This window comes from Micropterus salmoides, unplaced genomic scaffold (assembly GCF_014851395.1).
Source record: "Micropterus salmoides isolate LMB-PRFRI ecotype aquatic unplaced genomic scaffold, ASM1485139v1 Ms_hic_scaffold_7, whole genome shotgun sequence".
Classification (NCBI taxonomy): Eukaryota; Metazoa; Chordata; class Actinopteri; order Centrarchiformes; family Centrarchidae; genus Micropterus; species Micropterus salmoides.
The window spans coordinates 35718830-35772359 of NW_024044459.1; the positions used below are offsets into that span (position 1 = coordinate 35718830).

Below are 53530 nucleotides of genomic sequence, written 5' to 3' on the forward strand. Positions count from 1 at the left end.
TTATTTAAATAACTAACTAACAACAACTAGAGATGCTTTTCTACTTACAATAATAATCACACATGAGTAGACCTACAGAACAATGAGGACAACAGGCTGCATTTAAATTGAATCAACTAAACTTAACTAATACAATATATTACACTGGCAAATTTAATGTCTTAAAATTGCAAAGGGGGAAAAAAGTACACAGCTCTTACACAGAAGGGGTAACAGTAGTTTTGTCAGATTTATGAATACCTGATTTCAAAGAACTTCGCTTTGGCAACATTATTAAACCTAAACAGCCAATAAAGCACATTGAATTGAATTGAGATTGTGGAAGCTGAGAGAGTCAAGTCAGCGCTGCGCGGCGCCGCATTAAGTCAAACGCACCTTTTAACACAAGTCAGGACCTCTGGGCGCCTCAGCAGGGGGTAGAGGGACCTCTGCTGGCTGAGCTTCTACATAACAAGTATGAATAAATGGTAGGAAACTAAATTATACATTAAATAATAATAACTAAAATATTTAATTGCTATCCAAAGCCTCATGTCACTAGTTCACGGGATCTTAATCTGAGTTAACATGTCAGTAATAATTTTTTATAATGTTTTGTTCGCCCCAAAAGGCAAAGTAAATATGTTTTTTTTTAGCTTTAGGACTATAATCACCTTGTTAACATCATGGTACATGGACCTACTGTTATTGTGAATGTTTTACACGTCACTTCCGCTTCAAAGACAGGAATAGACCACGCGACTTTATTCTTTAATTTTAAAAAAAGTTGTTTTTTCCCCCCGTTTTTAAACAAATTACAGATTTCTTTATGTTTTGAATAACGTAGCCTATAAATAACGGATTATGAGACGCAGACCGGTGATTACCGGTATTCCTGGTGTCTCCTTCTTATTGACAGCAGCTATTGTTGCTGCCTGTGACGATGACAGCTCACCGTGAGACGAGGGGGGCAGGCTGTGGAGAAACGGGGGCGTTTCCTTGAGCTGTTCTTACCTTTGCAGCTACGTTTCACCTGTCAGGCTGAAACTCCCAGACTGTCGCGACTGAAGACTGGACTCAGGATCATGGAGTCTCCGGTGAAGGATTCCCCCGTCAGACCGGGTTTTCACAGACTGGAGATCCAGAAAACGACGTGGGACGTTCCCGAGAGATACACGGTGCTGCGGTCGATTGGCGCCGGAGCCTACGGGACAGTGTGGTGAGTTTACCCGGGGAGGGGCCACAAGACCTCGAGTATACTGAGGGGAAAGTGCCGCAGTATTCTGCACAGCAAAGTGAAAGGGATCTGGGCCATTTGGTCTAATACTGTACAATTACAATAAAATACTGTAGGTCTACATAAAACAGATTTAAATACTGTAGAAATACATTAAAGAAGGGTCAAACTATCAACTTGGAAATTATTAAATTATTATTAAATTTTATTTTAGATAATAAAGCACATTCAAGTAATTACCCACCTCCATCATAAATGATCATTTAAGCAGTAGTAACACAGGTAAACACCATCAAATGTGTGATAATATAGTGATGCGGGTTTGTAAATAGTCAATGGTGTTTGCCTTTGTTGCTTTACAAATATCACTAAATGATTTTCTATATGGCGTCTACATTTCTGTAGACTTTGGTCTGCATTCCTCTCCCAGACTACAAGACATCTGCTAACAGAAGCACTATTGTCCGCCTGAGGCGAGTCAGCGTGTCAATACAGGTCCTCTGATGGGACAACACTTCCTCCACCAGCATGGAGAAACCCCGCCTACAACAATCCAAGATATCTCAGACACAGGTCTATTTAAAGATAAACCGCTAACAGAGAAGCTCTTAATACAGATATTATTACAGTTGGTCAGAATATAACAGATGTGACATCAGCCCTGAATACGTTTCTCACTAGCTTGTTGTTTTTTTTCTTTAAGAAGTACAAGAATTTTAAAACAGGATGCATCAATATTATTAAGATCAGTCATTTCCAACATGAAGAAAGGCGTCATGGGCTCCTGTGGCTCAGGAGGTAGAGTGGGCTGTCAACTATTCATAAGATAGGCGGTTTGATCTCTGGCTCTTCTGCGTGTCAGAGTGTCCTTGGGCAAAATTGTTCCCCGTGGTCTTTCAGTGTGTGAATGTGAGTTTCTGTTCCTGGTGAAAGTTCTTCAAGTGGTCATAAGACTACAGCTGCAGTCCATTTACCATCATCTGCTTTATATGGAACATATAATATATATATTCTCTACCATATGATCGTAAAAGGCCTTGTATGAAACTTTTTTACTAGGCAGCAGTGGTGGACAAAGTACACAAATATACTTGGGTAAAAGTTCAGATACCCTTGCTAATTATTACTACATTGAAAGTAGATGTCTGCAAATTAAATTTCCTGTCGAGTCAGTAAACAAAAGTACCTTTCTTTAAAAATACTGATGTATCAAAAGTAAGAAGTGATATTAGTCTGTGTCTGCTGACATGACAAACAGAATTTTAAAACAGACTTTCAAACTTTCCTATTTATTAAACAGTGGCGTTCATTCTAAACAGGTTACCTTTTCAATAACAATTCAAGTTTATCAGGGCCGGTATTTATCAAGCTTCTCAAAGGGCCATTTTAGTCTTAAGTGCTGAGAATTCATGAAATTTACTCCTAGTTTTAAACTTAATTAATTATAAAAGCAAGTTATCAAATGTCTTAAAGCTAAGAATCACTCTTACTCTCCCAGTTATTTACTTTCACTTTATTCACTTTATTATCTATCTGCATGGAAGACGGATCTTCAGCTGGACATCTCTGCAGAGGACTGGGAGTAGGAACGCCTTCTGGCCCAAACCTAAACATTAAATACCATTTATATATATATATATTTATAAGTTGTGTGTTTCTTAGTGTTTTTTCTATTGAAGCTTAAATTATGTTTATTTCATTTACACCCTGAAGATTTTCTAGTTAATGTTAACAGACAGAGCTGGTTACCACAAGAGGAGAGACTCTGCTCCCAGTGGGACAGAGGACACGTAGAGACAGAGCTGCACTTCATGCCCCAAATATAAAACACAAAGACAAAAACACTTCACATTTCACAAATATACCCCAAATTCAAATTTATATCAGACTCACAGAAACTCCCCTATTTAGTGGGAGAAATGCCCAAATGTCAAATAATTGCTGAAAATATATCTTCTCATGCCAAAATGAGGACAACTAGTGGAACCTCAGACTTCAAATTATTATTATTATGATTGCTTGATATTTTAGTAATTGTTTTGTTTTTACATTTGATACTGATTTTACTGAATTATGATCATTATTATTTTTTAATCAATTCATTCATTTTTGTCTATTAATACACACACACACACACACTCACTTACTGTTTTATTTATTTATTTTATTTAAATTTTTCATATATTTTTAATTTTTTAACACACACACATGCTTACTGTTTTATTTATTTATATTAATTTTTAATATATTTTTATTTTTTAACACACACACACACGCTTACTGTTTTATTTATTTATATTAATTTTTAATATATTTTTATTTTTTAAACACACACACACGCTTACTGTTTTATTTATTTATTTTATTTTTATTTTTAATATATATTTTCTTTAACACAAACACACACGCTTTAATTACTTAATGCTTTAATTACTTGTTTAATGAAATGGACGGGGTTGATTGTTCTTCTGTAGTTTGTATGATGCTTTGGCAATATTGTTGTTACACATTCATGCCAATAAAGCTAATTTGAATTATATTGAATTGAATTGATAAATTGGGTCCGAACAGGGAGAGAGAATATTATGATTGACTGAACAGTAAACTTCTGATTTTGTCTGTGTGTGTGAATTTATATATGTGTATCAATTAATCCCATTAATTGATTATTTTATTTCCCACTTAGTTCTGCTACTGACCAGAAGACCAAGGAGAAGGTTGCCATCAAGAAGCTGCATCGTCCTTTCCAGTCCCTCATCCACGCCAAACGGGCCTACAGGGAACTCAGGCTGCTCCGCCACATACAGCACGAAAATGTAAGTATTTACGTTTACATTTACTCGTTTGGCAGACGCTTTTATCCAAAGCAACTTACATTTTAGGAACAACATACAAGCATCATGAAGTAAGAGATCTACGAGTAACAGCAAGAAAAAGTAAAAGCTGAGTTAGAGAGGGACGCCGCTGCTCTGATGGCGTGTGGTAGCTCGCTCAACCATCGTGGTGCCACCGATGAGAACAGGGACGGAGATTGCTTAGTGTGTAGGGATGGCAGGCGCTCGTTCGTCGAGAAGGAACCTAAGCTTGGAGTTTAGGTAGATGGTGCAGACCCAGTAGTAGCTCTGTGTGCAGCATTAGTGACTTGAATCTGATTCTGGAGGCCCCGGGGAGCCGGTGCAGGTCACTGAGTAATGGAGTGACATGAGTCCTTTTGGGCTGATCAAAAACCAGACACGCTGCTGCGTTCTGAACCATTTGTAACAAGCTGGAAGACCTGCTAGGAGGGCATTACCATAGTTACGGCGAGTGATAACCATGGCCTGTACCAGAAGCTGGGTGTCGTACTGAGTGAGGTAGCAAGATTTGAGACTGTGATACCTTAGAAACAGAGTTCCAGGAGCCACAGAGACTTTGCAAACATGACATGCATACCAGATCCAACTCCAGGGTTGTGCAGGTTACAGACTCTGACCTCTGACCTCTTGACAGATGTAGTGTTTGATAGATATATTGTAGTAACAGACGTGTCGTTTGATAACGTGTTCATTATGTTTTTCCTTTAAGGTGATCTCCCTCATTGACGTCTTCACACCTGACGCCACACTGGAAAAATTCCAAACCTTGTGAGCTGGGATTCAGAAACCACATTCCTCTGCTAGTTGTCTCTGCTTGTTGAGACCCTGTGTGCATGTGTGTGCATGTATGAAAAGCTCAAGCGGGGATTTGAGAGGTTGTTATGTTGTTTTAGATGGTTTGTGCAGTTGTATTTCCTCACCACAGCAATGAGCTCTTTGACATCATCCAAAGTATTTAGGCCCACTTTATGTCCCTCACCTATTTGCTGATCTTTGTCTCTGTCGTTCTCTCTAGTTATATGGTAATGCCATTTGTAGCCCAGGATCTGGGCAACATTATGAAGCGGCGGAGATTAACTGATCGCGTCATCACGTACCTGTTCTACCAGCTTCTAAGAGGGCTCAAGGTAAGAGTGTGTTTATTTACATGAATCCTAAGATACGTTATAAAACCAATGTGAGCGCAACAGATCCAAGAGCAGACCCGGTTGCGGGAGTTTGATTCCATAGAGAAGATTTATTGAACTGTAAACAGAAAGGTGACATGTTGAAATCCTGAAGGGCAGCGGCAGAGAGCGGACAGGCAGGTGGGGAAGTTCCACGAAACAGAACGGGCAGGCTGAGCTTCCACGTGCAGAGACAACCAACACACATGTTTACATACTCGTTGCAGCTGATTGGGTAATACCTCTGACACACCCACCAAACAGGAGAACAAATATCTCGAAGCCCATCTTACACAGTTTTGAGGAAACATTGCTCAAGCAGAAAGTGTAAATAACTTGAGATTGAAATCTCCCCGGGGGTTTCAGAGGTTGACTGTGGAAAAGAATTCAGGTGAGGCAGGAATCTCCAGGCGATCTTACTGATCGCACCGCCACGCCCGCACATACAAACAGGAACAAGACAAACACTGGAGCAGAAAATGCAAGAAACACTAGGAGCAGCCAGATCATGACGTGTGTAATACAGACAATAAAACTACAAAAGAAATTTCTGTTAAAAACTTTGAAACAGCTGAAGTAAAAAGGAGTTCAAGATTCAGTTGAAATAAAAAGCAACATTCTGCAACACCTCGCTGTTTGATCAACTCAAACTCAGAGCCACTCAGAAAAAACCCTTGTAAGAAACTGTAGAAACTTCAAATAAAAACAGACAATAATCTCCCACAACCAGCCCAAGAACTCTAGCTGTTAGACATCAACTCCTGGATGCATCTTCTCAACGTCCCGTAACTACAAACAACAAATTTTACACAGAGTTCACCCCAGCCAATATTAATTACACATAAAGATGTGCCAGACGACGACTAAACAGATACAGAACAGATAAATAGATTAGCTCCATGCCGCCTTCCAGTCCCCCCATCTGTACGTGTGCTCGGAAATCTTTCATCAGTTGAACTGCTGCTGAAATATGAACAAACCACACTGGTTTCCTTAACAATCGCTAAACTGGAAATCTAAAACAAATACCCATCAACATCAGTGACACCTTCTATTATCTGAATACACATTAACACAAATCACATTTAAAGAACAACCAAAGAGATTCATTTCACATATGCTGGAGCCCATTTATCAACATGAGTTGCAACACAAAGCAGCGTATACGCATAGTCTGATAACCACCTCCCGCTTCTGCCGGTGACACCGGATGAAGGGGGTTATTTTACTCTCTTCTCCCATTCAGATAATCACACGCGTACCATAACAGATTTCTCTGAAACACTCATTAAAACATCAAAGTAACTGATGATCTCGCTATCATTATTATATTTATTATGACTGTTTCATCCTTGTTTGTGTTGTTTTTTATACCTACCAGGTCAAGTTCAGTTTACCGCCCTTTTGTTTGTCTGTCGTCAGGTATTTTATCCCCGTTTCGATCATGGTTGTATCTGTAAAGTCACTTCTGTTTTGTTTCGGCACCAACAAAATAGAAGATGATTTAATTGAAGTTGAAGCAGTGAGAGAAACTGAAATCATCAACTGATAAATTAATAATAGTTCTGGCGTCTGGTTTATTTTCTCTGCGCATCGTGAGCGAATCTGGGGAAAAAAAAACACACTGTAAATCTGTTATAATGATTTAAATGATATATGAAAATATGAAATATGAGGGCAGATATGAAATTGCAACATCTACTCTCCCACTATAATTACTACAAACAGTATTACTGCAGTATTACATACTTATTCCACATATTTGTCAGTTGTATCTAAATAGAGAGCGAGAAAGAGACGAGATTGTTGACAAGCGGAGAGAAATTCCCTTCTGGTGTGAACAGCCAGGCGAGAACTGACTGACCGCGGTGACAGAGTCTGTACTGTAAATAGTGTTAGGTTGTGTCTAAGCAGTTAAACTCCAGTTAAAATGTCACTTTCATTTTTTGCTGCTTATCTGGTTCCACGACTATGCGCTGAAGTAAAAACGCTACTCACAGACTAATGTCAGCTGCAAACGTTTTTGATCCCCCTTGTTATTTGCGTAAGTATTAAGTTAAGCCCTCCGCTGGGCTGTGAGGTTTGCTCTGAGAGCTGAAAAACACACAAAGCTTAGCCCTCACAAACAGCGGCGGGTGGAGACTTTGTGACGCGTAAAGATATATTTTTTGATCCACAGAGGTCCAGACATGCCATAACGAGGAAATGCTCTGCTAAACTTAGTGTATGTGCAGTATGTCTCTGCTGTTTTACACTGTGTGCTTAAATATATGTTCTCCTTCTTTACAGTATATCCATTCTGCAGGGATCATTCATCGGGTTGGTATTTGAACCTTATACACACCCCTCGCTGCACGTGTCTCACTCACAATCACTGTGTGTTTACCTGAGTTCTACATCTGAAGGAATAGTGTGACATTTTTGAAAATACGCTTATTTGCAGAGTTAAGTTGAATCACCCAATGACCTGGCTTGATGCACAGTTCCACACAACTTAGATGAAAAGATTGACAGCACTTCTTAAACATGAAGCTGTAGTTCTGCATGTAGAAGCGAGCTAGCTGTTGATGGTCAGTAAATACCTCCACTGTACTGTAGGATTTTTGCTTGTTAGCCACATTATCCTGATTTCTGTTAAGTACAGAAGGTGTGTTGAGAGGTTGTGGAGGCTTTGGAGTTGTTTAAAGGCCGTGCAGGGCTTTTGCTATTAATTACATTACATTGACTGTGTGCATTACAGGTGCTGGTAGGTGGGTTTTGTTACCTTTGGCCAGGGATAGCTTCTCTATCTGGCTGCTGACTGTAGCTTCATATTTACCGTGATTTCACTCTTTTCATCCATTATTGAGTGTCGAACTGTTGCTTTAACTATTTTGTATTTAGTAGAAGTCATGATCGGCTTTGTGCTGTTAACAAACCTCATGTGGTTTGATTTTAGGACCTGAAGCCCGGTAACCTTGCTGTGAATGAGAACTGTGAATTAAAGGTATGTTATTTAAAAAAAAAAAATGAATCAAAACAAAAAAAGTTGTAGACCAGATTGTTCAGGTCACATTAGTTTCATGAGTGACTGCACCATTATTTGTATCTGTCTACAAATACCAGATTCAGAGTTGAGCTTCATACTTATCTGTACCGAGGGTTCGAGTTATAATCCGAGCTTCGTGGGGGTCTCTAATATACTAACGTTACCATCAGAGAGAGAGAGACATTATTGCTTATTACGTGAGTCAACATTTCCCTCACGCACACACACACAGCAGTCCACCACTTGCCCCAGTAAGTACGCATATTATCATATGTAGCGCTGTACTAATTGTAGGATGCATCAAAAAGCCAATAATACTAAATAAATAAGCAGCAGTTAACACAGAGTCTAATACGGTCCAATACAACCGAGTTCATCAGGTCGCAGCCTCAACCTGTCAAAACTGTGCGCCCACGTAACTCGAACCCTGTCTGTACCAGATATATGTCAGCCATGTACTCGCTCAACCCTAGTAATTTACATTTTCATTTCATTTATTCATTTAGATGTCACTTTTATTCAAAGCCACTTACAGTTGCTAAGTATGTCAGAGGTCGCACGCCTCTGGAGCAACCAGGGGTTAAGTGTCTTGCTCAGGGACACAATGGTGGATGTCTCACAGCGGGGATTTTACCTTTTAGACATTTAACTCACCCTTTTCCTCATAACTTAATGTGCAAGAAATTCAGCAAATGCAACAAAAATTGAAAATTAATTAAGTTTCTGCTTCTGCTTGGTGAACCTAACTATTCTCAGATCCTGGACTTCGGCCTGGCGAGACAGACAGAGAGTGAAATGACTGGTTATGTTGTGACGCGCTGGTACAGATCACCAGAGATCATATTCAACTGGATGCACTACAGTCAGACAGGTAATCATTTTAACTTCCTTTAATACAAATAGTTATTTTCAGTTTGTTAAAAATGTAAGGGCATACCCCAACATGCTACGACGCAGTATTACATTTTAGTTTTTTTAATTCTCTCTCCCTCACAGTGGATGTCTGGTCGGCCGCCTGCATCCTGGCTGAGATGATTACTGGCAAGGTGCTTTTCCCAGGACAAGACAGTATCCTCACTGCATTGGAATAAAACTGTATATGCTCAATTACAGAAACCAGAAACTCGTACTGTAACGTGCATTTTTGATGTTTAAAATATAGAACATTTTGGTGCATCAATTCTAAAGTCTAAAAGGAGTACTCCAAATATTTCACACATGAGGGTCAGTTTAATTGTCCTGAGAAGCACAACTCAGAACAGTTGTATGTTTCTGGATCTCTCAGGGGAGAAAATTATAAGATTATATTATCTAGGGTTGTCTCAGCTAAGGTTTGGGATCTTGCCTGCATTACAAAGTTAAAGAAATGTTGATGGCCAAACAAAATTACTATTTGTTGTATTATGCAAAATGTAGTAGCCAATATTTTTGGAGCTTGGGATTAAAAGTCAGGATGTATATCAGCCTAAACTGCTTCAATTCTGACCACTCTTTTTTAAATACGTCTCTTGAGAGTTCCCCATTTTGTTGAAGTGCAGTACTAAATTGCTCGAGTGTTAGTCAGTTATTACTGACCCACAATGTTTTCTTGCCTCCAGTGTTTGAAAAATTCACCAAACCAAAACCTCAACTACAAATAGTACAGAGGAAATCTGATACAATGTCAGTATCATTGTAAATGCACAGAGAGACAAAACACAATCCACAAACACTCCATGCTCTACAAATATAAAAGATGATCTACAAATAGATTTAAAATCCACAAACTCGCCATGACAAACAGAAATCAGTGACTTCCTTGAAAACCAGTATTTGTAGAGCCCTATGAAATCTGTAAAAAAAAGATTGTTTTATTTTGTCCTACATTCCCTGTCCATCCGGCCGAATGGCCACTCATATTACTGTGGAAGCACATGCACATGATTTCCAACCCCTACAATTGCAAGTGGCTTTGAATGAAAGAGTAAATGTAAAGTATACAGTGTGTGCTGTGCATAATGAGGCTTCCTTAACCAGCCTGTTCAGGCATTGATCAGCTGAAGAAGATCCTTAATGTGACGGGAACACCAGACTTCTCCCTGGTTCAGAAGATGCAGAGTAAAGATGTAAGTTCTGTCTACAAGCTTTCCACTTTTCATATTTTGTTATTTAAGCCAACTTATAAACATAGTTTATATTTGTTTTCTATGTATTCTAACCTCATGCTATGGATTTACTTTGACCACTTTTAACTGTTTTCCAGGCACAGTCGTATGTGCAAGGTCTTCCTCCTCAAAGGAAGAAAAACTTCAAAGAAGTGTTTCCGTCCATGGATGAAAATGGTGCGCTGAACTGCTTCTACTTCTTCTTCACATTGAAATTCAGAACAATATTTAAATTTAATAAAAAATTCCAATTTATTTTGAATCATCTCTCATGTCTCTGCCACATTGTCTCTACCAAGGTGAACCATCTCGCCCCAGACAGACAGCTTCATGTCCAAGTAACTGCAGATAAAATAAAAAAATAATGTGTCTTTTCTTTCTGTGTGCTTCCAGCTGTAGACCTCCTGGAGAAGATGCTGATGCTGGACCCAGAGACGAGGCTGACAGCTAAGCAGGGACTGTCGCATCCCTTCCTGGCTGAATATCATGATCCAGAGAGCGAGCCAGACTCTGAGCTTTATGACGACTCCTTCGAGAGCATGGAGCTCGCCGTCGGGGAGTGGAAGAGTGAGTCTGATTACAGAGAAGAGGCTGGAGGAGTTTTATAACGCACACATGAAGCCAAAAACACAATAACTTATTTCAATTCATGTAAAGTTTTCATGTGAATTAAAAATGCTTGGTGTGAATCCACACTTTATATATTTAATCCCGCTCTCCTTTTTTATCCAATCAGGTCTTATCCACATGGAGATCATGACCTTTGACCCCGACAACCCCAGTTTGACAGCCATATAGGACGCTTTGAGGTGCTGGTGCTGTTTGTTTGTATCCTGTCAAGCGCAGAGAAACAAATACAAAACACATAAAAATATTCATGTCTTTTGTTGGAGCGTCTGACATGTATTGCAATTAAAAAGGTGCATTACTCACGGGCGGCTTTATTTGGTGTGGTGGCCTGTGCAGTAGATGAGCACCAAAAACGCTGAATTATAAAACGCTGTCCTCTCATTTCAAAAACTGCATAATGTGTTTACAAAATTCTCTTAAGTCAAGCTCCATTTATTACATTTTTTTCTGAGCCTATCGACTGCATCTCATAGTTTCAGCAGAACATCAACATTTTTTCTTTAAAATTTCAGAGGCTCGATCCACCCAGTGATGAAAACCATGAGAGGATGCTAAAGGCTATGAATAAAGTAATAAATTGATCTTGAGTTAAGATCATTTTCCAAAACTTATATTTCAAAAGGTCAAGGATAAACTTTCAACCTTTACAAAATAGAAATTTTACTGAGTGCTGCAAATGGTAAAATAAATGTGTCAAAATATCAGTATTACAAATACATTTTAATAAATGTGAGCGATACACAAGAACAGACTCAGATTGTGTGTGTGTGTGTGTTTTCCTTGTAGAACATATAGGAACATAAGATAGATGACCCTGGCTCTTCATAAAAATGTTTTTGTGTTACATATTCATATTAATAATGTAAATGGTACAAAATGCAACTTCACTTAACATACGTCTAGCAAAGATTCTCTGAAGAGGAAGGAGATTTGAGGTTGATAGTGGTGGAAAACAAACAGTGTGTCTCTTAAATATTTTAAACACACACAGGATAAATGGACAAAATACTGTACGATACTACGATCCCACAATTATTCAGAAATAAACATGATTACTGAATTTAGCATATTAGTGTCATATTATTCGAGACATTGGATATTATTCTTATTGATGGCTTTTCAGCTTTGTTTGCACAAACGGCCGGTGCTTGGACGTTGCACCTGAACGCCACGTTTTCTCCAGTTCACCAGTTTATTAATACTGTCAAAGCCAGCGTTCATCTTCTGCAATGCAGATTGCTCTGCTGCTCCAGTTGTAGCTGAAATGAGCCTTTAACTGGTTGCATTTGAAGAAGAACCTCCAGCCTGTCACATACTGAGTGGTGAGTCAGAGGAAACGTGATGGGTTGTGGAGAAATTAGTCTGACGTAAAGGGCACCTTTACTTATCCAGGACTTTTGATAACGGCCACCAGGAGGAAGTAGCGCTCAGCCAAGATCAACAGAGCTGCATCCTTCATGAAACGTGAAGACAGACGGCCTGCAGAGACTTAACTAGGTGCATTCACTCAAGTTCAGTAGTTTTAGATTTAATTTCACTTTGATACACCAACACCAACACCACACTGGACAGTCGGTTAAACATTTGGGATGACGCCTCCCCTCCTCTTTATTGTGGTCAAATAACTTCTTCTTTGTTTCATGTCCGATAGTGACTTTAGTTTTTCCCAGAGAGGAGAAGAAGAACTGCACAGCACAATCATTCTAATCAGTAATTAGTTGGCCGAGACCACTTAGGTGGTCATGTAAAATAAGAGATATTTATATAAAACAAACACAATACAACAATAGAACACACACCACCCTTTTATCTCCACCTCCTGCTGAGGACACAACCAGCCAGTGGTGAGTGCTGCAATTGTTTGAAACTAATTTGCTGGCTTTAGCTAAAAAAAGCGTAGAAACCACCAAATATTATGCCCTGAACTACTGATCGAGGTTTCTTTGTACATAAAGAGGATGGCATCCTCCCCTGTGCTTCCCCAACGCCCTCTGGATCTACTACAGCAAAGAAGGTTACCAAATGTTTAACAACCTACACATGTGAACTGTTTTGTGTCATTTATACCTCCTTAAATCCAAATGAAACACTTAAGGTAATAAAAACTCCAAATCTCCATCACAAACAGCAAATGTTATTTATCTGTTCACGCAGCTTGTCAAAAATAACCATTCATGCATAACTAGTTGAACATTTTTGAAGTTTGCTGTAGCACGTCAAACTTTTTAATGTCCTGCCCCATTCAAGCTGTGATTGGTTATATCCCACAAAGTGATGAGCATGTTTATGCAAAAGTTTAGATTTTAAAAGCACCTGATCTTCCCTGAATCTATCAATTTGGGTAGAGCGCTGGTCTGCAGACATCATCCAGCTATCGGGAGGTGGACATGCTCCAACTGTCCTACACAAACGGCAGGGGACATCATCATGTGGCGTGTTTTGTGTGCAAGGTAAAGCAGCTCACTCAGTGCTTACAGCTGTGGAATTGAGCTTTTAACTGTGTGTGTGGTCGTATGGTGACAAAACCTCGGCCTTATGGGATGAATCCTACATTTTAAATGACGAATCGTGTCACATGATGAGTTGCAGATTCTGTAATGGGATGAATGCAGTTTTAATGAAGACAAAAATAATGTAATTGTAATTTCAGTAAGAAATTGCATTACACCTATGACGGTTAGGCATTTGAAATCTGAAAATCAGTGTTTTTACAGCCAGAGAAGCAGTCAAACCCTCAGACTAAATGTGTTTTATGACTCTGGAACTGGGCCCCATAACGGGAATCTGTTTTTGTTTGCACTATAGATTTTGAAAACAAAGCGGTGTGCTTTGGGGTCAAACTGCGTCGACGGTTTTGTGAAATTCAGACAACCAGAATATTAAAACTGCGCTGCCTGTCAGTTTCCATATGACTCTACCATTTTTTTTGAAATGGGTGCAAGGGAAACTGCTGATTTTGACTAAAACATACCTTTAGTCTCAGTGTGTCGGGTCATGAAATAGTGGAAAGCCTTTTTTTTTTTTTTTTTTTTTTGACTGAAAATACTGAAATGTATTTAGAAAAAATGTTACAACATTACTTATTCTTGCTGGCAGCCATTGTATCAATCTTGTTGAAGGTCTCTTTGTGATTCACTGTTACCTGTCAATAAAAACAAATGAAAGTAAAGGCAAATGTTTCTATAAAGGGTCCCTTACGTTATTTAATGATGAAGCAAAGACACCTGAATATCTCAGGTTCAGAATAGATTCGTTTTCTGATCGGTCAGTTGTGCCCAAGAAGTAAATAAAAAATCTTAACACCTCAGAAGAAACCTGTTTATTTGAAACTATGCATCCTCCTCCATCCTCCATCTCCTCCTCCAGACTTTATTTTAACATGCAAGATAACTTTTAAATTATTGAAAGCAAAGATCCCTTTTGAAAGAAGGCGACAGTGGTTAAAATATTTGCTGATAAAAAGGTTTGTGTAACAAAGATGCTTCAAGAAAACAGACTTTTTAATTATAGGGCTGCAGTGTTTCATTAAACCTTTTTGAAATGTGTTAGCTCGCTAACTTTAATCCTATATTTTTTAACTGTAGCCTCAGTTATGGGAACTGGACCCACAATCACAACTCTGAGGCAGCGCTGGCAACATGAGACAGAGTAATCTGGATACATAGGATGTTGGTCACAGGAAAATGATTTGAGAACCTCAAGTGCAAAACAAGAAGTTTACTGTAGGCAAACAGACTATCTGAACATGGAGTGCAGGGCCGGGGTCGGTGCTGAGTGATGAGCAGGTATGCAGGAGACTGGCAGCAGGAGTGGATCGCCACACCCAGATGAACACTTCGAGGGAACAAGAGGGAAGTAGCCCTACTGCTGGACTATAACACACTCAGAACATGGTGAGGGGTGGTGTCCACAACTACGCTGACAGAGGACCGTGATACATGTGTTCCAGCAGCGTCTTCATATCACAGCAGACCTGTTTTTTGATATTTTATTACATCCAAACCATTAAAATCCCCAAACTGCTTCAACAGAAATGTCCATACAAGCGTATAAATGCCTCGAGTGTTTAATTTGACCACGACAACATTGAAATGCATATATAACAAATACCAATAACTGAACCCAGAAATAACCACCTGCATGTGTAACACAAAGTGCTGCACTCATCAGAACAGGATAGAGCATCGAGTCTCATACCAGACAAGTCCAAGTCCCCTATCTAGCTTGAGTTTTCAGTCTTACAGTAAACCTGACGTGGATTATTAAAGGTAAATAATTAAACCTGACATACTTTAACTTGCCCTGTCAGTTAAAAAGCCTCTGTCAGTTATGTAAGATCATAACGTTGGCCGCCTGCTGCTGCAGTCGACTCTGGTATTTATGAGCCGGAGGCGGCCACCTGGATTTCAAGAGGCTGCTGATGCATGTTGGGACATTTTCTGAGTTTCTGGAGTCTCGTGGGTCCTGAGCAGTAATTATCTACGAGCGTTTCTTCGGGTTTTGGCGGCTTCACAAACAAGTACATTGTGAAGGTGAAGAAAATTTCCTTACAGTTCATTTCAGCCACAGTCACTTACATTTTCCAGCAGTTGTACCCCAGCAGTTGTACCTTTTCATCACTTTTTAAGTGATGTTGTTGACACTCGAGTCAAGACAAGTTAATTTAACTAGTGGTGATTTCTGATGCAGTAGTTGTGTTTAGATTAGGTGAACTTCTGAGGTTAAGCCTTTTATGATTCAGGACAACACTGTTCTCTACAGTATGTTATGTTTTAGGTATTTTAAGAATAGTTTTTACTAGAGTACTTTATGCGATCCAACATTAGACAACGGTGATTAAAAAGTGTAATTTCATTTTCAATTATTATCTGACATAATGTTCCTTTTCTGTTTGGTAGGTTATTTTGCCAAATATCAGCTGATCCAGTGTAGAACTTGACAAAACAGTCGACTAGTCTATTATTAAAATTAATTGGTAATGATGTACTAATCAGTTATCATAGACCAGACAATCAGTTAATCAGTGAAATGATCAGCAGATTAACAGACAGCAACATTTGCAGCTCTAATCCAGTGATGTGTTTGTCCTTTCAGCAGCTGTTTTTTCCTGAAGCTCAAAGAAACATGTTGATTTACAGTAAGTTATTATTAAAATCTACTAAAACGTCCTGTTCAGCTGCAAACATTTCATTTAGACTCGTTATTTTTCTACCTCCTTTTAATGCCACAGACAGAGCCCTGATTGCCTCGGTTGTTTTCCAACTCAGGATTCGGACATCAGTGAATGCAACACCAGAACGTGTTGCTGAAAAATGTTCAGGCTGCTGTGGGAACTTCTGACGGTCAGCTATGATTTTAGGATTAGGGCTCAGCGTTTGTTCATTGTGTAAATATGCCTGAGTCTGTTTTTGAGTTTATGCTCATTTTGTAAATTTGAGCCTGCTAGCGAACACAGTTTCCACCCCTGGATAACAGATCCAGATGTTTTTCCTTCAAGTTTGAGTTTCTTAATGAGGAATATGGAGCAGAATGAGGTGCAGCTGGGGTTTAAAGTGTTAAAGGTCCTGAAACCTGTGGATTTATGGATCTCTCCCTCCTGCAGCTCCGCAGGGTTTTACATGTTTACATGTTCATCACATCTGGGGTCAGGAGGCCCTGCGTGCCTGCAGCGGCGGGACAGGCGTCTGCATGTCTGCTGTCAGGACGGACACATAAATACCTGGTCGTCCAGATGCTGCCTTCACTGTCGGACTGTCTGCAGGTGGAAGACAGAAGAGGAAGCTGAGAGACGCCAACATGGTCCCACTGAGGCTGGTCGCCTTCGGCTGTGAGTGTCCTCTCTGCTTTAGGCAGATTTAACGTTTCTTAACCCTTCTTTTGGTTCGTGTTGTTGTTTAGTGATGTTTGTTCTCTCTGGACGTCCTGACTGCTTCTGAATGCTAGTCTAGTATTTAGTTCAAGCTTGGAAAAAAGACTTGTAGTAGAGTAAGTTATAAATCAGAATGTAGATTTATTGACTGGAAATCTCAGTAAAAATAGTAAACAAGAAATAACTATACTTTTGTTGTTGTTTCTTTGAACGGGTTTATAATCCCTTTCTCATTCTTATGGAGCTTTTTGGTTAAAACTCTAACTTGCTGTCGACGGAGCATTTGATCATTTTCTCACTGATAAGTCAAATGTTCATGTGTCAGAGGTTTATTACATTTTAACATCGTTCACTAAATAAGAGGATGTTATAAGACTGCTGGTTTGCTTCATTAGATTTTTACTGTAATATTTGGCATTTATTGTCAGTACTTTCTACATGTATTTATAATAAATAGATGGAAGCTGAAGGTGAGCTGATCCCAGATTCTGAAAACACAGATCTTCATAACGGTTTATATCCATCCCAACTAATGACTCACATCTTTATATATCTTTAGTTACTATATATAAAACCTTCTCTGATTTATCTCCATTCATCTGCTGTTATCAGAACAATTTTTAAGATGAAAAAAATTTATTGATTCATGTTTTTAACAAACTGGTTCTTTGATGCCTGTTTACATGTTGAAGCTTAATGTTAAACTGATAAAACTCAGATAACCTTGTGTTGTGTTTTCAGTGCTGGCTGCAGCTTGGTATTTCACTCGTGCTGCTGGTAAGTTTTATTTTTTTTACACTAAAGAACGTTGTCTCTGCTCCTCAGCTGGAAACCAGAGTTTGAGCAGAATTTATAGTTTTAGTGTATAGTGTACAGAGTTTGTATGTTATTAAATTACAGCCTTTAAAATAGCAATTTAACTATAACTTCCATGAACATAGAGCACAACTTTACTTTGGTATGTTGTCTTTACTTGAATTGTTCTGTCTCACACAGTCTGACAAACAGATCTACATGCTGTTAAAACTAGAAATGTATGTTGGAGATGTTTGACTCTAAATGCAAAATAAGGACAAAAGCACAAGACTCAAGGAAACACTGATGATTTCACTGCTTGAAGTCTGACTTGTGTGTGTTTGGACAGAGGGAAAGGTCATCTACGCCTGTCTCAATGACACCGCTGAGATGTTATGTGGTAAGAAAACACACTGCTGTCCTTTTGGGAACAGTTCATCCATTTAGTCTTTTGCCACATTTATTGTTTCTCTGATTTCAACCTAATAAAATGTACCTTTTTTAAAACAAAGGTTTTGGGCAAATTATCCCTCGTAAAACAGTTTTTTACACTTTGTTTATGTACAGATTAAACACAAGATACAACATCAGTTAATCTGTGAGCTTTAGAGCTGGTAGGTGGATGTTGTTACCTTTGGACGGAGCCAGGCTAGCCCCCCCCCCCCGTTTTCAGTCTTTATACTACGCTAAGCTTAAAGATGAGAGTGGCATCAATCTGAACATGTAACTGTCGGCCTGAAAGAAACGAAAATATTCTGTTAACCTTGTTGAGACTTTCTGTCCCCACAGTGTCGGTGGGTGAACAGGTTCAGGTCCCCACAGTGTCATATAAAGGGCTTATTAAATCTGCTCTGTGTATCACTGTCACCAAAATCAATAAATGATGAAATAATGGCTGTAACATCCCGTCCAGTAAGAATAACCCATAAGAAGTGGACATCTCAGCCAACCAGTGGCTCATTGGACAAATGTGATCAGCAAATAGAGCAGAGCTCACAGATGTCTGTGAGGACACGCAAGTCACACCATCAAAGTGAACTGGATTAAATCAGTCATTTGTTACAAAACCTAAGCAAAAAGTTTCCAAATGAGATGTGGTGTTGAATCTCCTCCTCCTGCAGATGTTGGCAGAAAGATAAAGCTGCAACACATCCTGTATAAGGTCGGAGTGGGGACCAGGTGTGGGCAGGGAAAAGCCCAACCAGACGACGGACCCGACACCTTCTGCTCCTTCCCCTGGGCTGAGATGGTGGTGGAGGATCTGTAAGAAAACTTCTCCTCATCTTTGGACATTCATTCATTTATTTTTTCCAACTTGAGGAAGAACTCCACAACAAGCTGAGAGATTTTACCAGGAGAAATCAATGATGTGGTTATTACAGGACAAATATAGAGAGAGAGAACCTCATTTAAAATCCCACTGACATTTATAACTACTAACTAAAGCAAATAATTAACGTCTTTCTCAACAGTTTGTTGTGTGGCTTGCTTTATATGTTGTATATTTTTAATATGGACTAATATTGTTTTTTACTTTTCAGTTTTCTAGCAGCCTTTTAAACTCATTCTCATCCCCAAGTTCTCACAAAAGTCTAAAAAAGGGATTGTTGAAGTGGACAGGTAGGCCAGAAACCGGACTCTGACCCATGTGGGAAGAAAATGTGTTTAGTGAAATTACGTTAGTAACTTCAATTTACAAAAGTAAGTTTTTTAACCCTAACAATATATTTTCCTAAACCTAACCTAATTGCACAAACGTTATCCACAAGTTTTATTTTGAAAGTCTGGTAGTAAGTTGCCTGTTTATTATTGCTAACTTGACCATGGATCTCTGCACGTCCAAAAACGATGCTAAAGGGTACCCGGGGCGTTAAAAAGCAACACCAAGGGGTCTTGACAAAGCGTCCATATGTGACAAGTTGTGAGTGAGAATGTGTTGGACTTTTAACGAGCATCATCTCCCATAAGCCCTAGACCTCGACAACAGAGGCGAGTCCATGAGCGAGGCTAGTCTGAGTGGTTAGTCCACACAGCAGGACAGAGAGCACTCAACACTGTGACGTGTTGGTGAGCTTTATGGAGATGCTGCTCATATCATAGGAGCTGTAGTTTTTGTAGTTTCCCTGCAATCACAAAGTAATCTCTGTTAAAATCACTAAGGTTTCATATTGTGGGAGCTGCTGCTGTAGTGGAGCTGATTTGTTGTAGAATATGGAAAGTAAACTCCAGGAACTCAAAACAAAGCAAAACCAGTCACCCAATCTGGTCTTCAGACTCCACAATAGTAAAACTCGGATGTGTGCAGGACTGCAGGCGACCAGCTGCCAGTCCAGGGACTACGGCTGAAGCGTTCAGGTGCAGTCCACCTTCTGACTGTCTCCTCTCTCTGTCTGTCTCCAGCTGTGGTAACAGGAGATCCTGTGAGGTCCCGGTCACTGAGCGGGTGTTTGGCGAATATCCCTGTAAGGAGCAGACCAGGTACCTGGAGGTGTCCTACACCTGCGCCACACCAACACCGCCACCTCCTCCTCCACCACCTCCAACCAAACCTGACTGTACGTACACATGTCACTGGCATAGGCCTGATACATTTCCTAGTCCCTAATCCTCTATCCTTAACCCTTGAACCAGGTCTTAATCCTCCAAACAGCCCCTTAATGAAGTGGAAGTGAGGACAAAGGTCAACATTTTCATAAACCCTCTGACATGAGAAAACTTTATTCTTATCCAATAAGAGACAAAAAGCTCGTAGTGAACTTCACACCTGTGTCACAGTGCACATCTCCACTGTTGCAACCATAATAACTTCCCCATCGTAAATATGAGTGTAACCGGAGCCGACTGCTGCGACGCAGTATTTGATTGTTTCATTGAATAACAGTAGTGGGAGAGGTAAAGTAGTTTTAAAATATTTGTTACAAGTCCTGGAAAATCTTAATTCAGTAAAAGCACAAGTATTATCATAAAATACAGTTACAGTACTAAACGTAAAAGTACTCATAATGCAGAATAATAATATTACTGGACTGGACTAATTATTGCTGCATTCATGTGTTCATCACTTTAATGTTGCAGCCAGGGCCGTAACCAGGGTTTAGAAATTAGTGAGATCCGGATTTTCCATTTTATTTAAATAGAGCCACATTTATGGTAAATCAAACCATAATTACACCTAAACACAACCAAAGTTACAATTATACAATACAGTCACACAAACTAAAGATCTATAATGAAATACACACAAGATTACAGGAGCTGCATTGGTGTGATGGGAGGATCGGCTGTTACAGTATCTTAATAGTCATCTAGGCATAAATCATTCACCCACCCTCCAACTGGGGCGATTTTAGACCATTTTTAGGAGCAGGATGTTTGTTCTCAGTCTAAACTGGGTGAATACATTTACAAAATAATTAACAACTCAGAAATGTATATGTATAAATGTATAATAATACTAGAGTAAAAGTACTTTCAGTTCTTTTAAATCAGGGCTGAAAATGTTCCTGTTTTCCTGCATTTTAATAAATTAAAATTGGAATTATTTATGCAATAATCTATTTTATCTATTTCATTTGATTTTAATCTTTTACTTTGTTTTAATATTTAACAATCAACTTTATTCATCACATACAACGCATGTGAAATTATTGTGCAGCACCTGGAGAACAGTTAGGGGTTCAGGGCCTTGCTCAGGGGCCCCTCCAGCAGTGGTCTGTGCTGGATTTGTGCCGGCAACCCTCCGGTACCCAAGCCAAGTCCTATTTCTTTCTTTTTGTATCATCTTGTGTTTCTTCTAAAGACTTTTCTGTCTTAAAACACTTTGAATCACCTTGTTGTACAAATAAACTTTCTTCCTCTGTCCAAATTAAACTCTTTAAACTCAGCGCCCCCTGGTGGCAAAGTTCAGAACAATAATATTTATATTGTATTTGTTATTTACTTGTCCTGGATATAAAGATCCTGACTCTGGTCCCTGGTTCTGTTTCTCTGCAGGTAAAGAAAAACCAGCCGGTGAAGCCTGACGTTTTAAAAACTGTATTGTTCATCACTGTGGAACAGAACAGCATGAAGATGTTGTCCCGTCACACCTGTTTGTTCTTCACTGTCAAACAAACTTAGAAGCTTCAGCCGGGTTCAGAGAGGAGGCCTGAGTGTTTGGATTCATGTATCTGAATGTGTAAAAGATATTTGGGCTTATTTACTCAAGAAGGATTTTAAGTCTGTGAAATAAAAGTTTTCCTTCAACATTCATTTTTCATCAGCAGATGGAGTTTGTTGTGTGGGAGTTGAAGTTTCTATATTTTATTTATATTATGGACTTCTGATGTACGTTATACAAATTATTTACGTCAATGCACATTATTTATTAATCAGGATTCTGGTGTTTTGTATCGGGATTGTTTTAATTAGTCAATTAGTTTGAAAATGAATGAAAGAAAAGTAGGTAAAGCATAAAAATCCTCCTGCTGATCATTGGAGATCTTTTGATAAACAAACTGAAACTTCTGGGAAGTCAAAATGAGAAGTTTTCAAACATTTTCTATAAAACAGTTTCTGTCCAGCAGAGTCCTTTAATACTCTTATTGTTTCTGTTGTGCAAAAGACATCAGATTGAATCATTGATGTTTGCATAGATCAGTAGTTTGTAAACAGCAGTAAACTACAGGTTAACTTGTTTACGCCATTAGTCAGTTAAAATAATTAATCTGAAGGCATTTTGATGATCGATTCGTCCTCATTTCATTTTTCAGCTTCTCAAATGTTGTAAATGTTTTATATCAAAAAAACCTTTGGGACATTTCAATGTTCAATGTTTTTAGGAACGTGTGATGAGAATTGTTCAATATTTTCTGACATTTTATTGTCTAAACCAGTAATTATCAAATTAATAATGTAAACAATCATTTGACATCTGACAAAAAAACAGTCTCCTTTTTTCCATGAAACATGAAATAGGGGATTTTCATTTGAAACTGTTGTTTTAGTTGAGAAAAGTGTGTCTGCAGGTTTTTGGGTTAAAAAGTAATTAAATCCATATTTTTACAGCTAATATCCTCCATTTATATTTGATCAGAATCACTATTTAAAGAAGAAGCAGTAACACCCGGTCATGCAGGGTCTCTATCAAAGAACCTAAACATGTTAGTAGATTTAAATAGGCCTGCAGATATTTACGTTATATGATCTCATTTGTCCACCGTCTGTGGTCCTGATGTTCACTATGATGAGCTCGTTCAGGCAGCAGATATTTGGTTGATGAGAAATGACTTTACCTTTGAGTTCCCTCGTTCATCCATGTCCTACGTCGTCTACATGGCCTACCCTCTTTGTCTAGAGGACTTTGTCCAGAGCCCTGCAGAGCGTGGAGTCATTACGTTGAGCTTGGGGACGTTGGTGGGGAATCTTCCTGAGGATACAGCAGAACATGTGGGTGCGAGACAAGAGACAAGACAAGAGACGGTCCACTTGGACAACAACACGTTGCTGGACTGGCTTTCACAAAATGACCTCTTAGACCAGAGTATCTGTGGCCAACGGAGACACCAACAGACTTCAGAAGGCCATCCAGCACAGAGTTCCCCTCGTTGGCCTTCCTCTGATGTTTGATAACCTGTTCAGGATGAGAGTGAGGGGCTGGCCGAAGGGCTGGAGATCGGCTCAGTGAACAAAGTAACCCTGCAGTGAAGTTGCAGAAGGGTAAAGTTAAATGATCTTTTTTAGATAACTTTGGCCACACACACACAGGAAGGTGCAGACCGGTGAGAGTTACTACAACTCCATCCAATTCAAACAAGTCACACAGCTCTTGACGAGCTTTATTCCTCATGTGTTTTCAGCTATTTAGCCGTCATCAGAGGTTGTTTCATGTTTCTTTTTATACATAATCAGTTAAATAGTCATGTGACTTTACCAAAGAAAATGTTTCAGTGAGGAATTTGTCATTTTGCTAATAAAAAAACATTATTAAGATTATTTAATATTTATAGGTGGAGAACAAATATGATTTGTATTTTTTTTTTGCCTTTTCGTAAAGACACAAACATTTGACAGATGTAAAGAAACTAGTTTATTAAAAAACAACATATTTACCTACACTGTACGTCTCGCATTTCCTTTATGTTGATGGACGTTGCCATTAATCATTTATATTATTGACCACATATTACTTCAGAAAGACTGGGATTATCTTTTATACTCAGTCATGTTACTAACTTGTTGCCAGTTGACCTGATTAATTGTGAGATGTTCAACTTTTAAAGTCTTTCGTTGACACTTTTTTGAAACGTGTTGCTGGCATCAAATTCAAAATGGGCATCATTTTCCAAAAACAATATATTTTATAAGTTATCTTTGTGCTATTTTCAGTTAAATATGGGCTTTGATGTTTTGCACATCATCACATTTTGTTTTTATTTACATTTCATGTCGTGTGCGTCTTTATTTGGAGACAGGGTTGTAATTTGTTCCCTCTTTTCCCTGTTCAGGGTCACAGGAGGACTTCAGTCTGTCCCATCATACGATTGGAATGATAATATGTGATTAACGTAACTTAACAAAATAACCAAATGAAAAATAACAAAAAAAAAATCATATGTTTTCTGTCAATGTCTTAAAGGTGTTTTATTTATAAATGTAAATTTGACAATTTGCCAATGAAATCAATCTGTCAAAGTCTGTATTGTTGAGAAGCAAAAAAGAAAATGAAGCAGCACTACTTCTGCCTCTAATCTGAATAAACTGATTCCCTAATCAGTAAAATATGAAACTCCCATAAAACTACATTAATTTAATAAGTCAGTAAAGGCAGGTTTGGACCCAAGAGCAAAAACAACAGACCAGGCAGTAAGATGTTTTTTTAACTTGTCTAAAAAATTGGCAGGAGTCATGAAATCAGTCAGGTAAACAAAGAACGACAGACTTCACCAGGCAGGCACAAGGTAAAGAGCCAGGGATATAAGTCCCAGGCAGGAAATGCTGCTGACAGGTGAGTGAGTCAGTGTAGCAGGGAGACGAGCAGACTGAGAGAAAATAATGACCAGAATCAAGTTGGGTGTTGTGACTTTTTATCAGTTTGTTTCTGTAGATCTGCATTTACTAGTATTCTTTTAGCAGTTACACTTCCTGGAGCACACACAAAAACAAAAGTAACAGATTACATGATGTTTATTTAGACAACAAAAGTTCAAATTCAATCAGAGCCAGAAAACATTTTGATTCTCTGAGAGTAAAGTGTTTACAAACTGAAATTACATCATCAAGACTGAAATAACTCTTCAGACCGAACCCAGAAACTACTGATGATTATAAAAAGGTTAAAGAATCCCACAACAGGAAGCAACGTGTTGGTATAGTTATAGTAGAGATTTGACATGTTATATTGTGAGAGTTTAATTAACCTCAAACAGTCTGAAAGTAAAAGTTGGAACAATAAACTTACATTCAGACATGACAGATTTTGATATCAGAGGTTTCAGCATCACCAGCTGCACCAATACCGAAATATGGGAAGAGTTTCTCAGTGAAAGTGTCTCTGTGAGTGCAGATGTGAGTCATGTCTTCAGGGTTGTAGAAGGACACCTTCCTCTTGTCATAGTCCAGCTGGACTCTGATCCTCTGGAGACTCTTCTTCACTCTGACAGTCTTACCATCTCCATCAGTGTATTTTCCACTGCGATGCCTTAAACACCAGAATCCATATTTTGGTGAGACAAATGTCTCTCCCTTCCTGTCAACTGACTCTTTAGCCAAACCTACAATCCAGACAGGATGGTCTCCCACCTCCACCTCCCAGCTGTGTTTCCCTGAGCTGAAGCCCTCAGAGCCCAGAACTTCTACACACTTAGTGAATCTCTCTGGATTGTCAGGAAGCTGCTGCTTTGTGTCTCCCTGTCTCACACTGGTCAGATCATCAGACAGATAGAGCCAGCAGTTTGCAGTGTTTGGGTCCAGAATGACAGGACTGAAGTGGACCTTGTCCTTCATCTTCTCCCAGACTCTGAAGGACAGGTTGCCCAGGTGTTTGGCCACATCTATCAGCGCTCCTGAGAGCAGCTGTGGATCTGACAGTGAGCGCTGGACTCTGGCTCTGGTCTGAGTGGCTTTATAACTGCTGAGGAATGGCACGCTGGGTTTCTGCAGCTCTTCTTCAACAGCAGAGATCCTGTCTGACAGAGAGGACATCTGCTCCTGAATCTTCTTCATCTCTCTGCTCACAGTCTTCCTCCTTCTGCTCCTCTTCCTCCCTCAGAGCTGCCAGTCTGGACTCCTCTTCCTCTTTCAGGAACTGGTGGAGCTTGTTGAACTCTGCTCTGATCTGCCTCTCTGTGGACAACAGCTGCTTCTTGGACTGTTGAATCACTTCATTGTATGTTTCCTCCACTTGTTTGTATTTGTCCCTCTTGTCCTGCAGAGACTCTAAGTCAGATTTCAGCTGCTCCTTCAGGTCCCGGACTGCTTGTTCTACAGGAACCACCTTGTGACTCTGGTGGAGAGAAAACTCACAGACAGGACACACAGCTCTCTGCTCGTCTTTACAGAACCAATGTGGGAGGTCTGTATGTTTTTCACACAAGGCCTCCACCTTCTCTTCTTTTTCTGTCTCAGATGATCCAGTTTTCTGTCTCCCAGCAAAGGAGTCAGCCAGTTCCTTCAGTGTAAAGTTCACAAATAGATCATCCTTTGATGATTTTCTTTTACAAATGGGACAGTTTTTGTTTCCAGCTTGTTCCCAGAATTTCTGCAGGCAGCTTGAACAGAAGCTGTGGTTGCAGCTCAGAGACACAGGATCTCTGAAAGTCTCTGAACACACGTGGCAGTTCAGGTGACTTTCAACAAGAGTTATTTTCTTAGCCATTTGATACTGAAGTTATTTTTCCACAGACTCACAGAGTGAACGTCTCTTCCCTTGATTGTTTCAAATACTCCAAACGTGTGTTTTCCAGCAGAGATCTCTCACCCTGTGATGGCGTCTCAGCTCTGTTCAACAATGTCCAAATCTACTGTCAGTTTAACTTTCACACTCTCAGTCTATGATCTCTCCTCTGTCACGGGCTGAATGAACAGCAGGAAGTGTTGCCATGTCATCTTCTCACCAGCAGATGGCGCAGTCAGGATGTCTGTCAGAGTCAGTACAGGACAGTTTCCATGTACAGGTGTCTGTAGGAAGACAAACACGAAACGAAAATTGGGTAAAAAAATTGTCTGTAATTTTCTTTCAAATGCTCAAAAAATGCAAAACTGTGTTCATTGAATCCAGTTGAAATGCATTTATTAATTTAGCTGACTCTTTTATCCAAAGCGACTTACAATTGCTATACATGTCAGAGGTCTCACGCCTCTGGAACAACTAGGGGTTAAGTGTCTTGCTCAGGGACACATTGGTGGATGGGTCACAGTGGGGGATTGAATCAAGGTTTCTCACACCAAAGGCATAGTCTTAGCCATTGCGCAATCGCCACCCGCCAATATATATAAATAAATAAACTGAATATAGAACAACCTGTTAACATGAAAGCAACGGAAAGCTTTTGCTAAAATTTCAAATCATTTCAACTTGTTCTCATCCCTCAGTGTAAGCCTCTGTAAAATTCACAGGGCAAATATTTTAAACACCATTAACTATTATTAGCCTATTATTTTTGTAAACACTGTTACAGTAAATGTACAAATAATAATCATGATACAAAATCCAGAAAATAAAAGTCTTTCAGTCGAGGTCTATTTGTTTTTGTTTGTTCTGGCACATTTTCTCTGCCTTTCGTTCAGTTATTCTCTTTACCATTTTACCTACATTAAGAATCACACGTCATGCATTAGTCAGTTAAATCCAGAGGTGGAAACAGTCCAAAAAATATTCTACTTAAGTAAGAGTATGATTACTTTGATGAACATTTACTTAAGTACAAGTGTAAATGACGAAGAATAAGGTTTTAAATGTTTGCTGTAATGCTTTGTCTTTATTTTTAGTTTCCTGTTTAACCGGAAGTTTATTGTGAAAGGACACTATACACGTGTAAGAAACGGAAATTAAAAAGAGAACAAGGGAAAATAGTACCGAAGCTGTAAGGGCACCTAGAGAGAAAAAGAGAAAGAGAAGTGTTAAAATGAATGGGGAGAGTAAGATAAAAGTACTTTAGCAGCAGTCCGGCTACAAGGTATGTTTACTGCTATAGTTTGTGTCTGAGTAAATTTAAGTGTATTGTGTGAAAATTTCTAACTTTCCGGTTATATGTTAAGCTAATCCCTTGTCTGTAAGACATCCTGCATGTCTTATTTTCTGTCTGTAAATTTCTGTTTAGCTCTTACATTGCTCACTGCAAGGAAGTTCAATAAAAGACAAGAGACCATCAGCCAAGGCTGACCTTTTTTCGACTGGATAGCTACAGTAAGAGCTTGACCATCTCCACCATGCTGCACAATGTGGGCTGAAGGACGGCGCACACCGCGGACAGCAGGTGGCAGAAGTATGTCGGAAACCAGAATGGAGGACACGCAGGCTTCTTTTGTGAGTCCTAAAGATGTCAATGAACATTGACAAAAAGAAATTCATGAGTGTAAAGGCTTTCTTCAAAATGCTACTGAAAATCCAAAACAGGATATTGAGGAAACAATCAAGTGTAAGGAGAAAATATTGGCTGATCTACAGTATAAAGTCCAAAGCACTGCTGATGTACTTCGCCGTTCTGAACGCATCAAGATGCAAACAGAAAAAAAATGCTTGCTTATCAAAGGGAAGAAGTAAGTAAAAGGGAGAAAAGACTCACCAGTTTATATGAAAGGTGGAAAATCCAAGCCTGTGAGGCAAGAGAAAAGCTAAAGTCTGACATAACTGAAGTACAATTGTCATCACTTGCAGACATTTTGGAGAAAGGACAGGATGACATTATGAAAGTCTACACCGAAATAAGAGATCATGTTGCACAAACACCTGAAAAATGGATGCATGTGAAGCAGTAACGGGTGACATGCACTCTCCATTTATGGTTCCACTGCTGTGCAGTCAAATATTTCACATCATTCCATCACCTCATACATCGCATCGACCCGAGCCGATGAAGTGGCAGAGTTTGCCGCAAAGGAGGCCAAGTACAAGATTGTGCAAGATGAAAGAAATCGAATGGAAAGGATAAAAGCTCTAGAAAACCAGCACAAAAAAGAACTGGAACAAGAAAGATCTGAGCTAGATGGTCTACAGGCTGAAAAGGAAATGGAGGCAACTCGAGCCAGATTTGAAGCCTACAGCAGAGAAATTACACAGATGGGTGGCATGCAGTCAGTTAAGGATGAACAGGTGAGCCCAGATATCTCATCCCCATGCAACACACCTATCTAACACAGCCATGTCTTCACCCCCTGATATTGCTCAGCTAGCACAAGCTGTTCAGGACAGTATTACAATGAACAGACTTCCCATGCCAGAGCCAACAGTGTTCAGTGGTGAGCCGATCCCCTTTATTGAATGGAAAGCTTCCTTCATATCACTGATAGACAAAAGGGGCATTTCTGCCGCTGATAAACTGTTTTTATCTGAAGAAGTACATCAGTGGCCCAGCTCGTAAATGCTTAGAAGGCACCTTTTTCAGAAATGATGAAGAAGTTTACCAGGATGCTTGGAAAAAACTCAATCAGCGATACGGCCAGGCTTTCGTTGTCCAAAGAGCATTTAGAGAGAAGCTATCAAGATGGCCAGAAATACAGTCTAAAGATGCTGAAGGACTAAGAAGCTTTGCAGATTTCATAAATGCTTGCTTGCCAGCCGTGTGTAAAGGGCCTGGAGATACTGAACGATTGTGCGGAAAATCAGAAAATGTTACAGAAACTGCCTGAGTGGGCAGCAGCCAGATGGAACCCGCCATGTCACAAAGGCCCTGATGGAATCTAAGGACTTTCCCAGTTTCAGTGATTTTGCCTCCTCCTTAATGTTGGAGGCCGAAGTCGCTTGTAATCCAGTCACCTACATTTATGCACTTCACTCTTTGGAGTCACACAGAGACAAATTGAATCCAAGAGACATCAAGAGGAACGAGGCAAGTGTCTTCAGCACAGGAACAGCTGTACACTGCATTAAGCAAACGTGGGATCTCACTGTATCTTATGCCAAAACATCCATCCACTCCACGAGTGTCCAAACCTTATAAAAAGGTCACTGGCTGACAGAAGGACATATGTTAAGGACAATAAACTGCGTTATGGCTGTTTGAAACAAGGTCACAGTGTGAAAGATTGCCGACGTCGCCTCCTCTGTGACACCTGTACAAGGGGGCATCCAACCTGCCTTCAGGATTACAATTACACCAAGGATGCAAAAGGAGAAAAACAGAGTAGGGAACATGCAGCACAAAACACATTGGAGACAACAGCTGCCACGTCACTGAATGTTGCCAGGGAAGGACAATCTGCTGCAACCTCAATGATCGTTCCAGTGCAAACCCACAAAAAGAAAAACTTGTCTATGCTTTGTTAGACACCCAAAGTGACACTGCTTTGATTGATGAAGAAGTGAGTCGTGAACTGCAAGTAGACGCTTGTTCAGTGAAACTAAAACCAACCACCATGTTGGGAGACGAAGCGATTGTAAGCAGCAAAAAGGTGTCGGGTCTCTAATACTTCTTGGCAATAAATCTTTTACCATTAGAAAACCTATTTGTCCCTTTTATGTCCCCAGGGGAACAACTCCAGCGGATTTAATTCCCACTTTTCTTGCGTCAGTGGAATTATTGGACATTTTGGTGAAGGGCCCTCTCGCTGTCGTTCGCTGCCGGGGACTCCGCACACCACTACTGGCAATATTTCTGTCCAACATGCGCTCACTGTGCAACAAACTGGACGAACTTCAGCTTCTGGTGGGAAAAACAGAGACTTTTATTCATCTTCTGTTCAGTGCTTCACAGAGACGTGGCTGTCTGAACTGATACCGGACTCCGCGCTGCCAACTGTACAGAGTGGACCGCGACACAGAACTCTCCAGCAAAACAAAAGGTGGAGGCGTCTGTTTTCATTTTAACAATGGCTGGTGTACCGATATGACAGTGATTCAGCAGAACTGTTCTCCTAATCTGGAATTTCTTATCATGAACTGTAAACCGTTTTACTCCCCCCGTGAGTTTGCTTCATTCGCTCTGGTTGGTGTTTACATCTCGCCGCACGCTGGCCGACCGGATACTGTGTGTGGAGCAGACAAACCCGGACTCCCTTGTTATTGTTCTCGGTGACTTTAACAGGGGAAATCTCACCCAAGAACTCCCCAAATACAGACAGTTAATAAAGTGTCCAACCAGAGAGGGGAACACTTTGGGTCACTGCTACACCACATTTAGAGGTGCCTATCACGCCGTCACACGCACTCCAGTGGGACACTCTGATTATGTGATGGTCCATCTGATTCCAAAAACCCTGGTTTACAGCTAAGCTCAGAGCGCTAAGGTTGGAAAAAGAGGAGACATTTAGGAGTGGTGACAGGGCCGGGTGCAGGGCATCAAAGTACGGGTTTAGCAGGGAGGTGCAAGAAGCTAAATGACTGTACTCAGAGAGACTAAGTTCTCTGCAAACGACGCCACTTCTGTCTGGAGGGGGTTCAGCTAGATCATTAACTATAAACCCAAAGTCCTCCATTCCATAAACGATTCTCGCCTGGCAAAGAGTCAATCGGACTCCATCCCCCGAGACTCCTCCGCTCAGCTTCAGCCTCAGTCCACCACATCTTCCCCTCGCTCCTCAGAGCTGGCCAGCTCCACCCCCTCCCCTCCTCTCTCCATCATAGAGAGAGATGTCAACGGTCTTTTCAGGAGGCAGAAACCCCGCAAAGCAGCTGGGCGGACTCTGTCTCCCCATCCACCCTGAGGCACTGTGCTGATCAGCTGTCACATTTTTAACACCTCACTGGAGACATGCCTTGTGCCAGCCTGCTTCAAAGCCTCCACCATCATCCCTGTCCCCAAGAAACCAAGGACCACTGGACTAAACGACTACAGACCCGTCACCCTGACCTCTGCGGTTATGAAGTCCTTTGAACGCCTTGTGTTGTCCCACCTTAAATCCATTACAGACCCTCTCCTTGGAGAGGAAGCAACACGTGAAGCTGGGAAAACATGTCTCTGATTCCAGGACCATCAGCACCGGTTCCCCTCTAGGCTGCGTTCTTTCCCCCCCTTCTCTTCTCCCTGTACACCAACAGCTGCACCTCCAGTCACCAGTCTGTCAAGCTCCTGAAGTTTGTGGACGACACCACCCTCATTGGGTTTCTCTCTGGTGGGGATGAGTCCGCCTACAGGTAGGAGATCGACCATCTGGTGACCTGGTGCAGCCAGAACAGTCTGGAGCTCAACGCTCTGAAGACAGTGGAGATGGTCGAGGACTTCAGAAAGAGCACAGCCCCACCCTCCCCCATCATCCTGTGTGACCCCCCAGTCACCACTGTGGACTCCTTCCGCTTCCTGGGCACCATCATCTCCCAGGACCTCAAGTGGGAGCTGAACATCACCTCCCTCACCGAGAAGGCCCAGCAGAGGATGTACTTCCTGTGGCAGCTGAAGAAGTTCACTTCTACACCGCCATCACTGAGTCCATCCTCACCTCCTCCATCACCATCTGGTACGCTGCTGCCACCGCCAGGGACAAGGGCAGGCTGCAGCGCATCATTCGCTCCGCAGAGAAAGTGATTGGCTGCAATCTTCCTTCTCTTCTGGACCTGTACGCCTCCAGGACTCTGAGGCAAGCAGGAAAGATTGCAGCTGACTCCTCCCACCACGGACACAAACGGTTTCAGACTCTCCCCTCTGGCAGGAGGCTGCGGTCCATCAGGACCAAAACCTCTCGCCACAAAAACAGTTTCTTCCCGTTTGCAACTAGCCTCATCAACAAGGCCCGGGTCCCCCACTGACACTCCCCCCATGGAAATGATGCAAATGTCTCTGCACATGTAAATATTGTTTCATCTCGTGTCATGCACAGACCTGGCACGTTGCACATATTTGTTGTTGATTGTTGATCTTTGTTGTTGTATATTTGTATGTTGTCAGTTTATATATTTATATGTACACAATATTCTCTTGCGTTACTTTTGCACAGCACAGACCCAGAATAATGTACATGTATATATCTGCAACGTTGTTCTTCCATTCCATATTTATATATTTCTACATTTATTTATGTTGACTGTATGTTTGTCTACGTGTAGCTTTTTAACGTGTCATTTCACATCTTGGACTGCATTGACTTATATTGTGCATAAACGGTGAGCCATTTTACATCTACTATCACAGGTAAAAACATCAGGAGTGGGATATAAATAATCATAAAAGTCCAACACTAAGGTGGTGGAGTTGGTGGACAGTGAGTTTGTCCCTGACCCAGGAGACCAACATTCGCTGTCTTTCATGTGAAAGAAAAATTAAATAATAAGACAACTTAAGTTATGTAACTCACGTAAGTTACGTTACATTGGTACAATGCTACATTGTGTTAGCTACGTTGTAACGTTAGCCATGTTAGGTAAATACACGCCATCCCATGATATCTGGGCGGCTGTGGCTCAGGAGGTTGAGCGGGTCGCCCGTTAATCGGAAGGTCGGCGGTTTAATCCCCGGCTCCTCCAGGGTGCATGTCGAAGTGTCCTTGGGCAAGATACTGAACCCTGAATAGTCCCTGGTATGAATGTGTGTGAATGTTAGTTTCTGGTTGAATGGTGAAAGCGATGTAGTGTAAAAGCGCTTTGAGTGGTCAAAAAGACTAGAAAGTTGCTCAGGGGCGTGCGACCTCTGACATATATAGCAATTTTAAGTTGCTTTGGATGAAAGCGTCAGCTAAATGAATGAATGTAAATGCATATCACATTGTGCTGTGGAGGCAGCCAATATGGTTGTGTTTTACTGTCAAGAAGAATTGTTGCTACAAAGAATTAAGAAATATTCTACCAAACACAAATTTTCTTACTTTTTGTGCATATATATGGACAGTTAACTCTGACTTTATTTAATTAAAGTCATATAACTTTATATATATAAATTTCAGCTTTGATTTCCTGTTTTATCCTCTTTACACTGGCTCCCACTATATTTTAGAACAGATTTGAGGATTTTACGGATTACATTTAAGGCCTCTTAATGGCCTTAATATAAAATCCTGACTGCTGATGTTAAGTTAAATGATCTGTTCTCCTTCTGAACTTTACCAACAGACTGCATTTACTGTTTCTATGAAGTTTTAGTTGAGTTCACTCACCTGCTGAAAGTCTTGATCTTATTCACTCAGTATGTAAAACACCTACATGTTCTTCCTCATATCTAAATGATGATTGTGACTATCTTTCACCAGATCATCTAACGAACTGAAGGATGACTCTTCTTTTTTACAGAAATACAATTAGAAACTCTAACACTGAAACACTAAACAATAATACATGTTGGTCCTGTAGAACTGAGAAAGAGGAAAACTGTTCTGTTTAACCAGTGAACTCTGAAATGTTTAATCCTGTTTTATCCTCTTTACACTGGCTCCCAGTATGTTTTAGAACAGATTTAAAAGTTTTACTGATTACTTTAAAGGCTCTTCATGATCCTCGGGTAAAAGTCTGTTTTCTGTTCCAGAGGCTGAAAACTAAAGTAAACAGAGTGTTTACTGACCGAGGACCTCAGGACGGATTTTGAAAAAACTATTAAATTAAATTAAACTCAGAAACCAGCTGGAATCATCGTTTCAGATCAAAGTACAGAAAATGTGACTGTTTGATAGCTGTATATTTCTGCTGAACACCTGAACACATTTTCCTGAAGTCACAGTTAATTATCTGAAACTGACGGTGTGTCAGATCATATTTCTGTCTCTCAGTATTTATGTTTTATATGAATATATGAAGTTTTAGTCGAGTTCACTCACCTGCTGAAAGTCTTGCTGTCTTCACACCGAGACGATTAAAGTGAAAGTAAAACAGGTTCAAGAAAAAAAGCAAGATGTCAGAACAGATCACATGATCAGATGTTTCTAGATATTTCAGAAAGGACAAAAGAAACGTGTTTTTACATGTGAATGAGTCTCAAAGGGAAAACTGTATTTAATGTTAATGTAACCACTTTGAGTGAAATTATCCAAATCACTATTATTATTATTATTATATCATCATCTGCAGCTTCTTATATGTAAAAATTATTGATTTTTTATACTCATCTCTAAACATATTTTAAATAGTGAGAAATGAATTTAGACCTCAAACTAATTTTCAACATGTTTATTTCTTTGATGTGGAGTTCAGCTTTTCTTCACACAGTATGTTTTTATATTAAGTCCTGTAGTATCTGAAGTGGGTGAGGCCTGAAAAACAACATGCCAGGTAAATAAATACCTACATGTTCTTCCTCATACCTGAAATAACGACTGATTATGTTTCATCAGCTGAAGAACTCAAACACATTTCCATGAAAGCTTGACCGACGGCTCAGAGGAAGATTCACATTAAAGTGGTGGAACATGAAGTCTGTGTGCAGGAGGTCTCTCTTTATCACAACAATAAAAACTCTCTCTCATTGTAAACACTGTGCAAATGTTGTTTTTCCTTCAGCTCCTGTAGTTGCACAGAGACAAAAACGTGTAAAAATTTGTTCTGGAGATGAACGTTGTTTCAAACATCGAACCAGGCAGGCAGATGATAAAGTGTCCATATCTTACATCATTATACATTATTAAATTCCTGACAGTCTGCCCATGACATATTTCAAATCATACAAGCACACAACAAACACATAAGAGGTGCAGATACTTTTAACAGAAACCTGCCAAAATCAGGAACATCTGGTCTCAAAATGATGCAGATAATCTAGTCCATGCATTTGCTACTTACTGCAATCCTTTATTATCAGGCTGCTTGAATAAGTCCGAATCTTCAGCTGATCCAGAACGCTGCAGCACGTCTTCTGACAGGAACCAGGAAAAGAAATCACATTTCTCCTGTTTTAGCTTCTCTGCACTGGCTGCCTGTAAAATCCAGATGTTACGTCCTAAGGTCTAGGGTTAACCTGGACGCAGCACGAGGTGAGACTCCCCACCCTTCCCACTCCCAAGCAAGGCCAGAAAAAAAGGGAACTACACATTAGCGGTTTTATTTTACTCAGACGAGCAGTGCCCAAAACACTCTATGTACCCTAAAACCTCCCTAAACCAAAACAAGTGTAAAGAAAAGACAAAGCTCTAGACCAGACTTCTAACACTAAAACATCAGGAAAAAAAGAGCCTATTTAAACAGAAACAAGCTTCTCACTCCTACTGATAGTGCTGATAGCAAAAACAATAAAGCTACAACAAAGAAGCAAACAAAATGGCTCAGGCCAACAAAACAAGGGTGTGAGACAATAGTCAGGATCACTGAGGTGCTGGTTAATCTGCTCACACAGACTAATATGCTCAATACACAGGTTTCTCTACCTAAGATTCAAATACACAGTACACAGGTTTTACGCCGGTGCATGTTGGGAATAGCAGAGTGAAGAGAGCAGAGTTCTGTCAGATGGGGATTAAAACAGCTGCTGTCATTAGGCGACCAATCAGAAGGCAGCAATCAGCTCCGCTGGACCAACCTGGGGTGCCCACCTGTTCTGCATTACCTGCATACACAGAACAGCTGACAGTGCAGGATGAGAAAGATGCAAATCACAAAATATGACGCCAGGGTCATAACACAGAATTTAAAGTTCTTCTTCTCACCTACAAAGCTCTTAATGGTCAGACACCATCTTATCTTAAAGAGCTCACATCTTCCCACGATGCACTGAGCTCTGCTCTCCCTCTGCATCTGTATGAAACCTCATCCTGTTCATGCATGTTACTGACTTTACTTCTTCCCTTTCAGAAAATGGAGGCATCCATATAGAAAAGAAGCTCAAACAAACTCCCTTGTAAGTGTTGTTATGGGTAAAGAATTGTGATCAGCTACAAAATGAAGCACAGAAAGAGCCCTCCGTCATTTACACTGGAGAAACAACAAGGGAGCGTAAGCAAGAGCCTTACCTTAGCTAGAAAAATGCACACTTTCATGCAAACTGCAACTCACACACACACACACACACACACACACACACGTTTGTTCCACTATTCCTGTGGGGACATCCCGCTGACATAATGCATAACCTGCTAATTGAACCGTAAAACAAGTCTTAGTAAAAAGCAGTCTCAACACGTGTGGACGTCACAGTGAGCTATAATTATTCTAATTCCTTTGAGATGATTTGACTAAAGTTAGAGTTTCTGAGATCCGCTGGACAAACAGACTGTGAAGGAAATGTGATCCTGCTAAGAGGTAGGCTAGTACTAGTGATCAACAGCAAACAGTAATATGCATGGAACTAAGTGTCAGAAAGTGGAAATGAAATGTTCAGACTTCAAAATGACCAGGCTGTGAACAAAACGTGTACTTTGTCTCCATCTTGTGACGTTTACGGGAAGAAAATGTGTCCATGCCGTCACGTGCTGTAGATTCAATATGCTGATGACATTATGCACATGTGAGCATGTTGTCCCTGAGACTGCATTAAGTAGGTTACAACATGAATCACATGTGACAGTGAAAGCAAACAATGTTTTCTTCTTGGGAACACTTCTCCATTTCTACACCCTTCATACACTGTTAGTGTTATACAGTCCTGCTGACTGACTCAACTCCTTTAAAGAACCGAATCTTTAGTGAAACTCTTAATTCTCCTAAAGAGCAAATAATTCAGACGCTACATCTCTGTCTGTATAACCCTCAGTGCTCCCTGTCTGTAACAGACCCCAGTAACAACATACTGTTACACCTTCAAATTATAATTATGATTCTGCTTGTTTTTAACAAATACAAAGTGGAAAAGTCAGAAAATATATTTTATTTTAAACTCTGAACTGCCTTTTTAGAGTTTATAATCATGCAGTCAAGTTGTAGGAGGGTAGAGTTGCACAGCTCTTCTCCAATACGCTTTATTCATCACATGTTTGTTTCTTTAGCCTTCTTTAAGGTGGAATGAGGTTGTTTCAGGTTTCTTTTAGACAGTCAGTTAATCCGTCATGTGACTTTACAAACTGACATTTGAACTAAATTAGTTTGGCTGTCCACAAATGTTGACGTTGAAAGAGTTTCAGTGAAGAATTAGTTGTTTTGAAAATAAATACATTTAGATTTAACTGTTATCTGCAATTTAATTTGTATTTTCAGTCACATGACTGTTTAAAATATTTATGTAAAGGAAAAAGGAATAAAAACTGCTGGTGGTTTAATTACACATCATGTGAAGCAGCTGATGTACATTTACTTTATTAAGAAATAGCTGAAGCAATAAAAAAAACATTAAACTAAATTGTACTGCTGGTATTTTCTTTATGTTGATCATAAACTGGTGATTTATCACGTATCATGTTTATTTATCATGTTACTGATGATGTACTCACTACAAACTGCAGTATAAAGAAGCACTGTAAGAATTAAGGTCCAAATTAAAATTGAAATCAATTTGAACAGTTTTTCTAAAAAGAAATAAAACAACAGATCCAAACCTGAAATAACTCAAAAGACTCAAAAGCATCAAAAAATATAACTGATGATGTTAAAAAGAGGAAAGTGAAACGCAGCATTTGGTACAGTGGATACAAACTACTGTACAATGTTGTTTGACTCCAGATGTTGATAACCAGGAGAACTTTGTCTCCTGATGACGTCATACAGTTTCAGCATTTTCTTGGAGATTAAACTTTATTTAAGAGGCAGCTCAACTAACACACTACTACTATTTCTTTTTGAAAAGCCACAAACTCCATGAAGAAGTAAAATGAATATCTAAAGCAGGAGTTCCAACCTTTAATACATTTTGACTGAACTGAACTAAAGTGAATCCTGAACTGAACAGAAGATCCAGAAATCTCTCAAAGTAAAACTGATGTTTGATGATGATTAAAGTTAAAGAATCCCACAACAGGAAGCAACGTGTTGGTATAGTGGATACTTGACATGTTATATTGTGGTCTGATTAAAAACCAGATGCTGCTGACCAGGCTAACATGTTAGAATCTGAACATTAGAATTGATTTGAACCTGGATGAAAGCTCAAGGCCGGATGATATAAAACAATTTCAGTATTTAGATATCATTTTAATCTGCTTTAACTTTTATTCATGCTGATTTTTCTAATGTGATCTAGACAGACATTGAGATCGGAGTAAAGTCTTAATTATCTTTCAAACTACAGAAACAGTCAGCAAAATTAATTTGTTGACCCTCAACACCAAATGAAATCTGCTTTAGATATAAAAGACGAGCAGATCAAGAATGTTTGGGTGTGAAGAGTGATGATGAGTTTAGAGTTTAATAAACCTCAAACTGTCTGAAAGTAAAAGTTGGAACAATAAACTTACATTCCTGAACGTCACAGAGAAATCTCAGTGTGACAGATTTTGATATCAGTGGTTTTAGCATCACCAGACCTGAAAATATATAAATATGGGAAGAGTTTCTCAGTGAAAGTGTCTCTGTGAGTGTAGATGTGAGTCGTGTCTTCAGGGTCGTAGAAGGACACCTCCCCCCTGTCATAGTCCAGCTGGACTCTGATCCTCTGGAGACTCTTCTTCACTCTGACAGTCTCACCATCTCCATCAGTGTATTTTCCACTGCGATGCCTTAAACACCAGAATCCATATTTTGGTGAGGAAAATGTCTGTCCCTTCCTGTCAACTGACTCTTTAGCCAAACCTACAGTCCAGTCAGGATGGTCTCCCACCTCCACCTCCCAGCTGTGTTTCCCTGAGCTGAAGCCCTCAGAGCCCAGAACAAGGGCATACTTAGTGTTTCTCTCTGGATTGTCAGGAAGCTGCTGGTTTGCGTCTCCACGTCTCACACTGGTCAGATCATCAGACAGATAGAGACAGCAGTTTGCAGTGTTTGGGTCCAGAATGACAGGACTGAAGTGGACCTTGTCCTTCATCTTCTCCCAGACTCTGAAGGACAGGTTGCCCAGGTGTTTGGCCACATCTATCAGCGCTCCTGAGAGCAGCTGTGGATCTGACAGTGAGCGCTGGACTCTGGCTCTGGTCTGAGTGGCTTTATAACTGCTGAGGAATGGCACGCTGGGTTTCTGCAGCTCTTCTTCAACAGCAGAGATCCTGTCTGACAGAGAGGACATCTGCTCCTGAATCTTCTTCATCTCTCTGCTCACAGTCTTCCCCTTCTGCTCCTCTTCCTCCCTCAGAGCTGCCAGTCTGGACTCCTCTTCCTCTTTCAGGAACTGGTGGAGCTTGTTGAACTCTGCTCTGATCTGCCTCTCTGTGGACAACAGCTGCTTCTTGGACTGTTGAATCACTTCATTGTATGTTTCCTCCACTTGTTTGTATTTGTCCCTCTTGTCCTGCAGAGACTCTAAGTCAGATTTCAGCTGCTCCTTCAGGTCCCGGACTGCTTGTTCTACAGGAACCACCTTGTGACTCTGGTGGAGAGAAAACTCACAGACAGGACACACAGCTCTCTGCTCGTCCTCACAGAACAATCTAGGCTCTTCTTTATGTTTACTACACACCTCCTCCACCTTCTTCTCTCCTTTTTCTGTCTCAGATGATCCAGTTTTCTGTCTCTCAGCAAAGGAGTCAGCCAGTTCCTTTAGTGGAAAGTTCACAAATAAATTATCCTTTGAGGATTTTCTTTTACAAATGGGACAGTTTTTGTTTCCAGCTTGTTCCCAGAATTTCTGCAGGCAGCTTGAACAGAAGCTGTGGTTGCAGCTCAGAGACACAGGATCTCTGAAAGTCTCTGAACACACGTGGCAGTTCAGGTAACTTTCAACAAGAGTTATTTTCTCAGCCATTTGATACTGAAGTTATTTTTCCACAGACTCACCGAGTGAACGTCTCTTCCCTTGATTGTTTCAAATACTCCAAACGTGTGTTTTCCAGCAGAGATCTCTCACCCTGTGATGGCGTCTCAGCTCTGTTCAACAATGTCCAAATCTGCTTTTAGTTTCACTTTCCTCTGTCACGGGCTGAATGAACAGCAGGAAGTGTTGCCATGTCATCTTCTCACCAGCAGATGGCGCAGTCAGGATGTCTGTCAGAGTCAGTACAGGACAGTTTCCATGTACAGGTGTCTGTAGGAAGACAAACACAAAATTGGGTAAAAAATGTGATCTGTAATTTTCTTTCTCTAAATAAAGAATTAAAATGTTCATAAAAAGCCAAACTGTGTTCATTGAATCCAGCTGAACTAAATATAGAACAAGCTGTTAACATGAAAGTAAAAGAAAGCTTTTGTTTAAATTTCATTTAATTTCAACTTGTTCTCATCCCTCAATAAGCCTCTGTAAAATTCACAGGGTAAATATTTTAAACATCACTTTTATTAGCCTTCTGTTTTTGTAAACATTGTGTTACAGTAAATGTACAAATAATAATCATGATGCAGAATCCAGAAAATAAAAGTCTTTCAGTCGAGGTCTATTTGTTTTACTTTCTGGCACATTTTCTCTCCCTTTCATTCATTCATTCATTCATTCATTCATTCATTCTCTTTACCCTCTTATCTACAGTAAGAATCACAAGACTTGAGTCATGTTAGTTAAATCCTGCATCAGCTGTATTTATCATTAGAAGATAAAAACTGTAAAATTAATACATGATCAACTCTTCACTTTAAAATTGTTATCCCAATATAAAATTTCACATCATTTGATGTGAATAATTTCCATGATAAATGTCAAAAAAAAAATTCTTTCAGGTTTAAAGACAAATTTTTGCTCCTGAGTTAAAGTTGAAGAATTTTTCTTTATGGTCAGAACAAACACTTGATGCCAAACAGTGGATCACTTCACAAATCTGTGGCAGAACATTCAAAACAATTATGATAAAATCTTTTTTCAACAAGCATGCATGAATAAAATCAAGTAAAATCTTTTTTCAGTCCTTTTTCCTCATCAAAATAAAAATCATAATAGAAAGTTCTGACTCGTTTGTGGTTCAAATTATTTAAATCAAACATTTATTGAACATTTGTTATATTGTTATTGAAGAAAATTTAATCGTGATAATTATCATTATTGTTTTATTGCCCAGCCCTACCTGGACATACAGTCTGTGTGACAAACAGTCTGTGCAGGATGTTTTTTAAAAGACAAATGTGAAACTGCTCTGAGGTGGTGCTGTTGATCAACACTCTCAGTCTATACAACCCTCAGTGCTGCCTGCACTGATACAGATCCTGACATTGCTCTGTATGTACTTCTGTTGTGTCTTATTTTATCCAGCAGTTGAGCAGCAGAAAATGAAATAATGAGAAGCAGAGAAAGTTGCAAAAATTCAGTATTAATCTGTATCTTGTACAGCTGAGGTCTGATGATGCCACAGCAGCACAAAATAAATGTCAGCCTCTTAGGAGCCAAAGAGACACATTTCTGAGGTATAATTCAATCTGAATAGTTTATTTTAGAGGATTTGACTTGATTTGGTTCCTGATGAAGCAACACTTTAACAGCAGTGATGCATTTCTTAGAGACCCTGGACAGTACGTCTGTAAATCTGAGATTCTGTGAAGGATATTTTTAACAATCAAAATCAAAATCAAAAACTGCAAAGACCAACAGCGAACAACAAAATGTGGCAATGTTTTCTTCTTGGGAACGCTTCTCCATTTCTACAGAAGCTGTGGTTGCAGCTCAGAGACACAGGATCTCTGAAAGTCTCTGAACACACGTGGCAGTTCAGGAAACTTTCAACAAGAGTTATTTTCTCAGCTATTTCTACTATTATCCAAATTAAGACTCACCCAGAAATTTCCTTCAGTTTGCTGCTGAAAATCCTTTCAGTGTGCCGTTAGAGATCTCTCAGACTGGACAGGCCTTGTGGTTTTGTTCAACAAAGTCAGAATTTGCTTTCAATTTCAACAAGCTTTCTCATCGGTTATTGATTAACGGTTCATGGATCAATGATATCTTTATAATCCCAGAGGAGCTATGTGTTGTACAGTGGTAGTAAATGCAGTCCTGTGTTTTTAATAGCAGCAGATCCAGCAGGATATTTTACAAATTGACCAGTGTCTTAAACACCAACAGGAAGGTGATGTGTATCTTAACAAATATTTTGACTGTGTTTAAATAAAAATATACTTTGTCACAGTAAAGAGCAGGAATCTGTTGGACACAGAACCAACCACAGACTCTGGAAAGTTGTCATTTACTGTGACGTGAAGGAACATTCAGGAGGTGTGTGAGCGGACATGTTTTTGTGATTAATTATGATTTGCTCATTTGAGCTTTAACATGTATCCACATGAGACTGAAACCTTCTTGCAGTTTATTGCTCCTGTTTGTTGCAGATTACAGCTCTCGCTTATCTCTGGACTTTGTGTGATGATTTATTAATAATATTTATTATATGCCTGTGCCTGACCTTTGGACACACAAAGCAATTAAAGCAACTGTCCAGAAAGTCAACAACTTAAAAAATGGTTTAGTGTCTGTTTCACTTTATTTATTTTCATTGCAAACCCCCTCAAAACTACAGAAAACACTAAAAACTGAACTCTGTATCTGTTATTAGCGTTTGTAAGACTCACCAGGATTGTGTGGATCATACTGATATATAAGAGCACTATCTGAACTGATGTTGATTTATTTTGCAGTGACTGTGTGAAATAGTACTTTCAGCTGCATTGATAACTGTTACTCACAGAGAAGTAACAGGCAGTAACTTGAAAGAAACTGACTTCCTTCCCAGCAGGGAAGAGACCACCTTCACCTTGGCTGCTGCAATGGCATCAATAACATTTGTAATTTTAGAACTGAAATTATCTACAAGCTCATGGACTGAGGCCCGTGAGAGGGCGTGTCGAGGAGAAAGCCTCAATAAATTTTTCACTAGTGTTCTCAGTGATATGCCGTTTTGTGATCACCTCTATTTTAACATTTGTGTGCACATAGATAGCACTCTCAAAGAAAACACAGGAATGATCAGAGAGAGCAACATCAGTCACCACAAGCTTGGAAATGTTCAGACCCTTGGAGATGACCAAGTCCAAAGTGGGCCCCTTATTGTGCGTGGGCTCCGTCACATGTTGGGTCAGTCCATAATTATCAAGAACACAACTCGGTTCTTTAGTCCCTCTGTCCTGGGGGTTGTCAACATGGATGTTAAAATCACCAACAATAACTACTGTTTTGACAGAAGCCCCGAATGTAACTCAACAACAGCATAAAAATATTTCCATAATGATATGCAGTCAGGCACACATAGACACAAAAGGGGCTTCAGCACCTGCCCTTTTTTCTGGGATGCTTGTTTGTGTTTTTTGTTGTTGTTTTTAAATAAATGAAGTATATTTATTCCTGTTTGCAACAGATTCCCTGTCAAACAAATATATTTATTGGGAAAAAAATCTAAATAGGCCATCAGGTCAGAAGATGAGACTTTGGAGTTCGATGCCCTCTCTCTCTCTCTCTCTCTCTCTCTCTCTCTCTCTCTCTCTCTCTCTCTCTCTCTCTCTCTCTCTAAGGCAATATCTCATGGCCTTACAACCTAATGTACTGATGGAGACACTACAGGTGAACACAGTAACATTTGTGTCTGATAACGTCATCACAATCGCCACATTTATATGCAAATTAGGCGTTAACTAATTAAAATGTGCTACTTTGCACACATTTGACAAGTCACTGCAGGTGAATGGGATAAAGAAAATAACTAAAGCATATCAACACAGAACTTCCCCAGTTAATGACTTCCATCAAGAGTATTTTCCTCTGAAATGTGCTGTGTAAATGTGCAGATTAGCTTGTTTTGGGTAATATAGAAGAAATCTATAGATGCAAATAGACCGAGGGTATTAGGCTTAAAACCAACTCCATCTAAATGTTTATTCTTGAAGTTTTATTTCCATTAGAGTAAAAGAAGACATGGAAGCAAAATAGACCAAAGTCTCAAAATTGACCACTCCATGAAAAAAGCGCCTTAAAGAGTAACTTCATAGTTTTGATGCTCGACTCCTCATCTAATAACTCTGCATTCTGTTGTATGCTGAGAGATCCTCATATAATACAGACAGCCCTCCCTCAAAAACTAAGTCCATGTCACCATCAGTAATTGTGTGTGTGTGTGTGTGTGTGCATGGTAAATGTAATATAATAGCAACAATAAAAGCATTTGATCAATACTTAGTGTATTCAGGCAATTCAGTATTCTGTTGCTTGGCTGTGTGAAGCTGAAGGTTATCTTTACTCATTTGGCATCTGGCTTGTGAAACTAAAAGTAAAAGTATTTAAATAACATTTATTTTAATTCTGCCTGCAGCCCAACGCCACAGTTTAGTGTGAAGATTTATGTGAAGTTTGTATTCCATAACACCAAAGAATGAATGAAAATAAACAAATTTAATGAAACTATGTCATTTATGCTAATATATATACTTGAAACTAGTAGCATAGAAAACATGCACATTGTGGCAAAGTTTCCTTTGCTGTCGCCTGCTGCTGTGATAAACCTGGTGAATACTAAAGAAGACCGTGGTCTCTGTCTGAACTGATCATTTTGTAGAAAAGTAAAAATGTTGTTGAGTTAATGTATTTGTCTTGTTTAAAAAATGCCCTTTTTTTCACTTGAGCCCCTGCCCACCAAAAAGTCTGTGCACTGTCCCTGTATGCAATAATCTTCATGACGCAGCCTTGTCGTCAAAGAGCGGAGGCTACTCGCAATAATGTTGCTGCATTATGTTTGAAGTTCACGCAACGCCTGCTGCAAAATTGTAATCAATAGCCTACATTTAAATCTAAATGTTGTCGGTCAGTGTCTAGTCATCGTATAAACACGAACGGTTGACAGTCGCCGCAAAGTAGTGAGAAAATATGATGCCACGTGACCGCGACGCAGACACCTGACGTTCAGGGTAGCGCTTGTAGTGTGCTGCCGTTTCTGTCCCCCCCGCTGTGAGACACTGCTGTTTCACTGTCTCCTCTAAAGCGGCTGTGAGCTGCACGTTAAAAGTGAACATTTGTGTGGAACCGTGGTGATGTTTCTGTCTGATCACAAGTGTTTTCAGTTTCGGTTTTCTTTCTCTGGTGAGGAGCAGTGCGCTCCTCTCATCGAGTAGGCTACAAGTCAAATCATTTCTTTACATAGAAAAATGGGCAACGATCGTCCCATAAAGCATATAATACTGACATTGGGCTGGCCCAATCACTCCCTCCCCCTCTGCTCCAGCTGTTTCAAATGCGGGAAATAACCGATTTATAGATATGAACTAAAAAAAAGAATAAGCTACTGATTGATGTCCTTCCCTTTATAAAAATAAAGACATTTCCAACATAAATTGGTGCAGAAAATGTCTCCAGAATTCAGGAAATTAAGTGTTTAATGGTCAAAATCTTCAGGGGGAGGACCCCCAGACCCCCCAATATTTCATTAATAAACGTTTTTTACTTTATTAAAATGAATTAAGCTAATTTAACATTGAGGTGAAAAGGTGCCATCTGCACATTAACAACGACTTTAGGCTACTTCAGGCATGCCTGCATGTCTGTAGACTCAGCTGGGATTAAATTCTATGAGAAAGGTTGATCTACAGGAGAAACATCTGACAGCAATACAGAATGCTGGCTCAAGTGCATTAGAGGAAGACACACCCTGACACAGATGTTGCCAGTTTCTTAGCTCTAATGAACTATAATTAAACCTTAAGAGGAACCCGCTCAAGTGTGTCACACACACCACACACACACACATACCTTTACACCACACACACAAATGCACACGCAGCACACACTGGCAACACTTTAGCATACTTTATTTTAATTCACAAATAATTTAAGGGATTTAAAAATTAGAATCTGCTTTTACACACACACACAAACAAACACACACACACACACTCTAACTATTTACTGCGACTCATTTTTTGCTAGTCATGTATTCTGTTGCCTTTAATGCTGTTGTTATAACTTTTTGTATTCGTGTATATTCCAGTGTTGAGAGCAGTCAGTGAGAAAACATTTTGCTGCAATGTTTACATCATTTACTGGGTTCAATAACTACAATGTTACTGGAATCAGTACAGCCAGAGACCCCTGGGACAGGAGTGGAAGGAATAAAACAGTCACTCACAAATGTACTTTGGGTTTGTAATCAACTCTACGGTAGTAGTTTTTACTGTATGTGGAAATTTGTCATAAGTGTGTTCTCTTTTATAAGTAGTCAATATTGTTTGCCAGTCACATACATTAAATGTTTAAATATCTGTTACATATGTGTTTCTATTATTTCTCAATGTATATGTAAATAAAAGGGTGTGTGGGACTGAAATTCAGCAATTGTGGGCGGCAGCTCTGCATTGAACAAGACCAGGTCAGGCAAGCCTGAGTCAGACTCTGCTTTTACTGATTGTACAGCTACATAAGCATGAGAAGAATATAAGTAATAAATATGACTAAAAGTAATCAATTTTCTAATTCTATCTATGCATAATATGATTGCCTATGTACACCGCCCCTGTACCTGTCACTGTTTTGTTGCCTCCTCATCCTCCTGCTGCTTCTCCTGCTGCTCCTTCATCCTCATCAAGATGACCGGAGTCATCATCACCTTGTCCCTCTGTGCATCACCTCCACTGAAGTCAGTGGTAACAGCTAATACAGAGATCCTCACATAATCACTTCCTCTTAAGTAATTGTGCCTCCTAAATAAAAGCTTGAGAAAGTTCTTTTGCAGCAGTGCTTCATGACGAGTTTATTGAAAGTAAGCGTCCATAGGTTTATTATAAATGCGGATCAAACGCACACACTGCAGCACTTGCTTTGTGTGCAAAAGTGTCCTTATATCAATTTGTTTAACAAGGGAGAAGAAAAATCCACAGCTAGTTGGACTCAATCTTACAAACTTCCTAACAGTTGTCCGCACAGTACCGACTGAGCTAAGCATGCACATGAGTATACAAGGATTTGAAATAATTTGACTTTTCTCTGGTAAAATTAGAGAATAAGGTTAGTTCAGGATCTATAAAATAGCAAGATATGTCATTAAAAATGTATTAATTAACAGAAATATACTGAGTTAATAACTTTGGTGTCCTACTCTTTTCCAACAGCCACCTGATACTGAATTTCAGCAAAAAGGGATCAGAACATCAAGCATTCCTTCTGTTTTTAAACACAGTTTTAGGAAAATGTATTTCAATGTCCCTACCAAACTGCTCATAATATTCAACGTCACATAAGAAATGAAACCCAGAGCTCTAACCAAAGTGGAAAGCCCTCCCTGTGAGTGTGACTAAAGGCCGAAAGGGCATTTAAGAAGCAAACCAAACTGTCAGCTGAACATTATGATCAACTGGATATCTATGTTAACGTAGAGAAACCATCAGGAAATCCTGGTAAAAAGAAGAGACGAGTAAATTGTTCAGAAAATATTTATGCAAATGAAGACACGATCCAGACTCAGCTAAAGAAAACTGGACCTGCACTCTCAGGTAATGAACACATGCAAACAGGTTAACCTGTACACACTATAATAGCATGATGACAGCAGGTTCATGCAAATATGTGAATATTATTTACTCATCAGCACACACAAATATAGAATAGAACAGATCAAAAGATGATATGGGACAAGAGTTCAGAATTTCAGCTCTCATTTCCTGGTATTCACATCTAGAAGTGTTAAACAACTCAGGACATATCACCGTTTGTATTAGACCACAGCATTCTTAGGTGAGCAAAAGTAATGGAAAAAAATAACGTTTAATATTGGTTGCATAACCCTTGTTTGCAATAACTGCCTCAAGCCTGCGACCCATCGACATCACCAAACTGTTGCATTCTTCATTTGTGATGCTATTCCAGGCTTTACTACAGCTTTTACCATAGTTTACCACAGCTTCTTTCAGTTCCTGTTTGTTTCGGGGTGCTTCTCCTTTCCTCTTAAGGAGGTGAAATGCAGCTGTATTGGGTTAAGTTCAGCTGATTAACTTGGCCAGTCTATGACCTTCCACTTTTTCCCCTGATGAAGTCCTTTGTTTTGTTGCCAGTGTGCTTTGGCTCATTGTCCTGCTGCATGATAAACTTCCTCCCCATTAGTTTCAATGCATTTCTCTGTAAACTGGCAGACAAAATGTTTCTGTCCACTTCTGAATTCATTCTGCTGCGACCATCATCAGTTACATCATCAATAAATATTAATGAGCCTGATCCAGAAGCAGCCCAAACCATGACATCACCTCCACCATGCTTCACAGATGAGCTTGGATGCTTCGGATCATAAGCAGTTCCTTTCTTTCTCCACACTTTGGTAGAGATTAATCTCGGTCTCTTCAGTCCATCAGATTGTGTTCCACAACCTTTGTGGCTCATCTCTGTACTTCTTTGCAAATTTCAATCTGGCCTTCTGATTCTTGCTGCTATGTTTCTGCTCTCTGAGTCTTCTTCCAACAGTGGATTGTGAACCTTCACCCTGCACTGTGGAGGTCGTTGCTGATGTTTTGGGGGTTTTCTTCACAGCTCTCACCATATTTCTGTCATCAACTACTGTTGTTTTCCTTGGCCGACCTGTTGGACGTCTGTTGCTCAGTACACCAGTAGTTTCTTTCTTTTTCAGGACATTCCAAGTTGTTGTGCTTGCTCTGCCCAATGTTTGTCCAATGGCTCTGGTTGATTTTCCTTCTTTTCTCAGCTTGACAATGGCTTGCTTTTCTCCCATAGAAAGCTCTCTGGTCTTCATGTTGGTTTATCCTCTTTAGCAGAAGTCTTTATAGTCTTTATAGGTGCCAAGGATGAAAACGTGTTCCACTAGTTTTGCTCACTTGAAAAATGGGTGGGATCAAACAAAGGGTGGTTTGTCCTGAGTTGTTTAACACATCTAGATGTGAATACCACGAGATAAAAGCTGAAATTCTGAACTCTTGTCTCATACTCATCTTATGATCTTAAACCCAAATGTCTTCAGTGAACAATCTCATATCACCTGATGATGTGTAGTTTGCTATGGTAACGGGGTGGGGGTCTGGTTGTTTAAACGACTGCTGATAAGCTGGCTGTCACCAGTTAGAGCTAGGTTTTTGATAGATATAAGCAGAACAGCAAAAGAGGAACTAAAACAAGCAAGTTATCATTACCAACACTTTGACCAAGCGTCAATATGTGACGAGTCGAGAGCCTGTTGTCGTATCACCTGCTGCTTATAAAACTGCCTTGCTATAAGGAATTCTTACCTGTTTTTCACTTAAGCCAAAAGAGCACAACCATGTAATGTGCAATGCAATTAATGACAGCGTATTACTGTAAGTCAACAAGTCTCCAACAAGGCAATTCAAAGTGATTTACATCATCATTTACAACATATAGGCAACATAGGGAAATGGAAAAAATACACATTAAAATATAATTTGGGTGAAAAAGAAAATAAAAACAGGATTAAAAATAATGTAGCAGGTCTAAAGCTACGTATAATTTTAATACAGTTATGAAAATTAATATTTCCGGGAATATTAATTCATGCCTCGAAACTAGGAGCAGCACCAAAAGATTTGCTTGTCCGCCCAAGGCTTTAGGTCCTTGAGTATAGCCTGATAATTACACAGATTTCTGGTAATTCATTAGTTGTTAATGGTTCAGTTATTCTGAAATCGTAAACTTTAGTCAATCAGTCAGTCTCAAATCTGAGGGTGAGTTCTATGTACAGGGACTCTGGATTTTTAACAACACACACACAATATCACTGTGCCCAAGGTGAATTTTATTAACTAACAAAGGGAGTACAACAGTGGGGTAAAGGTGGTTATATGAGTATAGCCTGATAATTACAGAAATGTTAGCTGCGCACATACAGCATGTGGTGCGGTCCACACATGACTTACGTGAATGACTAATCATTCATGCAGCACACCTGGACACACCACCGCTCACTGAACAGATCTCTGCCTCACTGCCACAAACAACTGTCTCCACCTGCTGGCATGTAAAGCCGTCTGCTCCCGGCGCTGTTCCACAGACTTCTATTCCTGTCATCATCACGCATAGACCAGTAAACCGAAATGTGCACATCCCACACAGAAATATTAGTAATCTCTTAAGGATTAGGACAACTGCACCAACTCCAGCACCAAGAACAAACTCATTTAAAATGGCTCTCTTCAATGTGAGATCACTTTCAAGTAAGACTTTTATCTTAAATGATTTTATCTTGTCTGCAAATCTAGATTTTATGTTTTTAACTGAATCCTGGTTGCAAATGAATGACTATAGCCAGCTAGCTGAACTGTGTCCGCCTCAATATGATTGCTTTAGTCAACCGAGGGTCAGTGGTCGTGGTGGTGGGCTAGTGAGCGTGTATAGGAAAAATTTTAAATGTCATCAAGTACGCTGTGATGAATTTAGCTCCTTTGAAGTTCTCACTCTTAAAGTTGGAGGGCTGCAACCTATCATATTTGTTATAATTTATCGCCCCCCAAAACCGCCTGGAGGATTTTTATCAGAACTTCCTGAATTTTTATCTACTCTGGTTTTAAATTATGACAGAATTGTTCTTTGTGGCGATTTTAATATTCATGTTGATGACCCCAACAATGTTAAAGCAACTGACTTTTTAAATATAGCCACTTCTTTTAACTTCAAACAACATGTCAAAGGGCAAACACATAACCGTGGTCATACACTGGACTTGGTTTTTACCCTGGGTGTCAGCATTTCCTCTGTGGAATTAGTGGACATGACCATATCTGACCACAGATGTATTGTTTTTAGCTGCGATTCGCCTGTTACTCATGCGCCTCACCAAGCTCCGTGTGTTGTGCATCTTTAATGAACAGAGTGTTTCAAAGTTTTGCGCATTCTTTCAGAGCCAAAGCCAACACCTGTCTGATTCCAACACCAACAATCTGGTCGATCACTTCAATCATATCTGCTTGTCACTAAATATTACTGCTCCTCTAAAGGTTAGGCCTACGTCTAAAGCTAGTAAGCAACCCTGGATAAATGACAGCATTCGCAGCCTAAAAAGGGAATGCAGGAAAGCAGAGCGCAGATGGAAAAAATCCAGTCTCCAAGTCCATTACCTCAGTCTGAAGGATTTATTAATTAACTACAATAAAATGGTTAAGGATGCGAGAACACACTATTTTTCTGAACTCATTACTACACATAAACACAATCCCAGGTTTTTTTAAGACTGTGGATCAGCTGGTAAACCCAACCCCTCCTTGTGCCTCAGCTGGAAGTAATGATGACTGTGAATTGTTTTTATCTTATTTTACCAATAAGGTGGTGTCAATCAGAGCCTCTATTACCCCCGTGGCCTCTTACTCAGAGGTCCTCACCAGCAACAAGAGTTTTAACCAGTTTTATCCCATCGACTTGTTTGAGCTTTTAAAAACAGTATCACAAATGAGAGTGTCCTCCGGCCCACTTGATGTAATACCTACAAAATTTTTACTGAAAGTAATAGATTCTGTTGGGCCCCATTTGATCTCTGTTTTCAACAGCTCCCTATCTACTGGTTGTGTCCCTGATTATTTTAAAACGGCTTGCATGAACCCACTTTTAAAGAAACCTGGTTTAGATCCCTCCCTCCCACATAATTTTAGACCAATTTCAAAACTGCCTTTTACTGCAAAGATTTTAGAAAGAATTGTGTCCAAACAGCTGCTCACTGTGCTGGAAAATAACAAATTATTTGAAAAGTTTCAGTCTGGTTTTAGGAAGTACCACAGCACTGAGACTGCCCTGCTTAAAGTCACCAATGACCTTTTAATGTCTGCTGATGAAGGTATGTGCTCAGTCCTGGTACTCCTGGACCTTAGCGCTGCTTTTGACACCATTGATCACAACATCATGTTAGACAGACTGAGGCACTGGGTGGGGATCTCTGGTACTGCTCTAGAATGGTTTTCATCCTACCTGTCAAATAGGAAGTTTTGCGTGTCTGTAAACAACTATGTCTCTTCATTCAGTTAAATATGGTGTGCCTCAGGGGTCTGTCTTAGGACCCATTTTGTTTTCCTTGTATCTGCTTCCCCTTGGACATATTATCCATAAACATGGCATTTCTTTTCATATTTATGCTGATGACACACAAATATACTTGCCCGTCAGATCCACAGACCCTGGAATGCTGAGTTCACTTAACAACTGCCTTTGTGAAGTTAAAAATGGATGTCAAATAATTTCCTCCAGCTGAACTCAGACAAAACAGAAATCCTGGTCATCGGGTCCCAGCAGATGGCAAATCAAATACTGCCATCTGCTGGTTCCCTAGTAAATCACATTAAGCCTGTGGCAAAGAACCTTGGTGTTTGGTTTGATAGTAATTTAAATTTCAAGCAGCACACCACAAAGCTTGTTCAATCATGTTTTTATCAACTTAGAAAATAGCTAAAATTCGATCTATGTTAACTTTTAAGGACACCGAGACCATTTTACACGCCTTCATCTCATCACGCCTGGATTATTGCAACAGCCTTTTCACCTGTTTAACCCAAAAATCTATTGATCGACTCCAGACTGTCCAGAACTCAGCTGCCAGGCTTTTAACCAGAACAAAGAAATATGACCACATTACTCCTATTTTAGCTTCATTACACTGGCTCCCAGTATGTTTTAGAATTGACTTTAAAATTCTATTGATCACTTTTAAAGCTCTTCATGGCCTCTCGCCTTGTTATATTTCTGACCTTTTAGTCCCATACACACCAGCACATACCTTGAGATCCTCGGGCAGAGGTCTGTTGTCTGTTCCAGAGTCTCGACTGAAAACTAAAGGGGACAGAGCGTTTTGTCATGGGCCCTGAGGCTCTGGAACAGCCTGCCCGAGGAAATCAGGTCGGCTGAGTCGGTGAACTTTTTAAGTCCCTTCAAACATACTTTTA

General features: G+C 39.8%; 3 protein-coding genes and 1 pseudogene across 7 annotated transcripts in view; 2 read left to right on the forward strand and 2 right to left on the reverse strand.

The window, feature by feature from the left end:
• The first annotated feature begins 957 nt into the window (after positions 1-957).
• Positions 958-11790, forward strand: zgc:171775 (STKc_p38 domain-containing protein). Its single transcript, XM_038703353.1, has 12 exons — positions 958-1198; positions 3903-4032; positions 4781-4839; positions 5087-5198; positions 7527-7556; positions 8176-8223; positions 9022-9136; positions 9262-9333; positions 10291-10370; positions 10508-10586; positions 10803-10976; positions 11146-11790. Exons 1-12 carry the CDS (start codon positions 1065-1067, stop codon positions 11205-11207), a joined length of 1095 nt encoding a protein of 364 aa, XP_038559281.1. The 5' UTR covers positions 958-1064; the 3' UTR covers positions 11208-11790.
• A 1049-nt stretch (positions 11791-12839) lies between these two features.
• Positions 12840-21954, forward strand: LOC119891607 (L-rhamnose-binding lectin SML-like). 2 transcript variants are annotated; one of them, XM_038703381.1, is made up of 10 exons: positions 12840-12883; positions 12995-13053; positions 13385-13489; positions 16137-16176; positions 16270-16866; positions 17650-17685; positions 18053-18103; positions 18825-18966; positions 20104-20258; positions 21697-21954. In XM_038703381.1, the coding sequence occupies exons 5-10, from the start codon at positions 16836-16838 to the stop codon at positions 21723-21725; spliced, it is 444 nt and encodes a 147-aa protein (XP_038559309.1). In that variant the 5' UTR covers positions 12840-12883; positions 12995-13053; positions 13385-13489; positions 16137-16176; positions 16270-16835; the 3' UTR covers positions 21726-21954. The 2 variants fall into 2 exon arrangements, with proteins under 2 accessions (XP_038559309.1, XP_038559310.1); XM_038703382.1 differs by lacking the exon at positions 12995-13053 and having other exon boundaries at positions 12844-12883.
• Positions 21955-24750: 2796 nt separating this feature from the next.
• On the reverse strand, positions 24751-35324 carry LOC119891572 (annotated as a pseudogene).
• A 2868-nt stretch (positions 35325-38192) lies between these two features.
• LOC119891566 (nuclear factor 7, brain-like) overlaps positions 38193-53530 on the reverse strand; it is a 51466-nt gene continuing 36128 nt past the window's right edge. For all 4 annotated transcript variants that reach the window (XM_038703319.1, XM_038703317.1, XM_038703316.1 and 1 more), the window contains one exon: positions 38193-40787. In XM_038703319.1, coding sequence (XP_038559247.1) covers positions 39081-40508 — 1428 coding nt within the window. In that variant the 5' untranslated portion in view covers positions 40509-40787 and the 3' untranslated portion in view covers positions 38193-39080. The remainder of the gene's footprint in view (positions 40788-53530) is intronic.

Excerpts from the sequence above, each read along its gene's own strand:
- zgc:171775 (XM_038703353.1), top strand. The coding sequence starts at position 1,065 with ATGGAGTCTCCGGTGAAGGATTCCCCCGTCAGACCGGGTTTTCACAGA. Across the intron at positions 4,840-5,086 it reads CTGGAAAAATTCCAAACCTT|TTATATGGTAATGCCATTTG; the intron begins GTGAGCTGGGAT and ends CGTTCTCTCTAG. Across the intron at positions 9,334-10,290 it reads GCTTTTCCCAGGACAAGACA|GCATTGATCAGCTGAAGAAG; the intron begins GTATCCTCACTG and ends CAGCCTGTTCAG.
- LOC119891607 (XM_038703381.1), top strand. The coding sequence starts at position 16,836 with ATGGTCCCACTGAGGCTGGTCGCCTTCGGCT. Across the intron at positions 18,104-18,824 it reads CACCGCTGAGATGTTATGTG|ATGTTGGCAGAAAGATAAAG; the intron begins GTAAGAAAACAC and ends CTCCTCCTGCAG. Across the intron at positions 18,967-20,103 it reads GAGATGGTGGTGGAGGATCT|CTGTGGTAACAGGAGATCCT; the intron begins GTAAGAAAACTT and ends GTCTGTCTCCAG.